We start from the raw sequence: 70,149 nt of genomic DNA, 5'->3' as shown, positions 1-70,149 counted from the left end.
TCGACGTGGAGGGGATGGCTCCAGCCTCGATGGAGAGTCACAACACAGCAGAATGCAGCTGGGGGATTAGGGAGCTGCTGCATCTTTAAGAATATGGGTGCGTCCTCGACGTTGCCTACACCTCCATTTCAGCACCTCTCCCTCCCTCATTCAGCCACACACACACACACACACACACACACACACACACACACACATATGCACTCACATACACACACACACACACACACACGCGCGCACACACACACACACACACACACACACACACACACTCTCTCTCTTAGCCTCTGTTCTCTTTTCCTTCTGTGGCTCTGCCAACTTAACTGCGGCCTGTGTTCTCCCTCTCCACTCACACCGGGCGCCTGTTTTCTCTGAGCAAGACCAACCCCCCCCATCCCCACCCCCACCCCCAAAACGCCTGGCAGCCAGACAAGGTCAACATGACAGTCTTTTTTGCTCTTCCCTCTTTCTCTCCCTTTATCTCCCTCTCTTTCCCTCTGTGTCTCTGTGTCTTAGCTCAGCTGAGCGACAGGCTCCTCCCCCAACGCTGAGCGCCTTTCATCTTCTGCCTCCGACCGAGAGAGAGAGAGAGAGAAAGAGAGAGAGAGATTGAGAGTGAGAGAGAGAGTGAGAGAGAGAGAGTGAGAGAGTGAGAGTGAGAGTGAGAGTGAAAGAGAGAGAGAGAGAGAGAGAGAGAGAGAGAGAGAGAGAGAGAGAGAGAGAGAGATTGAAGGGGAGAGAGAGAGATGGATGAGAATACAGACAGGCTGAAAGCCGAGAGATGCAGTGGGGCAGATGGAGAGAGAGTGAGATGGCAAGATAGAGATAGAAAGGGGCGTAATGCTGTAAATACTGTACTAAACCATTTAGAATGTAGGCATGACCAGTTTGTCACAAACATGACAACGTGTGACCTTACAAAGATCTGGCAGAAATGAAGAGCAAGTCAACTAGAACAGCTCAGGGGGAAATATGTAAATATGTGCATATTTGCGCATACAACAATATGCAGTCGATCAAAGTCTAAATGTGTTATTCATCAATAGCAATTCTGCTATTCTAGTTCTAGCGAACTGTCTGACAGAGCATGATCCTGGTATTACTGGTGGAGGTCACAGGAATTACATGTTACACTCTGCTACTCTTTAAAACATGGCTGCTTTGAATCAATACTGGTGTTTAGAATCAATTGAAAGGCATGGCAGAGCCCCGTTTGAATGACAAGATCATTTATCGAGAGACTCGTGCAAACAAGCAGCAAGGACACTTAGGAGTAATGAAGCGTCGTCACGGAGAGACAGGCTACTTAAAGAGATCGATAAACGATGAATTGAAAATCAAGGACCCCAATTGAAATAAGCCAGTGGCTTTCTTGGGTTTTTATCCTTTTAGTTGACCTTGTATGTAATATGTACTTTCATGTACCTACTTCTGCAAATCTTCTAATAAAGTTTTCAATCAATCAATCAATCAAATCGTCCAATCCATCGTCCAAATGCTCCTTCTGGGTCAGGGAACACACAACCTATTAAGACTGAACCAAACCAAACAGACACTATTACCTCACAAGAACTGATGGAAGATACAACAGCTACTTGTATCCTATAAAACGCCTTCAAAAGATCTACACTTTCCCAAATTACATAAGCTTTCACAAATGACATTTTCTCCCCAGTGAGAAGAACATTGCACATATGAATCAAATTAGAGCTGGCAACATCCCTGTAACACCATACTGAGGGTAAATAGTTACAAACCAAGCCCAACTGTTTTCCCCTCTGCATGTACATATAAGATGCCTTATATAATGTAGAAGTGTGCAATAAAGCTGGGACCTGATGGAAAGTGGGAGAGTGAAAGAGAAGGGGAGGGAGTGAGAGAGGGGGGGGTGAGAGAGAGGGAAAGAGAGGGAGTGTAATAGAGAGAGAGGGATGAAGTCGCAGGGAGTCAGGGGGTTGGAAGTGGTGGGGAGGAGGGGGGTGAGGGGTAGCAGGGGCAGAGCCTTGAAGCTCACTGACAGGAATGGATATGCCCAGACACAGAGCCAAACCCAGGCCCAGACTTGAGAGGGCCTTGTTTATGCCTCCAAAATGCCTCACCCCTTTTTTCACTCACTCTCTCTCTCTCTCCTCCCCCTCGCTCTTTCCCTCTCCCTAAATCCTCCCACCCTCTATCTTCCTCCTCACCTCATTATTGAATCTATCCCCCCCACACTCTCTCTCTCTCTCTCTTTCTCCCTCCCTCCCTCCCTCCAGCTCTCTCTCTCTCTCTCTCTCTCTCTCTCTCTCTCTCTCTCTCTCTCTCTCTGTCTCGTAGAACACAAATACATACCTACATCATATTGGCTTGTTGTGTTGCTGCTGTGCTACAGTGAGTAGGCTGGAGAGGGTGTTGGCCAAGCAAGTAAACAATAATACAAACCAGCTGTGCCTAAAGTTTAACTGCTGCAGCGCTAGCATAATCCTGTACCTCTCAGGACATCTGAAAAGCTGGAGCTACGGCCTCATCTGGGAGACAAATGTTTAGTATGACCCAGAAATTAACCCGAAAAGGACTTGTGGAAAAGGCTCTTCATTCTGTCCTCTTCTCTGCTGCTGTCTCCATGTTGTTCATTGCTGTTTTTTTCTTTACAGCTTTGGCTTTCTCTCTCTCTCTTGTCCTCATACCCACACCTATCCTCAGCCAGTTTGTTCCTCCCACAGACGTGGTCTGTGTGTATTGTTTGGAGAGTTCTGAGAGCTGAAATTCTCCCACCCGAGAATCACGGAGCAGGGAGAGCAGGAGAAACATTCAAAAGGCGAATGGGAGGGAGAGAGATAGTAGGGGGGGGGGGGGGAGAGTGATGGTAGGGCGGGATGGCGGGGTTGAGGCACTGAGTTGTCTGTGTTTATTTTGGACACACAGCCTTGCACACTAGCGGCAAAGCCAACGACCCCTATAACACCGGGGTACTTCAAGCATAGTAGGTCAGCCTGCCTCAGGGAATCGGTGTCCTGTTCTGTTCTTATCTGGGGATGTCCCATGCAGGTGACCAGGGCGGGGGGGTGGGGGGGGGGGGTTGGTTGGGACCAAGTAACCCTGTGGAGGGGGCTGGTTTAAAACCCCAGAGGACACGAACGATTGGGCTGTTCCAGGAGGAAACGGTGAGGCCGCGTTGTGATTAGTGGTTACAGTTTAACTGCAGAAATATGCATGGTCCGTGGGTCCAGGAGCCAGCGAGGGCGGTTTGCACTGGTCTCTGAGTGTGAGGCTGTGAGTCAGGCTTCTCTCTGGGCTGACTATCAGCTCTGTCTCCTGTGTCTGTAGGCCCAGGGAGTCTGGCCATCCACCCCATACAGAGACACATCATACTGCAGCCCTCCGTGGAATGTCTGTGTCACCTACTCGTGTCTCACATGGCACACATTAACGGAAAGTGAAATGGAATCGACTGTATGTGTGTGTGTGTGTCAGTGTGAGTGTAAAAGCTATCACATTTTTAGCACGGTATCCTACGTCATATGGTTGGGGTATGTTCATGTGAGGTGTGGAGGAATGGTTAAGTGGGTGTCTTTTAGACTGAATACATTTCCGTGAATTGTCCCTTGGGGTGTGGGTGAGCTACCTTACCCCACAGGGAGTCTTGATCTCTGGGCTGATCCAGGGCTGGGGTGGGTGGAGTACCACATTATGGTCTGTGTGTGCTGTTGCCTCTGTGTGTCTGCCTATCGATATTTGATGATTTACACTTGTAGGTGATACTGTGGTTGGTACTGCGTGTTCCAAAAGCATCACTGTGAGGTTTTTGTATGGCGCATGCACGCACGCACACATACACACACACACACACACACACACACACGCACACACACACACACACACACACACACACACACACACACACACACTTCAATTTATCAAGATTTGGAAAATCCCATCAGAGATACCATCATACAACCATCCCCGTCCATTGCACACACAACAGCTCCTCTCACGAGTCAGACGCGTCACGGTCACTTTGCTTCTCTGACATTCGCTTCACACTTCACGTCTCAGACAAAGGTCAAGAACAGAGCCGAGAGCCTCTATTCAACACGCCTGAGCAATGGCAGCTGTCAAATTCATCCTATAGACGTCCATTCAACCATGAAAGAGTGCATTAAAAAAACATTGGAGTGAAAAACCTGCGAGATTGTCTATCGAGCTCTCTCTCAGACACCACGGAGACGTGGTGACACATTCGTCACGGGGATCAACAGATAAGTGGTGTTACTGGTCAGATCAGTGTGGACCTGGTGCCTTGTCTCCGCTGCGTGCCGCCCCATTCACTGACCACTGTAATCCCCCCCCCCCTGCTGCTGAGCTGCCTTTCAGCTTGACCGTAATCCCTGCCGGGCAGCAATAGTACCCCACAGCGATATTATTTCAACACACACACACACTCACACACCGAGTGTCCCCAAGCATTGGCTGTGCCACTTTAAACCACAGCCAAGGAATTACCAAGCTAGCGCTTAACATTCTCTTCAGTCTTTCCTTGACTCTTCTTGTTAGTGAGACGGCTCTGTTGGGCTCCCGTATGGAGATTCCCTATTTATTGCTGTTAATATCGGTGGTGCCTCCATCCCTGGTTATTGCTCCAGTGTGTACAAAACCCATAATTACACATCTAAGAAGATGTAAGTATTAACTGGAGACCCATATGGGTATATCCTTCATTCCGCTACCTTACCAATGTGACCCACAGTTACTTCCTACATTTACATTTACATTTTAGACATTTAGCAGATGCCTTTATCCAAAGCGTCTTACAACATTTATCTTAAGTAAGTAAATCATCTATACGATGTTAGTCATCATAAGAAAAAACAATCTACGCTAGGACCAGGGACCATTGGCAGTCACAATGCTAGAAATACTTCCTTTCTTCTTAGTTTTTTACAGTAGAGACACTGTACAGGGATAGTGCATAAGCTCCAGGAAACAAAGACTGTAACATCAATCTTGGTTTCACATTGTTAACAGTGTGTTTTATGTTCCCTTGGCCAGGGTTAACATGAAGGTGAACTTGACATGTATTTTGTCACACATGGTAATAACAAGTAATGTGGTGAAACTTTCCATGACACAGATGCACAACATTAGAACCCACCTTTTCCCCCCCACAATGCAGCTGTCTTCCGTCAAAGGGCGAAGCGCGCCCAAGGGGTTATGACTTCACAGCCGCAGTACAGGGCGGGATCACATGGCACAGGGCATGGATGTGGAGGGGTATCACCACACCACATGCGTCACCCACTCCCAAAAAGGGGAAATACACATGTTGCACAGCATGATGGGAACTCCCCTGGATCGTCATTTCCATATACAGTGTGTGTGTGTGTGTGTGTGTGTGTGTGTGTGTGTGTGTGTGTGTGTGTGTGTGTGTGTGCGTGTGTGTGTGTGTGTGTGTGTGTGTGTGTGTGTGTGTGTGAGCTGTTTACACGTCAAGAGTATGATGTCTTGTAGAGCCTGAGTGTACATAATATACTTGCCTCCTTGCTAATTATTGGGGCCAGATGAAGCCGGCTCCGTGGTGGAGGAACCAGTGTGAAACCTGTGGTTCAGACCAGGAATGTACCAGAGTTGTGCCGCTGCTGTGCACAAAGTGTTGCTGCATACAGCTGTCCAAGTAAAGTATCCACATCTGGCCAAGCATGCAGTCAGGACAGGAATATGCACAGCACTAGGCAGAGAACTGTGCGTACATCACACACACACACACACACACACACACACACACGGATGTGTGAGACCATGGAATGCCACCGCAGAGATGCACAGCTGGACCTAGTGGACATCTGGCCTGTTGTTAAGACTGCGTGAGCGGCGAGCGAGTAGTGTGAGAGAATCATTAGCTAAAATAACCAACACTGTGCCTATCGTGATATAGATTACATGTACACCCGCCCTAAGCGTGCTGTCAGATGGAAATGTGTGACCTGCAGGTGACCTGTCCTGAACACAGGAGTTCATCAGCTGATTGGATAAACAGTCGATGAGGGTGAGCACCTGGAATGAGGCAGTTCAGGGCAGGGTTGTGGATTCAATGGCGGAGGCCCCCGACCTGGGGAGAGTCAAAGTTCCCCGCTGGAGCTACTTAGTACAGCCTGTGCCTCCCTCACTGTTCCTCCTCACCAAATACTTAAGAGAAAAGTCCAGTGGGCCCTCGGCCAAAACTCCTCCAGTCTCATATGCTCACTATCTGTTTGATACACACACACACACACACACACACACACACACAGACCAAACACATAGCCAACGGACATCTTTGAACCCCTTCACCACATTGAGTCTCCAAACTTCAAATCCAGCCCTCAGAGAGTGAGCCTCGATTGGTATTGTAATGCTTTTTAATGATGGGGCTCTATTCCCCTGAGTTAGTTAGCTCTGCCTTGGCAGGGCTCAGCTCTTTCCCCTGGCGTCGTCTGGGACAATGGGCCCATGGGAGGCAGCCAATGGGGAGAGGCTCCATCCCAAACCCTGTCCCAATGTGCACACAATTAGGCGCAGGGACAGAGGAATTGCTTAATTGGGTGAAAACAGTCTTTATAGGCCTCTGTCCGCGCTGATCATCAGCAGCCCTGTGCTACTTGCTTGGCCCTCAGAAACGTTGAATTATGTTTCATTCAATTGGTTCCCTGGCAAGGGAACAATTACGATATTTTATGTAATACAAGTGCCAATTATGTTTGACTGGTATCTATTAGGAGATAAATATGTGTTTTTCTTGGCAAAGTTGTGTAGAGACCTGTGTTGTTTGAACACCCATCCTGGGTCATTTCAGTTGATATACTGTACACGGAGAGCTCTGCACTAAAGAGGTCGAACTCCATCAACTCTCCAAATCGTTGACAATGACATCCCATCTTGCACGAAAGCTGGTCGATTTGCTGCGACGCAACTCCCAAACCCCAGCAGGCCTTGCATACCATGCGTGCTCTGACAAATAGTAGCATATATTTGAGGAATGGCTGGCTCTGACAAATAGTAGCATATATTTGAGGAATGGCTGGTTTTCAAGCGTGACAGTCGGGAGGACAAGTGGTGTCCTTATGAAAATGGGGAATGACACGGTGTCTGTCTGCGTAAATTCCACAGACGTCGGCGGGGCACGTACACCGCGGCCAGCGGAGATATGACAGTTCTGCCGTGGACAACGTAGATATGACAGTTCTGCTGTGGACACCGTAGATATGACAGTTCTGCCCGGGGACAACGTAGATATGACAGTTCTGCCGTGGACAACGTAGATATGACAGTTCTGCCGTGGACAACGTAGATATGACAGTTCTGCCGTGGACAACGTAGATATGACAGTTCTGCCGTGGACAACGTAGATATGACAGTTCTGCCGTGGACAACGTAGATATGACAGTTCTGCCGTGGTGGACAACGGCCGGGGCCAAGCGCACCGCTGCCGACTCCGAAAATAGGTCACCCCGCACTGTCTGTCCTGCTTGAACTCAGATCATTTCACATTTCACCGACTGCATGATCGGACACATATGAGGACATTTACACACATGTACACATCAGACGGGAACGAACTGTCTTTGCGAATGATGTAACGACTCTATGTCATGCAGTGTAACCCGACACACACACACACACACGGGGGACAGACAGAGTGATATGGGAGTTCTCGGCACACGGGCTTACCTTAGGAGAAATGCCGTGGATATGGCCGAGATGTCTCCGAGTTATTCCCTCTTCGGCACAAACTTTCTTCTCAAGTCTTTTTTAAAACAAAAAATCCCTCGATGACGGATGTGTTGTTGAAATAGTATAATGTTTTTCTTCGATCGAAGAGAAAAGAAGAGCTGACAAGTCTAAATAAAAGATTATGTGTCGAGTGAGGCGGTCTGTTCCCAGACCATTGTCGGTAACCTATTAATTTTACACAAATAAAAAGGAAAACAAGAGAGACTACAATAACAAGTGAATATGATAAGACTTATCTCCACGAGGAATACGAGATAATAGTGTTGATGTCAGTTACCAGGGGAATGGTATATTTCCACGCCACCAGAAACCCGTTCAATAGTATTAAACACCCGAAACAGTATACGTAGTCTAAACTGTTCACGATTAGGAAAAATGAAGACCACTGGTTGTGTAAATGCATCAAAAAATAATGCGCTCGATTTCTTCTAAGATTCAAAGTGCATCGCTTAATGGCAACGCTGGTCAAGTGGAGGTTTTCAATGGGTGGTCGTCCTCTGGGGGTCGTCCTCTGGGGGTAGGAGGGGGTGCGCTGGGCGATACACAGCAGGGAGATGTCGCGAGGGGGGGTCTCCTTCTTCGCTACGTTTCCAGATGCCGACTCCCTGTGGTTACAGCCAGAGGTGTTGTCTTAAGATGTCTCCTTCTCTCTCTCTTTCTCTCGTTCTCTCTCTCCTCTTATGTCTTTCCCGAGCCCTCCAGGAGACGTGAGTGGTACAGTGGTCTCCCCTCGTCCGTCTGAGAGCAGAGAGCAGACACCCGGACCCGAGCCAGCCCGTGTCTCCCTCTCCTCGCGCGCGGCGGACTAGCCCAGACTCTGCCAGCTCAGCTCTGCTCGCTGCTCCGCCCATTCATTCACCATGGGCAGTCCCCGGCCGCGAATTTGCGAAACCTAGGATGGTAGGGGAAGGCAGGGCAAGTATTGGGTTAGGCAAGTATTGCCCTGCCTTCCCCTACCATCCTAGGTTTCGCAAATTCGCTCCCCGGCCTCTGGGTCCCTGTCCCTCTCCACGGCAGGCTGTGCCCTGTGCCTACTCACTTTACCCCCTATAGGCCTACTTCATTCATCAGGAACATCATCGCGATGACTATTCATATAGCCTAAACAAGTATTTTTTTTTTTTTTTTTTTTGACATTTTATCGATTTTCTTTCAGGAAATAGCAGAGCTTCTTTTAGCTTTTTTTCCCCCCTTTTGCTGCTCACAACTTTAGCTTTCTGTCCAAATGAACAAAACACACCGTTTTTTTGTATACTTGCCACCAGGGTTTCATAACTGGAGTTGATTTCCTAGGTCTGGATATTCGATATCGGCCTAAGCACCCAACAAATCCGATGCTACATATCAGTAGGCCTATAAGCCTATCCGTTAATGACTTTTGTTGTTGTTAAGCAGAATAGCAACATGAAAAATGTAATATTTGGTTCTGAGACTCAAATCGTGATGTTCGCACAGCAACAGGCTGCGATTATTTATTACCCTCTCATCTCAGTTTGAATAACAACTTAATTATTGAGTCATTAATAAACACATGAGAGACTATGAATTCATGAATTTATAAGTAGACATATTGACAAATACACATCGTCCTACAGCCAAAAACATCACAACACTGGTAGTACATACAGGCCTACATTTAAAACATAAAGGATAACACAATAAAGTAACGGATTGCCATTGTGGTTAGTTTCTGTGTAAAACCAGTAATGAGAAAAACTAGGTTTACGTCAAGTCTATTCTTATTAATAATACCATCGCACGCTATCTATACATTAGCCTATAAGGGCCTCTAACCAGATCTGGCAATGAATCATCAGGGGGAGTGATCCTCACAGAGACCTCACATACTCTTTGAAACACTTTAAGTATAGATATAATGTTGCCTTGGGGTCTACGCTGTCTGAACAAATCATTAAAACGCGAAAGCAGTCAATGAGGGGGTGTCAGACTTTAATAAATCAGTACTCTCACCACATCCGACCACCAGAGGGCATGTTAGGCACAACTTAGGAAACGCAAGAGTCCCTCTCGAAAACACACAGCTGGATGTCTTGGAAAGCTACAGAGTGAACAGGCATTTCGTGACGTTAGAATTATAAGGTTCTATCTAAAAAAAAAATCAAAATTGAGTTTTTTTTACATAATCTAATCCATTAGGTGTTTATTAATGCCTGTGTGGTGTTATTTTTAAAATGTTGACATTTTTTAGTTAGTAATCCATAAATTACAAAGGTTCCATCTCACAAAACATAATGGAATGTAAAAACTTTGACGCTCAATATCTCTGAACTACCCTAAACGGAGATAGAACCTTATCATTCTAAGCTCACGATTTGTTCAGCCCAGCATTAGAAAACCGGAGTCAACTAGGCCTGTATAAACATGTATACCATATATAACATATCGTAGCATTCATATCCCTCAACACAGCCATATGGTGACCAGTTTAGTATGCACTAGTGCTAATAAGTACAGTATACAAATAAAAGGTGATGAAAACATAACTCGTAAGATGACAACATTGCACTTGGAGGTGCACAATCCGCTTGAATTGCTATGTTTGAAAGGTATCATGCAGCTTCCTCATAACAGATAAGGTCCAATGATTAAATTAAGTATTGTCTTTTTTCTCACCAAGATGATGTGCACTCAATGCATTACATCCCTGTAATTAACTGTGTTGCCATTGTCTTAAAAGCGGTAATACTTCAGATCTCGTTAGGGTAGTTTAGAGGGGAGTTAATAAAAGGTGTCGCTGGTTAATTACATGTTCATTACAAGATAACTAGTAGCTTCCCTTCCCACTTCTCTTGTAAAACTGACCTAGTTGTCAATTATTTGAATATGTAAATATTCTTAAATAAGAATAGCCTTAATGTTTTCATATTGCAAATACTATTAGGCTAACTGTAGGCCTTATTTGATACAATGTTTTTGTTATAATGTGACGGTGTCGTTTTCATTTGCTAAACGGAATGTTGCGAGGAACGAGGATTGCCCATTGAAGAAAAACTTGGAAGGCTGCGTAGCCTCCACGCATAGACAAGGCGGTGCCGAGACACGATAATGAACATTCATATACCATAGCAAAGCGTGTAACAATTGTTACAACGAACGACTTGTATTTTCCGTCCAGCTGGAACAAACAACATTGTTACAACATACGCCAGATGATGGGATGTGTACTGGCTACTACACATTTCCGGGATCACTAAGCTCCGCTCCCATTTTGTGGCTGTGTTCAGTTGTCCTCGCGCAGAGAGAGACCGCACCAACAAGGCAGGAGTGGCGATTAGGTAACTCGCTCATTTCTCCTCCTACTCTCTTACACCCAAAATGGTGAACACATTCGGCTGTTTCAATGTCAGACAGCTCTCTCGATGGTTTCCCCTCCCCTGTCTGTTTGTTGCTGTTTTTGTAAGCCCTGCCAACTCTTGTCAGCTGATCCCCGCTTGTTCACTTCATTATGGCGACACCAGACCAGGGGGGTATTCCATCAACGTCGCTAAAGGAAGATCCTGGCTTATTTTTGATAACTCTCGCGAGACTTATCAGAATGTGCCTGGATATTTTTAGGAACTCTCGCGAGACTTATCAGACTAAACCTGGATTTTCCTTTAGCGATGTTGATGGAATACCCCCCAGTGCACGCCCCTCCAGACTTGTTATCTAGCCATCACTCCCACCGTATGTTACACATCCGCATTTATTCAAAAATACCAACTTAGGACATGTCATGTGAACGTTTTTTCAATGCACAAATTCTTTACAATATTTATGACGACAAAAAGGTTATCCAAAAGACTATATGGGCCTGTTCAATTGTATTCAAGAGCATACATAACATTGTCATAACAATTACCCATAGAAGCAGTTAATTATTATTAGTTGCAATTTGTTGGACATTTATTTAATGTACCTAGACTCGTGCCTCGACCCCCCTTTAGTGTATGTTTAAATAGTCCTTTGTTTACATGCAGTCCCTCTCTCCGCGGAAGGAGGCTTTTGGTAGTGCTGTGTGATTCCTACCAGCTGTTTCCCGCCTTGAAAGACATCCGATCAGCTGCAAATACACACAGACACGTCCATGCAGAGAGAGAGAGAGAGAGAGAGAGAGAGAGAGAGAGAGAGAGAGAGAGAGAGAGAGAGAGAGAGAGAGAGAGAGAGAGAGAGAGAGAGAGAGAGAGAGAGAGAGAGAGAGAGAGAGAGAGAGAGAGAGAGAGAGAGAGAGAGAGAGAGAGAGAGAGAGAGAGAGAGAGAGAGAGAGAGAGAGAGAGAGAGAGAGAGAACGCGCCACACACAACGAGGGAACCCCATCAGCTGGAAGTAGAGTAACATTACAACTCTGAGCACTCTGCTACTACATGCTCAGACAAGGAATACGATTGTTTGATCTTATTATGAGAACATAATACCGTTCGGGATTTTGGTTTCAAATACTCGCAACAGATTGTTTTTTTTATTGTTTTTAAAACGAGGAATTGGGGGACCCAAAAACTGGAGAGGAAAGCATGGAGTATTTTATGGTACCAGCTCAGAAGGTGCCCTCCTTGCAACATTTTAGGAAAACGGAGAAAGAAGTGATTGGTGGTCTCTGTAGGTGTGTATGCACTTTTTTGTATTTCAAAATGAAAGGATCTGGCTATTATTACTCCCATTTTGCTGTTTGGTACGCACTTAGCTACAGAGGTGTGTGGCAACATGCTCGATTTGATCTGTAGCTAATGTTATTGTGTACACGACCGACTCGTGTGTACAAAACGGGACGTGTAAATAGCTCTATAGAGACTCGATTAATGACTCTAATTAGTCAGGGGGCTATTCAATACGGACCGGTGTTACGTCATTTCACTTTTACTTTGATTCTATCTTGGGTGAAATCGATACATTTATAGCTTAACAAACATTAAGCACGTGGTTTCATGCACACCACGCTGCTCAGCTGCATATCCAAAGTGGGTGTATTATTTCCCCCAACTGTTACATTATATCTCTGTTACCTGTTTTCACTGAAGCACGAAAGGTACATGCAAAATGAAAAGGTTGAAAGGGGAGTTAGGCTTCCACCATACTGTCCTAGGGGGGGTACTGTTCTCTCCGTTCAGTGGGAGAGCGGGCTGAAGTTCTTGTGGGCAGTGCGGCCATGCTTGTGGCTTGTGCGAGGGATTTGCCGTCGTCTTCTCTTCAGTCACCTCGTGTTACTTTCGAGATATTTTACAGGAAATGATCGATGAATAATTTCACGATCGTGTTTATGCAATAGAATTGCCGTTTCGATTGCACTCTTTGCCACATTTCAGTGCGCTACTGTGCCATTTCCACTGCGTCTTTTCTCCCGCAGCTCAGCCACGCTGCCGCATGGACACATGCGTAGAGGAAGCGAGTCGCATTGTTGTAATGGCGGAGGTCTTGATTTAGCGTATTTTTCAACGTGGTAGTGTGAACACCTCTGGTCATTTAGAAGCTGCAAACACGTAGAAAATAGATTCGCTACATTTTGTTTCAATGCTAGATATTGTGTAACCGACGGAGACATTAATAGTGGCCTTTATAATAAGGGGGTGTGTGTGCGCCGCGGAAGGCCAGTCGATGCGTCTGCAACGTTGTCTCCGGAGGGAGGCGGAGGGATACGCGCTGTGTGGGGAATAGTAGTTCTATTTTTCGCACACTCTTATGAAATCTGAGAGGTTTCTAAAATTGAAATTGTCTCCCGAAGCTACTGTAGTGGAATGAAAATCTTATGTGTCAAAGACGTATTGTGCAACACACAATTGACATTATGGGACAAATGTAGCCAAACTGTCATTTTCTTTACAACCTCTTTTAAAATATGTTTTCGATATTAAGTGTCTTGTGAGTGACTTTGCATAAAACACATTTCTTTGTCATGTGATTTTTTTCTTATTAGATATTTTGCAATAGGCCTACATTATTTATTTATTTACTGCTGCAGCTGGTTATTCTCATGTTATTTTAATTTAGACCCTGTTTGAAGCAAGCAATTCATGTCACACTATCCCTAGTTCCCAGTCTGTCACACTGTGGTGATTGTGTTTGCGTCGTGGCTGGGCTGGTGTAACCACCCAGCACCAATCCAGTCGTGATTTGGCAGAGGATGTGTTTGCTGGATGATGCTTGGATGTAAGGAAGCAGACACAGCCCTATCCCCATCTGTTTCTACACAATTGTTCCCTGTGTTTGCGTTGAAGCAGCTGAGTCAGTACTGATAAGGGCCTCGCTAGAAAGCTTCCCAGAGATAACCCATTAGATAGGATGTTAGGAAGTTACATTCGATTTCTTTCCATCCTATAAAATCTGTGAGAGAACTACCCTCCACTGTAAATGCCTTTTGGGTAGGAATTCTTCCAGGCATCGAGTGCTCTGAGAATCCCAGTTCTGAAACAATGGGTTGGATTGGGGTTTCCAGGAAAGTCAACATTGTGCAGACGACCATGTGAGTGCCTGCAGGGTTTTATAAGGAAACCACAGAGCCTGCTGCACTTTCATAATGTTTTCACGGGGAATGTTCAGCTCTAGACACAAAAAAGTATGCCACTTGCTCTGGGTGTTTTAGAGGATTTCATGAAGGGTTTTGGGTAATGTTTTCAAACCCGATCACAAGATTTGTCTTCGAGCTAAAGTAGACACTAGCTTGGTTGGCAATGCTTACTGTGTGTTTCTTCATGAATCTGCACTGTTCAGTGTCAAAACTGACTATGCCGACTATGGTTAAGGTCTCACTTGAGAACTGTAGTTGACCTTTCACTGTTCTCTACCCCTCCCCAGTCTGGCGAACATTCCCCTGACCCCAGAAACAGGACGGGACCAGGAGAGGCGGATCCGCCGGGAGATCGCCAACAGCAACGAGCGGCGGCGCATGCAGAGCATCAACTCTGGCTTCCAGTCCCTCAAAACACTCATCCCCCACAGTGATGGAGAGAAGCTCAGCAAGGTGAGGGAAGACAAGCTCAGCAAGGTGAGAGGAGAGAAAGAGATCCGTGAAAGGGTTGGGGGGGTGGTGGGGGTGGGAATAGGCCATAACCCCAGTCCCCCTCGGTGTGTTTCGGATGGAGAGACTCTCTTGTCAACGAGTCTCTCTGTCCAACGTGTGTGGACGACCGTGAAATAGCCTCCTAAATATCTCTTATCTCCCCAGGCGGCCATCCTGCAGCAGACGGCGGATTACATCTTCTCCCTGGAGCAGGAGAAGACGCGGCTACTGCAGCAGAACAACCAGCTGAAACGCTTCATCCAGGTGAGAGGAACCAGCACGGACGGCAGGTCCCACCTACGTTCACCATCTGTTGGATCTAGGAAAAACATCTTGATGAGACTGACAGTAGTGTCACTCTCTTTCTGACTCTCTACTCCACGTAAAAGCCATTTAGATCATTTTTGTGTACCATCACATATAGTACAGAGAAGGGCGGATCACAAATGCAGATCCTTAAAAAAAAAGCGCAATTCACCATCAAATGACAAAGAACGTGTGCCGAACCTGTGAGTGATGCTCTTCTTTCATTGGGCCTTCCTTGCGTAGGAGTTCAGCGGCTCCTCCCCAAAGAGGAGGCGGGCGGAGGAGAAGGACGAGGGGATTGGCTCTCCGGACATCTTGGAGGAGGAGAAAGTGGAGGACCTGAGGAGAGAGATGATCGAACTGAGACAGCAGCTGGACAAGGAGCGCTCTGTCCGCATGATGCTGGAGGAGCAGGTGAGCCATGGGGAGGTAGGAGTACCACACACACACACACACACATACCACACACTATGGAAACTAACCCAGTGAGTTAGAAACAACTACTATATTAGTACAAATCTGCTATAAACTGTTGATGATAGTGACTTGAATTTTACAACTCTGGTATAACTCTTTTTCATTTTTTAAAATCTTTTTTTAAGTGCAACGTTCACAGTGTAATACGGCCAATACGACTGACCCCCCCCCTCCTTTTTGTCGTCTCTTCTCTGCCTGTGCTCAGATCCGCTCCCTGGACGACCACCTGTACCCAGAGAAGCTGAAGGAGATCGCCCAGCAGGTCCACGAGCAGCAGGCACAGACACAGACACTCATCCGCCTGCAGCAGCAGCACTCGCAGCTGGAGAGGGACGGCACCCCAGCCCGGAGCCCACGGGTACGACACACACACACACACACACACACACACCTTTCTTCTGAAATGAAATACAGATGTCCCACCAAGTAGAGCATAGACACCAATTTGCCGCATGGAAACGCACGCACGTGCGCGCGCACACACACACCCACACATCTATCTGGAAACGACCAGGTGGCGAGTCTCTGCCGTGTGATCATCAGCGATGACACATTTACGGTTTACTCCGTTACCAGCAGCCCCACAGATCCCACTCAATCCCGCTGCATCCTTGACAGCCTGGGAGTGCTATTTCAGTGGACCAACCCGGGTTTTTCACTGAACGTGATGCCAAATCAAACGTCCCGCGCTTTCTCCCCGTCCTCCCCCGGTGGCAGCTCTGATTGAACAGGGGACGACATGACGACACTAAAACTGGGTCACAGGCCCTCCTCGGTCCTCAGAACCTGTTATCAGAGGAGCGCCGGTTCTCTAGAGTGTGAGCTCTTCTCTGAAGCTCAGCCTGTCATCATATCACTATTCTGATACACTTCATCTGTTTGAGTGCTACACTACACGAAGGGTGTTTTTCCCATTTGTAAAATCGATGCTATTTTTGTGACTTGAGTGTCTGTGCTCTCTGTGCACAGAATTGGTAGAAAGTATATTAATTTTAATGTCTGTACTGCGCAAAATTTTTCAGGGAAATAAGTGATGAGGTTGTTTTAGTAATAGTACTAACTAATTGTTGAGAGGGGTCAGTATGTTGATAGAATCAATAGCTTTCCCGTAATTAAATTAATACTTATCCTCTCACCTCCTCCCCCAGGTGTTGGCCCCAAGCACGCCCCCTGCCCCTACCCACCACGCCACGGTCATCGTACCCGCCCCCGCGCAGCCTCCCCTGCCCCATCACGTCACCGTGGTGACCATGGGCCCAGCGTCGGTCATCAACACAGCTTCCACGTCTCGCCATAACCTGGACACCATCGTGCAGGTGAGAGGGACAGCGGTTCTCTGGGCCCAGTAGAACACCTGTAGAACATGCCAAACTACCCTACTCTCTTTGCCTATTATGCCTGTATCACTGGTGTGTTCAGAAAACATATCAGTCACATTTACCCACTACCCTCTATGGCTAAAACTTATTGGGCTGGTTTCAGAGACGAGGCTTAAGCCTAGTCCTGGACTAAATCACACTTTCAATGTAAAATCTCCATTGAAGATGTTTTTTAGTCTAGGATTAGGCTTAAGCCTTGTCTGTGAAACCGGCCCATAGTATGTGTCCATGGCCTCTTTGGTTGACCTCTCTGTGGTCAGTGATTGTGAAAATCCCCTGGTTGTTATTTAATTGGGTCCACCACGTCTGTGCCTCAGACACTTGTATTTCCACATTGAAACACCAGAGGGTGCTGTTGTTCACTCGATCCCCGCGGTGCGTGTGTCTCTCCCACCAGGCCATCCAGCACATCGAGGGCACCCAGGACAAGGTGTGTGTGGCGGAGGAGGAGCGGCGCCGGGTGGTCATCGTCACCCCGGGGCGTGTCCACACAGACACAGCTGCCTCTGACACAGCGTCCGACAGCGAGGGGCCCGAGGACTATTCACTGCCCTGAGACCCCCACCCTACTACTATCACACACACGTGTGTGTGTGTTGGAAGGGAGTGGGGGGGCGGGGGGGGGGGGGGGTTGGGCATGCATAGGAGAGGGGGCCTGAACAAACCCACAGTGCAACAGTACTCTTCTTTACTTGGACTTTTGTAGGTTGATAAGACAGATTGAGTTTCTCTCTCTCTTACACACTGTAGTATGATAGGTTGCTGTAACAGGTTTAGTTAGACAGACACACACACACAAACACTCGCTTTCTCTCTTCCGGACTTTCTGGATTTGTTTTTCTCACCTGCTCTTTCACACACCTACAGACAGACAGATAGACAGACTTTAATTTACAGAATGGTTTTAGACTGACTGGCCTGCTCGACTCAAACAGCAGCCCTCCAACCAGCCCCCTCCCCCCAAACCTTGGTGCTGCTGCTCTGGAGGTCTGCTGGGTGGATGGTCGTCTAGTACGGACTCTCTCTCTCTCTCTCTCTCTCTCCCTCTCCCACTCACTCACTCATAAAAGCAAAACAGCTTCCAGCATCCCCTCTCCTATCCTTCTAGTACTGTACCATCTAAACTGCCCAAGAGATAAGTGTCTCAACGCAGAGAGCCTGCGAGCACTCTGGCCTTTCTGAACAAGTTCCACACCTTTTGGCTTTCATGAATGAGAGGAAATGTTGACATTTTTGTCTTGTCGAATCAAAATTGCATTTCGGTTAGCTTGTGTCTTGTGTTCTGGTGGGGGTACACAAACTACCGTACAAACCAAGGCTGTCATTGAGCCTCAAAGGTGCTGATTGGACATGAGGCTAGGCTTGCTATGGAGGCAGGAGAAGAGTGCACTTACTTACCGTTTTCCTCCCTCTCTTCCTCTTCTTGCCCCATCACACACTCTTTACTGGGCTGGGTTCCCAGTATATACACTTAAAGGCATGGTCCCCCCCCCCCCCCCCCCCCCCCAAACAGACATCTCAGAATGCTGCGCTAGCTGCTTCAGTGGTTCAGAGCCAAACTGCTTGTCCCCGTTTCCTCTGGTGTCTAGGCAGGGTTCGAGTTATAAGCTGAGCTTTGTGGGGGTCTCCAAAATAACAGTGCGAAATGTTCTCATGCACGCGCGCGAATCATGCCCACACAGCGATGGGACTTGCGAGTTTTAATTAGCCATAGGCTACTCATTTCACCACATCAACAGCACCACATGAAACAACAGCTATAAGCGATAGTCACGGGTATCTCGGCCAATAATGTTGTTGTTTTTGCTATACAGTCCATTCACTTTCCCTGTTAGCACAACACATTGTCCACATCTCCATTTCCAGTGACATCGCACCTGACATAAATAATCATGCATGCTCGTCCATGAATTGTGCTTTCATCTAATGTTATGCTACTACGGGAATCAAGTGATTTGACATTAGAAATGAATTTGTTTCATCTCTTGTGCAATGTGCTCTACAATCTGGGCACATGAATGATCGGATCGGTGAGCAGGGGCCAACTGTCGCGTCAATATTCTACTGCGCCCCATAGTGTCTTGGTGGTAAAGTGCAGGCAGTCAAAGGCATACTGTCATTCACAGGAGATTAATGCTGTTGCGCGTAGTTCTTTTGGAAAACGTGTTTATTTTAGAATATTTATCATATAAATAATACTCATTACATTGACATTTTTGATCAAATAATGGTTGTGGTAATGTATTATTAGCGACCCCCACAGATGTATGATTTTACTGCTTTCATGGGAGCTCAGACCTTCCTTATGGGAGCTCAGCTCCCATTGGCTCCCACATAACTCGAACCCTGTGTCTAGGGCATTAGCGTCTGGATTGTTAAAGGAGCTGATTCACTGCTGAGGGATTCGCATATGGAGATGTGTTCCTGTGCTAGTACATTAGTTGTTACGTGGGTTGACTAGGGCAGCCCTCTACCGCAGGGCTGTGCTAGCTTTTGCCATGGCACTTACACGCCTGCCTGTGCACCCAACAACGCACAGCTGGTACATGTCAGACTCTTGTCATTTCCCCTTCATTTGTCCCCATTCTGATCTGTAAGGGCTTCTTTTTGCCCTTCTGTTGATTTTATATATACCTTCTCCCTACTAAGGAGTTCAAAAACGTTTCTGCACACATTTGTCTGTTTTGTTTGTCAGTGATGTTTGTGAGATTAGGTCCTGAACGCCCAGTTGTTTTTGAATGTGCCATCGGAGTGACTGGACTTATCACCCCATGCACATTTGCTCTATGCATTTGTCTCTGCTTTGACCGTTGTTTCTCCCTGTTTTTGAATGTGTACATCATGATTTCTGTCGTGCGTGCTGTACAGTATGGTGTCTTTTTGTTGTCTTGCCTCAGATGTGGCAGCTTTACATGCAATTTTCAAGTTTTAAATGCATCCGCAGATCCACTCCCTTTACAAATGAAATAGATTTGGAGGTCTCGGTTCCATCGGGGCCGACCTGATTGAAACCATGCACTATTGGCAATTGTCCTCCAACTCCTACCCTAGAAGGTAAATACGGACAGACAGTATGGTAAAGTCCCCAAAATGTATGCCCGAGGTATGCAGACTAGAGGCAGCGGCTTGCCTTAACACAGCTTCAAGGTGCAGGAAGGCACCGTGAGGCCAGCCTTAACACAGCCCTGGTGTCTGAGAGTGGCAGCGGCCTGAACACTAATCGATATGATGTGTGTCCTGTTTTAATCTAATCGATATGATCTAATCGATATGATCTGTTTTAATCGATATGATCTAATCGATATGATATGTTTTAATCTAATCGATATGATCTAATCGATATGATCTGTGCCCTGTTTTAACCCTCCCTGATACCCAGATGCCAGTGTTTGTATGCAAGTGTGCCGTACTCAAAAGTGAGGATTTTGAAGGAAATGCAAGACATTCAAGAATATTCTACCAGAACATTTAGCATTTCTATTGACCAAACCACCGCTCACCTGTATGGGAGATGTTGTTGTTTTGGCATTACACTGCCAAACACTAAGGAATCGTTGTTATATGAATTTGATGGCAAATTCGTTGATGTGTTAAAATGAAGCCCACTTTCCTTCCCTTAACATTTAGAGGGAGTCTTTGACTGCTGGACAGATCTCCCTAGCCTTCCTGTTCCTAGTGCAGTGTGGATCAACACTGTCCACGCAGGAAGTGACAGAACAAGCAATGGTTGCTGGGATAGCCTCCTCCCCTCGACCAGGTGTCCCCTGACCAATAGGATCAGCAATTCCTGAGGTGTGCTCATCACTTTAAAAAAAAAAAAAAAAGAGTTTAATATGAATGCGGCCATTGGTTTGGATTGCTAAACAAAACATAAATTATGTTCGGTTTAGCCTTCTGCTGCGTTTGTTGCAACAGTAATGTCCCTTCAGAACCTGTATTCAAAACAAATTTAGCCTAGCTCTGGTTTTGTTTTGTTTTGTGTATTCCCTCTTGCTTCAGATATCTCTGTAAAATACAGAAGTGGACACATCAGATTGTGGGGTGGGGGTCAGTGAATGGGGGTAAGGATCCTAAAGCACTTACTGTACTATATTGGAGGGTTCCTCTTATTTTTGTAAAAGGGTCCCCTCCCCGGCCAAAGCTCTTTTGGCTGTGAGACTGAACCGCACAGCTGTGTACCCCCCCCCCCCCCCTTCCTTGTGTCCAGCCGCGTCACACACACACACACACCCGTCTGTCCCTCCCATCTGTCCGTAGTCAACCCCAGACTCTCGTCCTGTCCTTCACAACCTCCCCTCCCTTCTTCCTCTTTAACTGTTGTCTTTTTTATTTGTGTTGGACAGTCAGTCCATGTGGTCGCCCAGAAGCTATTATATTGTTGTTGTTTTTGAAAAAACTTGGGGCGGGGGGATAAAGAGGCTTGTGCCTTTGTAAAGACAGAATAATAAAGTTTGTACTTTGTTTTTTACACTTGGTCTCTGTGTATGTTATTTTTTTTTCTCAAATATTTTTATTATTTTTCTTGAGATTAGGACAATACAACATCCAACAAGAAAGACCGACACACATTAATACCCACATCGCAATCTGGGAAAAACAAAACAAAACAAAATAACACAGAAAAAACAAATAAAACAAAAACAGCAACAAAACAAAACAGCAACAACCAAAACAAAACAAAACAGAACAGAACAAAAAACTAAAACAAACAAATAAACAAACAAACAAGCAAAAAACACACACAGGTGCTACCAGAGGGCAAGACAAACAAAATACATGTTTACAATATTTTGATCAAGTAAAGATAGGGCATAGGTTGGTTGTGATATATTACAAGTAGAGCGCCTTGTCAGAAGTGTAAATGTCCATAGAGCTCTCTGTATCACCCAGAATTCCCCTCGTTAGCTAATAAGTTCCCCACATCATTTTGCTGGACATATTCCAAAAATGGTCCCCATATCTTTTTAAAGGAGTCTTGTTTACCTTTAATCATGTATGTCATCCTTTCCATTGTTAAAGAGGATGACATTTCCCTAAGCCATCGGGCAATACTGGGCCTGTTCACATTTTTCCAGGCCAAAGCTATTAACCGTTTTGCTTGCAACAGGCACATATTTATGAGTGTTTGTTGATATTGCTGTAGACGAAGATGAGTTGGGTACAACCCCAGGATAAACACTTTAGGAGTGAGAGGTAAGGAGACCGATGTTATCTGGAATATCATTTGAGATACCTCCTTCCAAAAATCTTTGATCTTTTCGCAGTCCCAGAGACAGTGAGATAAAGTACCTTTACCGGTACATGTATTACACTTAAAACATACATGATCTGGATTATTGTTATTAAACTTATTTAATTTAACAGGGGTCACATAAGTTTGCATCAGCCAGTTGTATTGTAATAGCTTTAGTCGTGTGTTCACAGTCTGTGTCTGAGCCTTTGTGCATATACTACTCCATTCGTCCAAAGTGATATCCTCCTGAAATTCTTCCCTCCAAGCATTTAGTTTGTCTATGGACGAGTCTGATGAGCCAGTCTCTAACATGATATATATAGCGGATATTCTTCCCCTACCGTTACAATTGGACGATATGGTCCTTTCTAAAGTGGACAGTGGGGGTTCTTTTAAATAATCATTCTGGGCAGTTGAGAGGAAGCTCCTTAGCTGCAAATATTTAAAAAAGTGTTTTCTAGGAATATCAAATTTAGCAATAGACTGAACCGCACAGCTGTGTACCCCCCCCCCCCCTTCCTTGTGTCCAGCCGCGTCACACACACACACACACCCGTCTGTCCCTCCCATCTGTCCGTAGTCAACCCCAGACTCTCGTCCTGTCCTTCACAACCTCCCCTCCCTTCTTCCTCTTTAACTGTTGTCTTTTTTATTTGTGTTGGACAGTCAGTCCATGTGGTCGCCCAGAAGCTATTATATTGTTGTTGTTTTTGAAAAAACTTGGGGCGGGGGGATAAAGAGGCTTGTGCCTTTGTAAAGACAGAATAATAAAGTTTGTACTTTGTTTTTTACACTTGGTCTCTGTGTATGTTATTACTTTGTATCGTCAATTTAACATACTGAACTGTACTTATGATAAATATACAAAATATATACAGTATATAGTGTGTTTCTATTAGATTAATTGTGGTGTGGTAAAGGAGAAAATGAGTTATCCTTCCTGTTGTCTCTCTCTTGGGTGGTTTGGTTTCTGAACAAGTGTCCCTTTGTGATTGGTCGTGGTGACTAGCCCCCCACTGTGGTTTGATGCTAAATTAAGATCGCCCATCGTCAACTTGGAAGAGTGAGCCTGTATTAATAACTGCACTAGTGACTCTAGTAGGTTAAATGTCTCTCCCTGCATCATGCACTTGTTCCCAGTCTATCGTCACTGGTTCACTCACTCACACTCTGTGTGTGATCGCCATTTAAAAATTCCCCACTGGACCTATGGAATGGCAGGAGTGTTCTGGTGCCCAGACGCGCGATGAATCACACCCCATGTTGGTGCTGTGAGGATAGCGACACTGACAATGTTTTGACAAGCACTATCCATGTTGACGATGTGAAAACTACCAGCTGTCAAATTGCAGAACCTATCAAAAGAAAGTCTGATCCTCTATTACTCTCCAATGTTTCCTTTTATTTGCTAAAGAGGAAGTGTCTAGGCTAGGCTAGAGGTTTCCAAACCAGGGGAAACCTTTGACCTCAGTCGTCTGGTATTAAGTAAGTTCCTCCAGTGTGCGTGACAAACAAGCACCTTATAAGATGTTTTGGAGGATGTGTTGGAGTCCTCACTTGACAGTGTCCCTATGAATGGACGGGAGGACATGGATGGCTTCCTCAGGTATTGGGATAGTGACATGGCCAGCCAACACAGTAGGAGGTTTAGAATGGAGGAACAGAATGTTGGAAGCACAAAAGGGATATATGAGGTATGTCACTGTTACAACCCTATAAAGAATGTAGGGGATATGGGGAATAACAATATGATAGAACCGGAGGTGAGGGGAGAATATAAATAAATCAAGATTTATTGTATAAGGGTAAAATAAACAGGTTTCCGAAACACTAACTAAAAACTACTCTCTATAAACAAGGAGAGCGGATAAATATTAATAAACAGTGTAAAGTAAATTGTGTAGAAGGTACGTTTAAAGTGATTCAAACACAAGGCTAACAAACACACTCCATCTAGAAGGGAGGAATCAAAGTCACCGACACACATTACAAGTAGTAGCCACACACTAAACCTAGCAGTAGCTTAAACTGACAAGCAAGCAACACACAGTAGCACACTATAGCAGTAGCTTAAGCTAACTAGCAACAAACACACACACGGACTAGCCCATCATTGGTACCATCTGAGTGTCTCTCCCAGCCTTGACACCTCCACCTCCACCCAGGTGTGCCCAATCAGGCCGTCACCATGGCAATCGGCAGGGAGGAAGGACAATCACCTGGGAGAAACACAGGAAAGAAACAGAACACACACACAAACACACTACGGCCAAAACAGTCACGCCTGTTACCGTTCATACAGAATTCACCCACAACAGTAGGCCTGTAAAAGAAAACCTTGCGATGTAAGTGTATAGGCCAGGCGTAAAGTGAAAAATTTGTTGAGTTGGGTGGGAGGATGGGAGTAAATGAAGTAAATGTGGTTGAGGTGGTAGTGGGGAGCGGAGTGGCTCGTTCCAGTCCAGCCTGACTCCTCTCCAGGCCCTGCCAAGCAACCAGAGCACTTCTTCTTCTTCTTCTTCTTCTTCTTCTTCTTCTTTGAATGGGAGGTCGTCCTCTCTGGAAGTATTTATGGAGGACCTGCAGAGAGAAACCTGATTATACAACAGTTAGTTCCGACCAAGTAATTTGATTGGACAAGAGGCATTCCATGAGTGCTGATATACAGTATAACAGCACTGGGACTTTTAACTATATTATGTATCACTCCGCCGCACAGATGTTCTACTAAATGACCGTTAATTAGACTACATGTTTGTGTTCAGGTTAATTAGACTACATGTTTGTGTTCAGGTTACTAGGCAACAGTCCATTTGAAGTTCAGTTGCAGAACTATTTGTTGTTTCTTTTTATGATTAAATAAACAAACAAATCATAATCTGTTGTCGCTTATTACCGTTAACTAATAAATCGCGCTGTAGAACTGTTGTATAAAAGCAATATCACACTCGAGGTCGTGCTGTTATACTGAATATCAGCACGGCTGTGATTGTCTTCGGTACTCGGCCTGCGGCCTCGTACCTACGACCGAATCACAGCCGTGCTGATATTCAGTATAACACACTCCCTCTCGTGTGATATTGCTTAAGTACGGCTCGTAGAGCGACCGCCTCTACTGGACTCGGGAGAGGAACAGGAAACACATGGATTCTGCCTGCCTACACCAATGACTAGACACATTCCTCCTGGTTTGTCTCATCTGAACTCTGCCCCAGACTCCTAGTATTCACCACCTGTACCCCAACACACCGGTGAACTGCAGAGAGCAGCCCCTCCACTTCATTACCGGCACTTGCCTAGACGCTCAAAGTTAACTTAGAGTTAACTCAACTTTAACTCAAAGTTAACTTAGAGCTAACGGCTGCCTGGGCCGATCTCGGGCCCTTCCTCCCGTTCAGTGGTGGTTGGGCCCTCGTGGTGTGCGGGGCTTGGGTTGGCTGGGGCCTCTGCTGTAGCCCCTCTCAGTGCAGGGGGCCTACTCGGCCCAGTACCGCGTGGGCTGGGATGGTCACGGTGCTAGCTTTAGGCATCTTGGGCTCATTCTGCTGCCCCCTCTACCCCCCTGATGCCCCTCTGGCGGGCCCAGCTGGTCCAGGCGGAGTCTTCTCTGAGTCTGGTTCCTCTCAAGGTTTCTTCCTCCCTGGGAGTTTTTCCTTGCCACTGTGCCCGTATATGTTTCTGCTCTCTGGGGAGTTTTGTCCTTTTTGTGAGTCTATGGTTTGGTGTTAGATCATATTGTTTGTATTGTATTTATTTTTTAAATATTGTATAGGATTGTCTTGTTGTGAACCACTTTGCGACATTTGTCTATGTAAAAAGTGCAATACAAAAAAATGGGATTGATTGACTGATTGATTGAGTTCCCCTTAACTGATACTTTATACGACTTCACTGCATGAATTAGTGTATTGGCAGTTTCAGAGCTTTATGGGAAACAGCACGACCACTGCGATCTGGTGTGAGTTATGTTTAAGTCTGTGCACTACGAAACAGAGTGAAAGTGGCCCAATCCAGTCTAGCTCTTCAAGGCAGTTATTTCCATGCGTGAGAACAATTTGCATTTCCACCCAGTCATACACAATTACATTTAACAAGCACTGAGCTTGTATGGGCAAATTGAACACCACAAATTCCTCAAGATTTTAGAGACATTTTACACACCAAAATGAAACCCGACATGATGTTTTCTTTGGACATTTTGAACTGTGAATATCAACCCATTTGCGGATTAATTTACAGTGAGACAGTAATTCTCAGGAATGGGGGGGATTATTTTTACCAGAGTATCTGGTTGACTGTGATAAAGGCAGCAATCCGCCATGTTATTCACTAGACATACACACACACACACATCCTGCCTACCCAGCTCTGTTACATTTATGAATCGTAAATCAAACATGGCAACCAAAATGGATATACTATATATATACTTTTTTAAACAGTTTTATTTGAACTACAGGTCATTTCAATGCCAGAATCAGCCTTATTAAATCTGCCACCTCTGGCCACTGTAGAAAAATATCCCAAAATCCTCAAAATGTAGGCTACTGGTGTTTCTATATGCACGCACAATTTGAAGAGGCTGCCACCAGAGACAGACAGGCGTACAACTGTGAGTCCACACACCCCACAACACCTCTGGCCAGTGACAACATGTCTGCATACAAACTGATTGTCAGGTAGTGCCTTTCGGGACCAAAGCAGCATTCGTAAATGAAATATTTCTGTCAAGGGATCTCATTACCTGATTGCTACTGATGAAACACAGTCATCACAACCATTAGAAAGCTTTTAGAAAGCTTGAATGTCACATATTGCGCCTTTAAGTGAAGAATATTGATCGTAAATGCCTCATGTAGTATTTGCTTTATTACAGTCTCTGTTGGTGAGGTGTTATGGCTTACGGTACTTTACGGTACTTTAATCAGATAATGGATGTGATTTGTGAATATGATTGGTCGTAATTATTTCAGATTTGTATAGTGTAGTCATAAAACACAGAGAGTGTGAAATTGATCAATTGGTGACTTTTACAATAATTTATGCGACACTAAACCCTGTACATTTATTAGTAATCAAAATGTGTCTCCCTGATATCCCCTCAAATTTCAGTGTTGGTGAAGTCCACATAGCATTGTGTGACGATTTGATTGTCACAGAATGTATGTTATTTAACAGGGCCAGATAAACCTCAGTCCTCTTGTCTTGACGTCAGTGCCCAAACTGCCTCTCTAAAAGGGACAGTCAGCTGCTGGTCCTCGTTGGGCCCTCTGTGGCATGCTATGACGCCTGTGACGACTGCCGCACGCACACACACACACACACACACACACACACACACACACACACACACACACACACACACACACACACACACACACAGAGTGACACTCATACCCCCCACCCACCGGGGCCCTCTCCAGTACTCCGCCTCCTCTGTGTGTGCCCTTTGACCTTCCGGGGGGTGGTATATATATACTCACTCTGGCAATCAGAGTTCTCCTGGCAGCCATCATGAAGGGTATAGTCTCAGTCTGCTGCTTCGTCTCCTTGCTGCTCCTGGCCACAGCAGGTAAGGGCCTTTATACTTCAACTATACTGTTCTCATTCCCTGGCTTGTGTGCGTGAACGTGTGTGTAGACAGTGTGTTGTTAAGTGGCTGTTAAGTGCTGGTCACTAGAAGCTCTACAAGTGTGCTGACATGGACCCCACATGTCCCACAGGTAGTATACTCTATGAGACGGTGGCTCCGGTTGGGTAAATATCGGAGGCATCTGCTGCATACAGTACTCTCATTGTCCAATCAGTTTGAACGACTTATAAGTAGACAGGCAGGATGAATTTGACTCAACTTAATGAGTTCCACTCTGTACGGTACAGAAGGATGATATAGTACCTCAGCTTTAACGCTCCACCTATTAATTTTGGATGAACTTCACTGTCACACTCTGAGCGTTTTCCTAAGTATGCAAGTGGATTATTCTGTCAACCTTGTGGATTTATACTATGCATATAGAGACAGTAGAGGTGGACAAGGAGCTTTGTGACAGGGTACATAGGGACAGGAGGGGGTCCTTCAAACGGTGGCGGTCACACTCTGCACGGCTATTTAAACTGCAGGGTTTAAAATTAAACAGCGGCCATGCCAAGTTCAGGAGGGAATATTTTAAGGGTTCATCCTCATCCCTTCTTTTAATATAAACATTAAAAAAGGTGCAGACCATGACTCCCTCTCTCATTCTTTAATCGTTAATATGTATGCGCAGCACTTATTCCATTATAAGCCTGGCTCGCTACAGTTCTTGAACACACATACACACACACACACACACACACACACACACACACACACACAGACACACACACACACACACACACACACACACACACACACACACACATACACACACACACCTACACAGACACCTACACACACACACACACACTCTGTGCAACGTTGGTACAGCAGAAGCATTGGTGTGGGGATGGTATGTGTGTCAGCTGTCCTAAGCATGGCACCAGCTTAAAGTCTCACTTACTAGAGAGAACACTGCTCATCCGTATCTCTCTGTCTCTCTTTTCCCTCTCCCCCTTTCTTCGATTTCTTGCTCTCCCATCCGCTATCTCTTGCCCTCTATCTGTGCCTTTCTCTAACCTTTGACTCCAAAAGTAAAACTCCCTCTTTTATGTCCATGAGAGAACAATGAAGGTTCTAGAAAGCATTGCCTGACTGTATCAAATGATTAGTGGTTAGTGTTATTGCGTTCATTCATAGGAATGACATGTAGTGGTCTTAGATTAATAAGCACACGCGTTTGTGATTTGTCAAGTGGGAGTCGACATGAATGACATCACAGAATGGAATATCATGGAGACGACCCTCTTCAGAAATGTGGATTGGGATGTGTGATTTGCGTTCAGGCAGTTGGTTGGTTACCCTTGTCCGTCCTTGGGATCCCTTCAGCCGTGGAGCAAGGCCTTCATTATCCCAGCCTGCCGTCAGGTGTCTAAGATTGGATGGCGTCCTGTAACTGGACACGGTCCACTATAGATCCACCCCCCCTACTCCACCTACCCCCCCAGCCCCCCACCCCCCCATCCTCACCCCTTCCCTCCCCCTGCTCACCCCTCCCAGCCCCACACCGCACACCGCTACCCTTTAGACACACTGCACAGCTGCTGTCACCCTGCACTGTCACAATCACAATTTATTCCCAGCAGCTGGCCTTATAGGGACATGCATTATCCTGCCAGGCGGGGCTGGTGCTCAGGCCCTGGTCAGAGCCAGCGGCCTGGGGCCTGGGGTCTAGTCTGGTCTGGGGCCTGGGGCCTCGGGTCTAGTCTGGTCCCGCGGCATGGATAGTAGTGTCACTGGGTGGCCTATGGCTCCTTCAGAAACATTACTAGCCAGTATGTTTACCTGGCTTCTCTCCCCATTGTTGTCGTATGTACATGAGCCTAGTATTGATTCAGTAAGGCTCAATGAAAGTGTGGAAAGTCCTCACACAGGTTAGTGCTCCTCACACACGCAAATGCTTGTGATGATGGGTTGCCATCATGTTTTCATGTGTGGGAGATGGGAGATGATCTTCCTAGCTAACCCGATTAGCATTATAGCACTGTACAGTACAGTGTTTTATGGTACGGCCTGGATTCCATTGCATCTTATTAAAACAGGGATGTGAATGCAGTTCCCTCTACCTACTTATTTGGAATTTATAGCAAGGCTTATGTAACAAGTTGTTAAAAGGATACTGCTTCGTGTTAGTTTTTTTTATTTGTGTCTAGAGCCCAAGAGATTGAAGAGTCCACAGGGATATCATACACTTTCATGTTCAGTAATTTAAACATTATAATAAATGTCATAAGATGCAATTAAACTGTAATCATGAGTATCTTGTGTAAAGGCGCTGTGGTTATTGTGGTGGTAATGTCTACTGTTGATGTTCTCTCTATTGATTCGAATAAAGGAACTAATAGCTTTGTTTACTTTGTTTGTATCTGAAGCTCAAGCATCTCTCTTACAGGTAATGGCTTACTGTTTATGTACAAAAGGATGCTTGATGTCTTCTTTGATTGATATCTAATCATCATAATAGTAATAATAATAATAATAATAATAATAAATGATTGGATTTATAAAGCGTGTTTCTTTAACCCAATGCGCTTTTCCAGGTAATCTTGAACATTCAATACATGTTATTGGGTGTGATATAAAGTCCACAGGGAAGGTTTAGGGGACATAGAGGTTCTGACGTGGAACACAGATGGTGGCAGTCCTGGACAAATGGAGATTGATCTGTGTGGTGTGTTTAACAGGAGTTTGTCAGTTGTCACAATCACAGCTAGAATGTAGTTGCTTGGTCCTGGGTCAAAGTTGGGCATCCTAGGTCAGAGGCCAATTGCCACCTGGTAAGACAGAAGTGGTTTATAATCACTGACTCAACATAGTCACTCTACGGTATTTACTGACTAGACAATGCACCAATCTATTGAGATTTTGTTCGATTGTTAAATGGGCATTAAGGTCTTCAATCAGTTTTATCCTGTGTTATGAACTTATTACTAATCTTATTTATTTACTTTGGGGGCACTGTAACACTAACGATACTTGAGACAGAAGAATGCAGCCTTGGCACAGGTTGCACCAGGGTATCCCTCCAGTACTCTGGGGGGGACACCGCACCCCACCCCCACCTCCACTCCTTTCCCCAGGACGAGCCCCCCAGTCTCAAGGTCACCCGGTGACTCTCTCTGGCTGTATGACAGCAGAGCAGGGAGAGCAGCGTATGTATAGAGATCAACACCCCAGTGTAAAGCGTCTTGCACCCCCGCCCCCCCCCGCCATGATCCGTGTACCACTCGCCGGTGTGTCCTCAAACTGATCCTGCCCACCCTTCTGGGGCATTACCACCCGGATGTGCTCAGGCTTCAGACCCACCTTCAGAGGCCTGCATGGTGATCTGTGACATTGGCCCCCGAGCCTTTAAGCCACTAAGATGTGGCCCTAAAAACAGCCCCAGGACCAGTTCTCTGAATGTTCTTCTACCGTAAAATGGCATGAAATTTCGGACTCCATCTGGACACAAGCCGACAATTAGTTTACCCTTTTGTCTGAAGTTATTGTTAACGTTATGTATAGATCATTTTGGACGCAAACTCCTTGTTTATAGAGTTGGTATGTGTACAGTGTCCTGGAGTTGAAATGCAATGATGTCAACGTGTATGAATCTATGCAGAATGAATAGTTCATTGTGACTTCTTCTGTTTCAGTGTGTTAGGATATTATCTCCACAGAGACATGAATGTGTGATGTTTGATTATCACTCAAGTATGTACAGTACAAAACAAATAAAAATAAGTATTTGAGTCTCATGTCAGTCAAGGGCCCTTTGTAGCCATACAGTAGACTGGTACAGTGGCCTGTTACAGGGGGTGAGCCGTGCATGAGGATCACAGAGGCCTGGGGATGTCTCTGAGTCTCCAGACTGACTAACACATTGAGCCTTAAAATAGGACAGCGATTTTACCCCCCCCCCCCTCCTCTTTCCATCCCCTGACCCATTGTAGGGCTATTTCTATCCACGGGGGGTACCAGCTCCCAAAGCTATGGCACCTGTTGCCATCCTTGCCCCCTTACTAGCCATGCCCTGCACACCCCACTGTGCACCCCCACCCCTGTCCCTCTGACCTGTCGGTGGAGGAGAAGTGCTTTCCTATTGGTTGGATTAAGAGTTGGGTGGGCTTTCCATTCAGTGTAGCACTAACACCGTAATCCCTCATCTAAATCTCTTGATCGAGTCAGAATGACGACCGTGGATGTTCAGGGTTCAGAAGCATACATGCAGTGTATTTATGGGGAGAGTATTGCATGGAAATGGTGTGGTTTATAATCAAGGGGATCTGTCTGTAGCGAGACTCAGTTTAGCTCCTGATGCTGCTCCTCTCTCCCAGGGAGATCCCCCGGACCACGGTAAAGGTTGCCTGAACCCCCCCCCATGGCCCCCCAGGGTAAAACCTCCTGGTTCAGAGGACCTACCGCCCCCTAATCATGTTCACTTTAAATGTAACATACCTTCCCATTGCAAACAGCGGAACTTGATATGGGAGTTTTACACACACCCACCCACACACACATGCACACACGCACACGCACACGCACACGCACACACACACACACACACACACACACACACACACACACACACACACGCCGACTGGACATTGCGATCTCAGCAGCAGACTTAGGATAGACAGATACACATCTTACAGTTCTACATAATGTCATTTTGAATAATTCTGTTCAGTATCAACATGATTGTGACCATGAGTAGATTCCTTGTCTGTCAGTCATCTCTATTACTGTAACTGCATGAGCCCATTACACTAAATAGAGCTGATGGTATAGGATTGATTGAGAGATAACTCATTGAGTTAATAACCACCCAACCAATACTGTGATTGTGACATTGTCTTCCCTTTGCAGCTGTGAGCTAATTTGCTGCTATAGATGAGAGATGACACCAAACTTCCTAGTCCACTAAGGCCTCAGCATCAGGGTGTGTTCCACCAAAAGCCGGAGCCTATGGCAGCTCTAGCAGCAGCATTCCGACTGGATGCGCTGTTGCCGCCCGGAATGTTTCTTCAAACTGCACACGGTTGCCAGGCAACAGGCTCAACAAGGACACATGGTCCCTGTGACAGATGTCCGTAGTTCATATCTGTTCCCCAGGCGCCTTGAGGGTTAATTTAGAGTGTTCCGTGGCTGATGCAAACCCCACCGTCCTGTGGCAAGACAACCTTTCAGATCTTTTTGAAGCTCTCGGCAGGATACATTGGGGATTGACTAGAAAGGTTGGTGTCAGCAAGTCCAGAGCTATTAGGCTGCTGAGGAGAGGCTGACAATAGACATGCTACCCATCCTCTTATCATGCAGAAGTCTTTACACAAAGAAATGAATCTATTATCATCGTTGTGGCTGTTTTTCATATGGCATTTCCATCAGTAATTTTTTCATCAGTGTGCCTTTGCACTATGCCCCTCTGAACAGCGCAACATAGTTTCGCGGGTATGTTTGGTGGTTTTTGGGGAGGAGGTTGCATGTAGGTTATATCAGTAAGTGTGATATAGCCATCAGATATGACTGCCCTGTCGAGTGTCCTCACAGAATAGTCTGCATAGAGACACATCCATCCAGACTTGTTGACCTACTTCTCTGACTTAATGTAAGAGTGTTTATGATGTTTGTGTCTGTAATCAAATCTGCCCTGACTGCGTTCCAAACGGCTCTCACCCACCTGCCTTCAAACTAATCTAGACTCAGTATGAACATTGAGAATTGACCAGTGGTAATGGCTACCTCATCACCCAAGTGGGTGCTACACATTATAATTGGATTGGATGAGTTACTGCCAAGAGAAGCCCTTTGACCTATAGAGAAGTGCTACTGCAAATCCATTATCATCCTTGGAAATAACAGACTTGGTGATTCTACCTTGACATTCCTCATTACGTCTAGGATCTGATATACTTGACACTTGCACTCGATACACAATGACTTGACTTGCTTTTGCCTTGTCTTGTTTGAGTCATAATATGACATATTATGCTATGATGAGTCATATGCTTTGAGCCTACATAGATTGTTGATGCTGAAGTTGTTGAATGGCACTATTTTGTTCAACTGTATCTCGCCTTTTTTTATCCTCCACCGTTGCCCGTTCTTGTTCCCACAACGTGCTGGAAGCAACATTACACAGTCTTATTTTTAGTGCTTTGACTCTGTTAGCATCGGCAGTGCACCAGTATGCCTTACTATCCGTGTGTGTCATCACTACCAGGCTGCAGCCTCCTGGCGCTGAAAGGAGCATCTGTTAGGTGTTCATTTTAAGCCTGAGAATATGCCATTATTATCCATGGTGTTTCTTTACATTTGTGCCTGAGTAAAGGGAGCAGGCTAGTTGAGTGAGTTTATTCTCTGATCTTTATGGGACATACAGTAATGTGTGATATTGAAAGTATTCCCTGGGTTCAAAGTGACATTAAGTTCCTAATGTCTGTGTTTTAGCAGTAGGCGCTATATATATAATGATCAAAATCACGTCTGATTTCTCGTGTGTATCTTAATTTAAATTGGAGAAAACTTTGGAGAGAGGAAATCATGCATATGAAATGTCAACAAACCAACATCAGATGCTAATAAACAAATAGATCTGGCTGCTGTGTAGTTTTTCATGTTAGTGTCTTCGCCAATGCAGGGAATCACAAAGTAAGCACCAACACTTGTCTCGTGGCCGCTGGCCAAGCCATTCCACCAGAGGAAACAGCCTCTGGCCCCTACCCCACTGCCCGGTAGGAAGACACAGCACTCCTGAGGGTGACTTGGCAAATTAAGTTAACTAGAGGAGCTATTTAGCACGTGGGGAGCAGGGCGAAGTGACGAGGGAGGTGTTGAATGCCAGGGGTGAGGCGGATTCTCTCCAGCTCTTTCTAGAACTTACCAGAAAATCCTAAGACCCTGGTGATCCTGCATGCTTTCAATGTAATTTGATACTATTGCATTCAGGCTTTATGAATGTTACTGAACAAATGTTGACCTGGCTCCAGTCTCTCAGTGAATTTACCCTTTTAGGTCATTTATGTCATATATGTTTTCATGTTAATGCCACTTCTCATCCATGCAAAATTGTCATTGTATTTCAAATCATATGCACGAGGAAACATGGTTCTCATATTGTGTGTCCTGTTGTTCAAGTGTATTGGGTTATTCTCATAAAACTGGATGTGGGTATACTCGTATGAACATGGTCTAATTGAAAAGCATAGGCTGTTAACTTCAGAAAACTAGCTGAGCTGTTTCAGGGAATCGAGGTTTTAGATTGACTGCAGCTTGTGTTGCCTCAGAGTCACCCCTGGCTTGACCCTGTGACCTTTCTGCCCACATCTCCCCGTAACTTGATCCCACTGCTAATCTGGAAACAGCCTCCTCCAACATTCTAGCAACATTTGTGTGAGTACTGTATATCAAAGGCAGACAAATTAGCCAGGGTTTATATGATGTGTGTCCTGTTAAACAGAGACACAGATGTCAGAGCAATCATTTCTTCTGGAGTAAATGTGACCCTAGTTCTCAGGTTGTATTTCGTGTTGTGCATCAAACAGGTTGTTTACCAATTAGCCTCGTGATACACTAATAGTTTACCACAACAGCTTAGTAAATAAAAGTGGAGTGACGTGTGGCCAATGATGAATACGAAAGTTATATCCAAAGGACAAAGTTAAGACATGACACATTTATTACTGTGTAATAACACATATATTACACATGTGTCGATTGTAATATATTTACTACCGGTTGCAGCCATCTGTAATATTCATTGGATGGGATGTCTACAGAACATTCTAGAGTCTATGATAGATGGTTGAATTGTCATTCCAGAAACTGTCCAGAAACAACCCCTTGCTTATATCCATCCAAGCCTATCAGATCTACAAGTCGTGACGTTAGAATTATAATATCTCCATTTTTGTCAGAATTGAGTTTTTTACATAATCTGATCCATTAGGTGTTTATTAATGCCTGTGTGGTGTTATTTTAAAATGTTGACATTTTTGAGTTAGTAAGTCATAAAATACAAAGGTTCCATCTCACAAAACATAATGGAATGTCAAAACTTTGACGCTCAATATCTCTGAACTACTGTACCCTAAACGGAGATAGAACCTTATAATTCTAAGCTCACGAAGTGTCTAGGAACTAGGGTTACAGGTTGTTTCTGGGCAGAGCCGTATAGGGTCCCTACTTTGACTTAACTTGACATCAGTGGTGTGATTCCAGTGAATTGCTTCCCCGCTTCGGTCATCATGTGATTTGTGATGATTACGTAAGCATCCTGGCATCAAGCTCACAGGCCCCTGGTTGTTACCAGCTCAGATGGGAAATGCCAAGGGAAATACCCACATATTTTATTCCCTCTGATCCTCCATTCAGCCCCTTTGATCTGAGCAGTCATTACCAGCTTAATGTCCGAGGGCAGAGCTTTGTCAAGTCTAAGTTTGTGGAGAAGATTTGGCAGTATTTTGGGGGAGAGGAAGTACAGAGGGGTGCATGTGAGGTCGGACCATGTTTGAGCTAAGGTTCTGGTTTTTACTAGGGTGATTATGATAGGTTAAAAAAGATCAGTATTTGCTGACAGTATTTGTTGTTTGTTATCAACGTAAGCTGGAAGATCAGTGTATCACATTCAATTGTATAGCCTCAGGGCCTATATTAACAGATAGGGAGTTCAAATGCTTTGTCAATAACCTCAGCCTCAGGTACAAACATTTAGAAATTGCAGTCAATATGCTGGCCATTTTATAAGCTCAAGCACAAGCATCTCTTCTCTAAGTGTTGTCGAATTCTGTGAACGACTTAAAGTGGAAGTCTCTACTGGGAGTGTCATTCCTAATCCTAGGCGGACATGAAGGCGGCAGCAGACGTTCACAACCTCATGGGCATGGAAGTGTGAATCACAATGATATCCCAGAGGCCACTAAATATAGCCTGGTGTGTAATGCTGCTGTGAAACCTGACCTGGGTGGCCTAGCCTAGCCTACCCTACACTAGCCTACCCTACACTAGCCTAGCCTAGCCTAGCCGCCACACATTGTCCATAAAGTCTGGGCAGCCTGTTCCTGGGCACACAAGGACAGGCCTAACAGGCTGATAAGCCCACCCGACAGGGGTGGTTAAATTTAGACAGGCCAGGAGTTAAATAGGAGAGAGGCTTATACGCCTTTTTTTGCCTCTACGGTGTGGCCATTCAGGATGCCTGTGCCCTGTCACTGTGTTCTCCCCTCCCGGCCTGGCCTGTTATGAAACCAGGGAGTCCCCCAGTCATACTCCTCGGGCCCTCTGCTCTGTTGTGAAACCATGGCTATATATGTCTAACAAAGGCCTTTGCTCTTTTATTTTTAGCGTTCACGTTCTATAAAAAGAGCTAATCGTACTGTAGCCGCTGTGATCTAAGCAGTACGAGACATTCAAATATGGAGATGACACACACTCAGAGGGCTAAGTTGGGAAAGAGTTATTCCAAGGGTTGTCATGTTGATTGGTCGACAGGCAGACAGAGAGACAGAAAGGTTTTGGCTGGGTGATGTGATGTTGTTTACCTTGATTAACTGCCCAGTGTTGCTGGCCACTCTGGAGAGAATGATAATAGATGGGGATCTATAGGCCTACATGTGCTGAATGCTACATTTACAGCAGTAGGAATCATCTACTGTCCTCCTCTCTCCATGTATAGTGTGTCTCAGTCACTCATCCTGAGAGAGTTTGACAGGAATATCCTGCAGCATCAGGGAAACGATCTACACAGAGGCTGAGGTGCTGGCAACATAGTTGATAACAGAAAGAGTTTTTATTAGCGGCAGAGAATGGAGATGGTAGGTAGTTTGCTCTCGGCTCTCAATCAGAAAATAATCGTTCCCATTGTTTATCAAAGGTATGGTCTCATAATGACTATTAGGCCTACTGACTATGACTGACTTTAATAACAATGACTGGCTTTTAGTTGGCCTAGTACTTTAACAGCGCCAGTTCATTTCGATGTGGCTGTTAAATGGATTGCTGTTGTGTTTCCACTGCTTTAGACATTTCTCTACCCAGCATTGTTTTGACACTCATCCCTGCGGAGCACGGCAGTAGAAGAACGCCACTGAAACACCGGCTCTATTGATTGATGTAACCTTCTAAATAACGTGGTAATTGGCCACAATAAAACAGCTTGGCAGACTGTTTACGATGTGCTACACTCAGCCCTTCCGTGAATTCTTCCTCTCTCACTAACCGAGGCCGATCATAAAGCTGTCATAGACGACACCTTGGCGGCCGATCCTCCCGCTCACTGCTGCTCCAACGGTCGTGATGTACCGTGCTGTTTAACAGTGATCCTAGGAAAGGGATTTATACCATGTGAATCATGGCACTTTTGTCTGCAAGCGTGCAAATAATGTTTTGGCCCCTAACAGTCAATGTGTGTGTGTGGGTGTGTGAGTGTTGTTGGCACGATCAGTGGCACATCGGCAACCTGTTGTTTATGTCTCTACAGAGGAGGAGGAGGAGGAGGAGGCCCTGGGCTCCATCCTGAGAGACAGATCCCACATCGAGCAGACCCTCCGGCTCGCCGCCGAGGAGAACTCAGGCGACTATGCAGGTATGGATGGGGTGCATAATATGCAACATGGGGATGCAGGGGAGAGGAGGGACGAACAGGGACAATCAGATGAAGCATATTGAAATTGATACATTTAGTGGCCTGGGGTGGTCCAGTGGTCTAGCACCACGGTCAACACAGCACACATGTCGCCATGGGTTCGAATCCAGCCCATGGCCTCTCTCCCTTACTTTCCTGTCTGTCTTCACTATGCCTGTCCAATAAAATGAAAAATAGGAGTCAGTGGGACTGCCCCACTCAGATTTTTATTTTTTTATTTTATACATTTAGAGAGATGTGTATTCTGAGTGGGAGCATTATGACTGTTAAACACCATACCAAAAGTTCTCTTATTATAGATAAACAACTCTTAACTATGATCAGAGCAATGTACTTAATGTATTCCCATCCCTGTCTTGATCCAGTGATTTTCCTAATATCTTAGGTTAATGTAGCACAAAATGAAGAGCAGGGATGGATGGTTCTCTGTGGTTACTGGTCTGTAGAGACACATGCAGCAGTTTAAGTTTGAGGCGAAAACACGTGCTCCAGATCTCTAATGGGCTACTTTTCCATTAGCGCTAATGGGCTATGTCGTTAGGATGTAATGATTTCCTAATCTTCTGTTGTTCATTTGGTCTCCATCATCCCCCCCTCTCTCTGAACATCCCACCTCATTTTCATTCCATAATGGCCCCCTCATTTTCTCACGTCTCTCTCATTTTCCCTCCCTCTCCCTCTCTATTCATCCCTCTCTTCTACCCTCCTCTCTCTCTCTCTCTCTCTCTCTCTGTCCTACAGCGGCTCTCCAGAGCTTACGTAAGATCTACCACTCGTCCATCAAGCCCATGGAACAGGCCTACAAGTACAACGAGCTGAGGCAGCATGAGATCTCAGGTACAGCGAAGGCCAGGCACGGTGTGTTCTGCTCCAGGTTGACAGAGTGTGGGTTCCTTGTTTGGGTTGACTTGGTGACTGACTGATGATTTGTGGACTTGTTCACACACAACACCCTTATCCAAAAGATTGATGCAGGAACTGAGAAGCATGGCATTCTTTCTTTCTTTGGACTTTTCTCACACTCCTTTCTTCTTTGGAGTTGAAATGTTTTTTTCACTTTCTCTGATTCGTTTGATGATTTTTAAATGCTTTAAATAATATGTAAGTCACATGAGCTTCCTGCACTTCTGAATATTGTAGAATGTTCTATACCGTGTCCTCTGAGAGATTACTTTGAGCACTGTCCTCTCTAACTTGAGCAGGACCACCAAAGAGCAACTCCCCATATTGAAATAAAGCTCGCCCTCTTGTGGTTTGGCATGGTTGCTAACCCACACACTCATCTCAAAATTAAGTTTACAGTAAACATGTAGTCCCCCACAAATGATGTAGCGTCCATCCCCTTGAATTGGTGACAATCAGTCAATCAGTGTCATTTTGGAATTTTAACTTTCAAGTTTCAAGTTTATTCGTTACGTCACATTACAACATTGTAACAGAGTAAAATTCTTAGGCTTCGGATCCTGACATTGCATTGCAGCACAAGACATAGGGCATAATAAATCAAGCATAATTCAAGATAAAAGTGTCAGTAGTACTAGAAAGAGAGACAAAAAATAATAGGCATAGTACAAGATAAGGTGGCATTAGTGCAGGTAAGACAAGACAGGTTGCACTAGCGGTGCTGCTAATGATAATAGAGTTCACAGTAGTAAGGTGGCTTGAGCTTAGGGTTGCTGTAGTCCATGCGCAAGGGGTGAGTAAGGGGAAGATTATCAATTGACTACAGTGGGCTTGTCTGATCACCTGGGGGAAGTAGCTGTTTGTTAGTCTCTTCGGTTGTCTACTTCGCAGCCCCCCTGGGGCCAATCAGTGTAATTTTAATGCTGAATCATTCAAGTTTCGTCATTGTCCCAGTGGTGACTGAGATATATCTGTGACATACGAACATGCGAACAGGCGGAGAAAGGTCCACAGTCCCCTCCCTGATTTCATTGTGGGGGACAATAATACTAATGCTGAGGTGTAGCCACAATGTCGGTCCCTACATTTAGAGGGCTTCTTAAAAATCTCTGATAGATTCTGTTTTAACTGCGGTTCTAAGTGGTAAGTCAGCTTTTTTTGGCTGTCTTTTTTATATAACAATACAGAGTGAAGGCATCGGGAGCAATGCATAGTATTTAACACATTTAACATCACCCATTGTAGAACTGTGCCTGCTTGACGCTCCCAGTCAAATAATATATAATAATAATATATAATATGTCAAATACATATTATGTGATTATTCCCCAGTCCCATCATCAGAGCATCTCCCTCCATCACACACTCTTTTGTTATTTTACTCCCTCCTACACTTCAGTTTTACTACCTCCACACAAACTCTTAACCAAGCAGAGCTCCCCTCAACCTCTATCCCCCTCTCTCCCCTTATTTACTCCCCTTATATTTGCCCTCCCTCCCTCCCTCACCCCCTTCACCTAACAGCTGGACGAACACTGGGGGACTCGAACACAGGTGGGTATGAAGGGGGCAACCCTGTGCATGGCACTGCCTAAGGTGCTCCCCTACATTCACTGCCCATATATCCCAGCTATTGGTCATCATATGGACCAGTTCGGTTGAAAAGCAACCAAATTATAATCATACATGTCACAAATTACATCACTTGTGACATACTCGTTTTCATTAACAATCATTTTAACTGCAGTCAAATTCAGCAACAAAGTTTATATTCTTTCATTTAAGATGATCATGGTAATATAGAAAGTCCTGTTATAAATCTGCTGGTCAAGTTGCAGACTAGTGCAAAGTAGAGCAAGAATATCTAAAGGTTCACAAATCAAGACGAAACTGATTCTCTAATTCCAAGTCTCTCATTCTGTATTAATCAATTTAAAAGGGTTAGTGTTATTGGCATATCATTAAATGGGTCATAAACAATTATGTGGAGATGAGACAGCTGAAATCTAAAAGCTTTTAGGCCCTTCTGCATGCCCACACAGTAGGGGCTGGTTTAAAGGGCTGGGGGTGGCTGGTTTAAAGGGCTGGGGGTGGCTGGTTTAAAGGGCTGGGGGTGGCTGGTTTAAAGGGCTGGGGGTGGCTGGTTTAAAGGGGTGGGTTAGGGGCTGGTTTAAAGGGGTGGGTTAGGGTCTGGTTTAAAGGGGTGGGTTAGGGGCTGGTTTAAAGGGGTGGGTTAGGGGCTGGTTTAAAGGGGTGGGTTAGGGGCTGGTTTAAAGGGGTGGGTTAGGGGCTGGTTTAAAGGGGTGGGTTAGGGGCTGGTTTAAAGGGGTGGGTTAGGGGCTGGTTTAAAGGGGTGGGTTAGGGGCTGGTTTAAAGGGGTGGGTTAGGGGCTGGTTTAAAGGGGTGGGTTAGGGGCTGGTTTAAAGGGGTGGGTTAGGGGCTGGTTTAAAGGGGTGGGTTAGGGGCTGGTTTAAAGGGGTGGGTTAGGGGCTGGTTTAAAGGGGTGGGTTAGGGTCTGGTTTAAAGGGCCGGGGGTGGCTGGTGTAAAAGAGTGGGTTAGGGGCTGGTGGGCGAAAATGCAGATGTGGAGGTGGGCGCATGTGCAGCGCTGGCTTATGCAAAGGAGCACAGGTGTGAGGAGCGGCCATATTGGCGGGACAGAGTGGTGGGTATGATTCGGTTTGTTATGTTATATCTGTCTTTTGGTGCATACTCTCTTTTGCTTTTCTTACAATTTTTTTGGGGGTGAAACAAAATAAGATCATGACTGTTCTGGTCTTAAGCCCCTCCGATGTTACCCTGAAAAGGGACCCCCCCCCCTCTCTCTTTTTCGCCAGTCTCGCTTTTTGTTTTACTCTATTGAGTTATGAATTGAAATGAAATATGAATGGATACATCAGTGCAATACATTCAACTGAGCCTTGACCATCCCAACATTACAACACTCTCCACTCACACTCACACTTTCAGCTTGCTAACGCTTCGCTAATGCTTTCACATGTGCCTGTTCAGTCTTTTAGTAGGAGACTTCTTGTTCTGCTTTTCCTTGTTGGTTGATGGCTACATTGGTTAGAATGGTTCAAGAATACTCTGCCCAGCACAGATTTACACTGAATTATTTACCTCTCTCCATGTCTTTTCTCAGTAGTCTACAGAAGCTCCTCCTAAATGGTAAATGGACTGACTTATATAGCGCCTTTATCCAAAGCGCTTTACAACGGCCTCTCATTCACCCATTCACACACACATTCACACACACATTCACACACCAACGGCGGCAAGCTACCATGCAAGGTGCCGGCTCGCTCACTGGGAGCAATTTGGGGTTCAGTGTCTTGCCCAAGGACACTTCGACATGTGGCCAGCCGGAGCTCGAACCGCCGATCTGCCAACCTTGCGATCATTAGACGGCGGCTCTACCTCCTGCACCACAGCCGCCCCCACAGCTCACACAGCTCCTCCTGTGCTCTGTGCTGGACAGAGAGATGCAATGATGCGCTGCTTGCTGCCTCTTGCCTATATGCATATGCAGCATACACCCTGTGGTTGATGAGTGCATTCAATTGCACATGGTTCTTGACTCCTACAGTATGCATGTATGGGTTAAGAAGCATGTTCTCTGCAATGCACGCTGGTCTCTCTAGACAGTTAGCTGGCCGACACAGAACAACTCAAGTTTTTGTTGACTATCATCTGGAAGCAGGTCATTTTATTGATCTGAGTGTGACTTTTTTGTAAAACAATACAAAAAATCCAATCTTAAATGAATTCCAGTGTATTCAAAAATTATTATTTCCAAAATAATGTCAAATATGGTCTTGAGGTTCTATGTCCCTGGCCTTCACCACCCTGTCCTCAGAGTGCATACGCCTGTGGTTTCAACCAGACCTCCTCCTGTTTCCCTGGCAGATGGGGAGATCACCTCCAAGCCCATGGTGCTGTTCCTGGGACCCTGGAGTGTAGGCAAGTCCTCCATGATCAACTACCTGCTGGGCCTGAAGGACACCCCTCACCAGCTGTACACAGGTAGGCCTTTTCGAACTTCATCTCTTTCTTTTTCTCACCCATTTGTCCTCCACTCTCCTTTTCCATGTACTTTCCAGTGTATTATCCTACTGTATATTACTAATTTTTCACTTAGGATTAGGGTTTTTCCTCTCCTTTTTATGCCATCTCCTCCAACTCCTCTGCCTCATCTCTCGTACAACCCTATCATCCCATTCTCTTTATATCTTCCCACCTTACCCTGTGTTCTCTGCACTCCTTTCTCTTACCCCTCTCTCCTTCACCCCCCCCCCCTCTTCTCCCCCAGGTGCTGAGCCCACTACCTCTGAGTTCACTGTGATCATGCACGGTGAGAAGATCCGTTCCGTTGAGGGTATCGTGATGGCTGCTGACAGCTCGCGCTCCTTCTCCCCCCTGGAGAAGTTTGGCCAGAACTTCCTGGAGAAGCTGGTTGGCATTGAGATGCCCCACAAGCTGCTGGAGAGGGTCACCTTCGTGGACACGCCTGGAATCATTGAGAACCGCAAGCAGCAGGAGAGAGGTATAATAATTATTTATTATATTTATTATATTTTATATTTTATATTATATTTATTATATTTATATTTATTATAATTATAGAGGTAACGCAAGGGCAGGATAGCATGAAGATAGCTTCAAAGCTTTAGAGCAATTCAGCATTAACATGTGTGGAATGTAATGTGGTAAACCCTAATGTTGTTAGTAAATCACAAGAGAGGAAATGTCCCATCATCTGATTTATCTCTGAGTTAGAACAAACCTATTGTGCCTCTCTAATTCTAGACTAAAAGAAGACCTTGCGCATACAATGTTCTAATGTTCCTTCCTCCCGGTTGTCTTTAATCTCTGCAGGCTACCCCTTCAACGATGTGTGCCAGTGGTTCATTGACCGTGCAGACTTGATCTTCGTGGTCTTCGACCCCACCAAGCTGGACGTAGGTCTGGAGCTGGAGATGCTCTTCAGACAGCTGAAGGGCCGCGAGTCACAGATCCGCATCATCCTCAACAAGGCCGACAACCTGGTCACCCAAGACCTGATGCGAGTCTACGGCGCCCTCTTCTGGAGCTTGGCACCCCTCATCAACGTGACCGAGCCCCCTCGTGTCTACGTCAGCTCCTTCTGGCCCTACGACTATGCTGAGGACACCAGCCGCGAGCTCTTCAAGCGCGAGGAGATCTCCCTCCTGGAGGACCTGAACCAGGTGATCGAGAACCGTCTGGAGAACAAGATCGCCTTCATCCGTCAGCACGGCATCCGCGTGCGCATCCACGGCCTGTTGGTGGACCGCTACGTCCAGACCTTCAAGGACAAGATGAGCTACTTCAGTGACCCCGAGCTGGTGTTCAAGGAGATAGTCGACGACCCAGACAAGTTCTTCATCTTCAAGTCCATCCTGGCCAAGACCAACGTCAGCAAGTTCGACCTGCCCAGCCGTGACGCCTACCGCGACTTCTTCGGCATCAACGCGGTGAGCACCTTCAAAGCTCTGGCAACCCAGTGCTCCTACATGGGCGGCTGCCTGCTGGATAAGATCGAGAGGGCCATCACTAACGAGCTGCCCAGCCTGCTCAGCAGCATCAACGGGGGCAAGACCCCCGGCCTCACCTCCTGCGAGGTCACTGGCTGTGGCGAGAAGCCTAAGAATCGCTATCGGAAAAACTGATGAAGGTTGAGAAAAGAGAGGGTGAGGAGAGAGAAGGAGGAGGTGAAGGAGTTATAGATGAAAAGGAAAGGTGAATGACATACACCGACCATGTTCTTGTCAGAATGCCTATATTGTTGTTGTTTGAGGGGACAGAGGAGAGGGGAGGATATATTTTAGATTAGTGTTTCTGAGGAGAAGGTGGGATGGGGTGTTTAGGGTTTGGGGAAAGAGGGAGATGGAGTGATGGTTGGGCTGTGTGTATGATTTGGCAGCTGAGAAGAATAGGTGCTTGAGAGATGAGAGGATTACAGATGAGTCAGGTCACGAAATACTCCCTCCTCTCTCCCGCAATGAACTGAATGCGATTTTGGGGGGGAAATATATATGTGAAGAAAAATAACACAGGGGAAAAAAATGTAAAATTGTATAAAAATGGAAAATCCTGAGACTGAAAACAGTCAATACCAGCTCCCTTGTATGTGAATAAAATGGGAAATTGGAAACAGGAGTTGAGAATTTGTTTTATAAGATTTTATTTGAAATACAAGCAGGTCAATTCTCTGTCCTTAAGAATACGTATTTTTTGAAGTCAACGTTTTGTGGGTGTTGTCCTGACAGACATTTCACTCAATTCACAATTAATTTCTAATATTAAGTAAGCCTTTGGCTTTGACACTATGGAGATAACATTAACACTGCATGTTAGATGACAGATGGTATTTAGCAGATGATATTATAGGTGCGTGAATTAACTTACATTTGACCTTTTAATAATGTTCCCTAAAATCACTGGTAACTCAATCAACCCTGTGGTGCAGTATGATAAGCGGCTCTGTTGGCCCTCATTGTTTTATATGCTTATTGCTCTCGGTTGTTGACAGCCTATGACATGAGTACTGTATTGAAAGCAGAGGTCAGGGGTCAAGGGTCATGAATTTCACAAGGGGGTGGGGTATACGCTCTGCTTCACTTCTTAACTATGCTTACGTTGTTGTTTGAGTCTTTTCATTTGCCACTGCAGACACTGTCTGACAGGAAATCAATACTCTATTACAATGTTTATTTTTCCTTATAATGATAAGCTTGCCAGCGTTTTTAGCTGAATGACCAACAGGATATAAAAGTGCTAAATGTTACATGAATGATGGACTTTCCATTATGTAACAGCAATAAACTGAATGATGTGTGTGTGTACGTTTGAGCAGTATGTCTTTATCTATTTCTTCTGCAGGTTAGAGAGCTGTTAAAGTCACATTTTCCAAGTGGGAGAGTTTATTTTAATCCTATCTGTACATAGTCAAATTGATTGCACAGGTTATCACTACATAATGACACATTGGAGCACTGGACACAAGAGATTAGCCAGGATTCTTTGAGAATTGGTGCTGAGTAACTAACTCCTGTGTGCACTCTGACAGGGGGTAGACAGGGTAGGGGGGACTGGAGTGATAGAGGAGTGAGTGGACTCATGTTGACCCCTGACCTTTGCGAGAGGCGTCTCTGTGATAGCTGAAGCTTCTGAGGCAGCTGAACTCCAGACGAGAGGGCTCTGGCCAGGTGGGGATTCACTAGGACATTATGAGAAGTGCATGGCTCACTCACATGAAACAGGCACAATCTTTTCTGCTCACTGACAACACATTTATCTTCCTCCCTCCTTCTCTAACTCCCTCACTAACTATGACTTATTGATTATCTCTGTTTTAAATTAAAATCTGTGTGAAACATACATTATACAGTGGTAAACAAAGTTCAACTCAAGAAGAGTAAAACTCAAGTAAATAAACAAACTGCACTACTCAGTCAGTTCAGTTTTGTGTGCTCAACAAATTTGCTTAGGCATGTGTATACACTGCAGTTACATGTCAGATCCACCAGAGAGTGCTATGTAAATAGTTACACAATGCATACAGTTATACAAATGCACTGACAGGTAAGCTACACAATGTTCATTAGACTGACTGAAATGTATAGTATTTCCAGGACAGTGCCTCCGTTTGTCTACTACATGCTATATCATCTGGAAAAATGATGCAAACACTGGTATGTTTCAATTGTAATGACTTTGTTTAATGTACCTGTGATCAGATTGAGGAATGGGGACTGTGTGTGACATCCTAAACTAGTTGCTCAGTGTGTAACATCCATTAATTTCTGGTTTTAGTGTACATTAAAGATACATTCAGTATTTTGGAAGCTTGGTCATCAGGAATAAAGTGTTTTGATTGAATGGGAAGTTTGATATGTTATTTGTCCTTTTTTTGTGGTTATGCGAATAATAAATGAATAATTGATGCTTACAGTTAAATATGTGTTAATCATGCAGGTGTAAACCAAATAAACACACGCACACACACACACACACAGCTAATACAACTAGGTTTGAGAATCAGTCTCTACTTTTCTCTCTCTCTCTCTCATTCCCTCACCCCTCTATCTCTCTCTCTCTCATTTCCTCTCTCCCTCTCTGTGCCCGCTGAATGTTAGATGTCTGAACTCATTGTTGGTGTGAACACGTTGGACAGGCTGATGTTTCCCTCTCACTCTGATAGGAGGAGATATGGAACAGCTGCATTGCACCAACAGTCTGTCGTGACTTAGACAGTTATGGTGGTGTATGTCAGAAAGGGTGTGTGTGTGTGTGTGTGTGTGTGTGTGTGTGTGTATGTGTGTGTGTGTGTGTGTGTGTGTGCGTGTGTGTGAGGAAAAAAAAGTATGTGTGCACAACTCTTCGTTTGTTTATGTGTGTGGTCTCTCTGCCCTATTTTAGGATGTACACCAGCCAAATGTGCTTCTCTATACATATTCTCTATACATAGCCTCATTCATTTCCACAATAGAGCCCCTGACCAGGTGAGCCCCTAGAGACCTGTCTGCCTCAGCACAGTGTAACGTGATCAGTCCTCTAATAGCCTTATCCCTCCAGGAATACAGATAGACAGAACCCCATGAGATTCTGGAATCTCTGCTATCCATTACTGATTTAAGATTTGTCACACACCTGTGAGGTACTTTAACATACTGTAGTTTTATGGACTGGAATCGTTCAGATGCAAAATGCCGTCTTGCTGTGTGGCTTGGGGCATGATGTGAGGCTCAATATTTCATTAGTTGGTGTTCTCCTGATGATTATAATGTACTGTTACATTGTATTCCTGTTGTTGAGTGAAATTTCCCTCGGCTGCTTGCTTTATTTGTTTGGCTCCATTCTTTATATGGACTCAGAGCCTGACACCCACCTCACTCTCTCTGTTAGGGATATAGGGCTTGACCACAACAAAGTAGTGCCGGCTATTTGTCGTTCCCACGAAACCAAGTCGTACAGAGCAGGAAATTACTCAAGACTGCACTTCCCTTTGTACATCAAGGGGATGGTCTCAATATACAACTGTACAATTCCTTCATTTACTGCAGTAAGCCTAGTTATAGCTTACCAAAGTTCACTGTCTATATTGGATGCATGAGCATATTGATGTGTAGTTAGACTATTAATAGTTAAATTAGTAGTAGGATCTGTGACATTTTAATTCTAATAATTGGTTCCATTAAGGCCAAGGGACATGGCACCATGATTAGTCTGGGGCTGTTCCAATCTGAGGGATTTGCTGCTGGATTTGTTTATGCCATGCTTTAAAACTGGTCTTTCAAACTTGAGACCATCACTACGAATCGAAATAGCCCGGTAGTAACGGCGTGTTGTTGTCTGATTAATAACAGTCGTTTCAAGCTGCTGGCGGGGTGGGGCGCGCTCGGACGCGCTCATTGCGGGATAAGAAAAAAGGACACCCCACCTCCCCCCGAATAGCCTACGTGCTCGCCACCCTCCAGTATTTCCTTTCTCCCATGTGCGTGCACGTACCTTCACACCTCCCCTGCTGTCACTGTAGTCAGCTCGTCCCTCCTTTGGCACACACACATATAACTGTACACATGCGGCTGGGCGGCGAATCTTGAAAGCACTGGAAGATGGTGGCAGCAGCGGCGTTGTTAACTGTGCCTGGATAGCACACAGCGCATAATAACGGTATTGATTGAGCCGCTGGACAGAGACATAAAATAAATGGCCAGATAACGGAAAGGAGACCACCCAAAGGGAAGAAGAAACGGGGCAGGAGGATCGGACAATAAAGAACGCCCAATCCACCGTTCAGCCTTGAATTAAAGGAATCATTTAGACAGACAAGACATTCCCGCACTACTCATCCTATGCAATTGAATTAAAGTCGTGGGATAAAGAAGGCACTTTTACCGTGGGACTCGGTGGGGGAGTGTGGAGTGGAGGGGAGGGAACATATTCTAATTAGCATTGGATCTCCATGCGCTCACCGTCTGCTGTTTAATGGGGAAAATAGTGGCGTGGGAAAACTTTCCACAAGAGGGACGGAACGGGACTAGCCTACATACAATCAAGACTGCCGTTTGCCTTGTTCATGTTTGGATGACACTCAAGTTAACTGACAAATAGGCTGACACCCATGGAATTGTAGACCAAACTGCGCCAGTTATCAGGAAATGACTTGGAACATTTTGGAGACCAGGCGCTTTTTAATTATTATTTTTGTGTGATTTCATTATCAAAGCAATATTGACTCAACACAAATAGTAAGCTTGGCGCAGCTGGATAGCATTTACGCGTGCCATAACACTTGAGATTTGTAATTCAATCATATTTGATTTTTGTAATATTTTCTGTGCTCTATTCATTGCGGTCTTTAAATTGAGGACTTTTGTCGGCGCTGATATCCAGAAATTGGAGGCGCAGCTGTGGAGATTCCGGAGTGGGAACTCAGGAAAGGACGGGGCTCCATCCATGGGAATATTTACGATTAGGCCTTTTCGCTGGAAGAGCAACGAGCATGTGGGATATGGATAACGGGTTTTAGTGGACAGTTGTTGTTTTCTCTTTCTCATTGACTGGCGAGTAGCCTACCTAATTATGGTTCCACGCCTACCGCTTGCCACGGGTCTGCTGTTGCTTCTTCCTTAACTGTCGGCTTTTTTAGCGATACCAAAACAACGACAGCGAAGATTTATTTTGGGAAGACAGGGTGAAGTTGTGCACACAGTGTAGACAAAGAGCGTACGCGTGAAGTTTGGATGCATTCTTTCTTCATGGATCAGAGCTGAATGGAACGCTTTCTTCACCAGTCATAACTTTGCCTACTCATTGACTGGCCTATTTAACTTGGCTGCATAGAGCCTAGAGAAATAATGCAATAGTTTTGGCAATATGAACAAAAATGCAAATGTGATCCGGAACAATATTGGATAATATCTCAGTCATTTTTTAGAGGGATTATGACACATGGCCGAGAGAGCACGGCTGAATTGGACCAAGGCTTCGGTGAGCTGTGTCGGCAGCTTATCTAAAACCCATGTGATCAGGAGTGAGCCTTTTAAACGTTCGCCTACTTTCATTGCAGCACTACTTTACAACCCATATGACCATATTATGTAAGATTGTGACTCGTTCCAAAAATCTTTTCTAATGAGTGAAACAGAGTGTGAGCAGTTGTCAGGACTGGGGTTGCTGCAGACCAGGCTCTGGGTAAACCTTGCCGACTCAAGTGCGTCTCAACAATCGGGAAGGTAGAGGAATGCGAGTATTGACGTCATGAGGGGCAGTGATGAATTGCTCAAAATCCTGGAACGGTCTACTAGTATTAATTCCCTGCTAATTTAACAAACTTTTCCCTGGAGACGTTTTTTGTTTGTATTTTCTGTTCACTTCTTGCTTCCTCCGACCACCCCCCCATGCATTTTTTTCCTTCTCCTTTTCAGTAATTCTTGAGAGTATCACATTGTGGATACATACATTGCCTTACTTCTACCTTGCCTGAGGGTTGACATTAATTCTATCTGCAAAGTCTAATCTCCAATATATTAAAAATCAACATGGCATCTCCCCAACATCAGCAGCTGCTCCCTCACAACACAGAGGTGAGCTGTGACTCCGGTGGCGAGGGCGGCGTCTCTGTGAGGATCAGCAGTGTCAAACACAAGCATGGAGCAGGGGCGCTGGGTTCAGGGGGGGGGGGCTTCATCGGGGGGTCCAAACACTGCAAGTACAGCATCTCCTCCAGCTGTAGCTCTGGAGAGTCTGGGGTGCGGAAGCCCGTGGTGAAGGGGCTACGCACCCAGAGGAAGATGCCTCAGCTGTTTGAGAGGTCCGCGGGGCATTTCTGGGACCCCAAGTTTGACTCTCCCATCCTAGAGGAGGCGTGCAGGGAGAGGTGCTTTCCCCAGACACAGAGGCGGTTCCGCTACGTGCTGTTCTACCTGGCCGCCGCAGGCCTCCTCTGGGGGGTGTACTTTGGGGCCAACCCCGCCCGCTGTGACCGGACCGCCTTCCTGGTGCCCACTGCCTCCTTCCTCCTTTTCTGCCTCCTCCTCTTCCTCTTAACCTTCACCCGCCTCTATGCCCGGTGCTACAACCAGGCCTCGCTGCTGCTCATCGTGGTGACCTTCGCCCTCACCTTGGCGCCCCAGATTCAGACGTCTGGCTTCAGAGACCTGGAGACCTTCCCTGCTGAGGTAGAGGAGGATGTGGAAGACTTCAGTGGCATGGGGCCCAGATACAACCTGAGCTATGACAGGGCTCCGAGGGGAAGCTCCTGGGCTCCCTGTCTGTCCCCAGTAGGGACCTTCTCCCTGTGCATTGAGGAGCTCCTGCTGCTCTACAGCGTCCTCCATGTCCGGCTGTATGCCTCTGTGCTGCTGGGGCTGCTCTACTCTGTGCTCTTTGAGGCCCTGGGCTGGCTCCACCTGACCCAGGCGGCTGGGGAGGGGTGGAGCGAGGGCTTAGACTGGGACACCCTGAGCTGGCTGGCACCGGCCAAGGCCCTGCTCCACCTGTGCGCCCACGCCATCGGCATACACCTGTTCATCATGTCCGAGGTGCGCTCCCGAAGCACCTTCCTCAAGGTGGGCCAGGCCATCATGCACGGCAAGGACCTGGAGGTGGAGAAGGCCCTGAAGGAGAGGATGATCCACTCGGTCATGCCCCGGAGGGTGGCCGACGAGCTGATGAAGCAGGGGGATGAGGAGGGGGGTGAGAGCTCCGCCAAGCGGTACTCCAGCAGCGGCGCCGCGGCCGTCATTTCCAGCCCTAAGAACAACAAGCGCAAGAAGACCTCGCTCCCCCGCGGCCACCTCATATTCAGGCCCTTCAACATGAAACGCATGGAACCCGTCAGCATCCTCTTCGCAGACATCGTGGGCTTCACCAAGATGTCCGCCAACAAGTCTGCCCATGCCCTCGTGGGGCTCCTCAACGATCTGTTTGGGCGGTTCGACCGGCTGTGCGAACTGACGTGCTGTGAGAAGATCAGCACTCTAGGAGACTGTTATTACTGCGTCGCCGGTTGCCCCGAGCCTCGGCCCGACCATGCCTACTGCTGCGTTGAGATGGGTCTCGGCATGATCCAAGCCATCGAGCAGTTCTGCCAGGAGAAGAGGGAGATGGTCAACATGCGAGTGGGCGTCCACACGGGCACCGTGCTGTGTGGCATCCTGGGGATGAAGAGGTTTAAGTTTGACGTCTGGTCCAACGATGTCAACCTGGCCAACCTGATGGAGCAACTGGGCGTGGCTGGGAAGGTACACCTATCTGAGGCCACCGCCAACTTCCTGGATGACCGGTACCAGCGAGAGGACGGGAGGGTCACGGAGCGGGTCGGGCAGAGTGTGGTGGCAGACCAGCTGAAAGGTATGTAAGAGGTTGGAGGAGGTGACGTTAGGTGGGCTTCATTTAGCTATATTTATTTACATTAGGATATCATGGTGAGAAGCACAGAATGAATAAGAATGTTATTCTTTGTTTGTATAAGAGTCGACAAACGTGTTATGACAAATGTTCACACTCACTCACAGAGTGTTACTGGTGTTTTTCTGATCCAGCAAGGTCGACAGCAGTTCTACAAAATGATTGCAGTAACTGTTATGGTGCTCTACCGTAATACCTACAGTATTTGTACGTTCATAAACACTCGGACAGTTTTATGCTGTCTTGTTTATGTCCTGAACTGCACCCATCTCAGGTTTAAGGAAGAGGTTAACAACAGCCAGTATATCAATGTTGATGGGTCATCTTTTGTGGGGGGACATGACAGGAGAGACCTGGCATTGGTCAAGGTTGTCATCTGGTTACAGAATCGTATGTCATACTTGAGACGGTTGAATTGTTGGGGGTGTATTATATAACTGAACCACAGACCCCCACCCCCTCTTTCTGTCCACCCTCTGTTCCCCCATTGTCATGCTGCCTCCCAGAAGTCCTTAATGTAACCTGTTATTTTACCCTCATTCTGAACCCCAGGGGTTTGCCTCACCACTTAATGCAACTCTTTTTTTCCCTAATGGACATCTGCCAGCCGGTAGTTTCATCTGTATCTTTCTCTCTCCCTTGTAAACAGCATGACTCCAGAGACAGTAACGCGCTTTCTATTTCATTTATGCAAAGAGCCCTGATGGAACGTAACGTGGGCTTAATGGTTCTTTTCATCATAAAAGACTAACCAATCCATTATCAGCCTAGCCTCATCTTATCCACCTCATTTTTCTGGTTTTCTGCTCGAAATGACATGCCCACAGTGAATATAGAATATCTCCACAATCACAAGGGCCTTCATAATGATATTGTTATCAAATGAAAGCTAACACCTGTGGGGTGGCTGTAGAAGTATCAGAATCAAAATCTATGTTACTGTGTCAGAGCAAATAGAGCTAGAACATTATAAAACATCTCAAATTCAGTCTCCGCCTAAAAAAACAACAGCTTTTACAGTGAATATCACCTTGGAAACCTGATAACGAAGCCCAAATCATCTAGGAATCAGTACTCCAGGGTCTTATTAGTACTTGTGCCAAAGTCGATGCTAGTAATGTGAGCAAATGCAACTTTGTACCTGTTTTAGTACAGGTATGTTTAGGTGGACACCTATATGTTTAGGCCATTTGGAGATATGTTGGCACCATCTTTGACCTTTGACCTTTCTCATGTATCAGATTCTTTTTTATTTTTTTGGGGGGGGGGGGATTTTTTGGGGTTGGCCGACCAATGGTATGGAAATTCGGCGTTGAAACCGGACATGACACATTCTCCAGTTGGAGAAAACTGGATGTGACTTAGGCCGTGTTTACCGTCTCTGGAAAAAAATGGTGGCATCGTATAGCATGCAAAGTTGTGAAAAAAATGTGATATCGATGAAGAGAATTGATCGAGGTAAGCTCTTTATATCACTTCGGATGCCCATGGGGGTCCGTTGGCTCCTATGAGGTTACTAATGAATGTATGGTGTCTGTGTGGTGTGGCGTTGAAAAGCTAAATGGTAATGCAGGACTGCCACTCAAATGCCCAAATGCAAATCCCCTTTATTTTGTCTCAGGTTGGCTGTTCAGCTGGTATTACAGACACACAATGCTTTGGTTGGGTGAGCTCCTTGTTGGTGTGCGGTGAAGTGACAAGTTGTCTCATAAATGTGCACCAGAAGAATCCAAATCCGAATCAGTAGGCTTACACTCCTGCAGTGAGCATCATTTCCATGTCAAACCTTCCCGAACCTGCGTCCCATATCTAAGGGGGGAAATTGGGTTTTTCCAGCTAGCAGGTAGATGCTGGCAGTGACAGAGCCGTGTGGGATCTAGGTAAACCTCAGTGCTGTCATGGCTTCAAAGCTGGTGTGGCAGAGGGGGAAGGGTGTAGCCGATCAGCTGGAAATGATGACCAGACTCCTCTGCTACTCTTTGTCAGACAGACCTCCTGGGACTGTTTAAAATACAAACACACATACAGCCATGAAAGAGCCCTGAAACGCAAAGATGGTTTCATTTCTCATATGAGTGGTTGACCCCGTTCTGCTCCCTTTATAGGAGGGAAATGGTGTCTTTTAAATGATCCCTAGGCGACTGTCCTAGAGCGTCTGTGTGATATTTCATTTCAGTCGGCCTCCCATCTCTCCTTCGTTTTCTCTTTCTCTCTCTCTCCTCTCTGTCTTTTGCCCTCCCTCTCTCTGTCTCACAGATGCACACTGTTAAACCGTTTCACACCATCTTTGACGTGGAGTGTTTGTTTGTCTGTGACTCTGTCATTGTATTTTCATTTTTCTCATCGCCGCGGTGACGCATGTTACAATAAGGGCACAGAAACATTGTGTAACAAGGCAAACCCTGGAAGGGTTTAGATTCCAGCCAGCTGTCGACCAAATGGCTTGCCACTGTCTGTGGCGGCGTTTTCATTATTATGGCCAAGGTGTCATGCGGTTTCCCTGTCAAGGAACGAGGGTAGCCGGGGGAAAGTGCCCTTAGTCTAACTGTCGAAGCAGTGATTGAAGGCCCATCTCTTGAGCACCCGCCTTAGCACTTGCTGTCCTTGCGTGTTTTCTCTCCTAAGGATAAATGTGCTATTCCCACTCCAACCCCCCCCCCCCCCCCCCCCCCCGAGCCACCCCCCTCCCCTCCATGATGTATTCAGTTCACCTCCCTTGATTTATCCTCTCCTTGTGGATTTGCTGGCCCAGTGAGAGAGTCGCTGTCAGGAAAGTGTTCCTGTCAGGAGAGAGAATTGTGCTCCGTTGCTTTTAAAAAAAGAAAAGAAACCCTACTGTCTCTCTTGCTGTGTAAATCACTGGGGGAAGTTTGCAGGCGGATCCTGGCAGCGGCGAACCTCTCGGTTGCCCGGCCCGGGAGTAAATCGCTTTGACCCAGACGCTAATCGTTGTGCTGCTGCCCTCTCCGTGTTCTTGATGTTCTTTTGAGTTAGTTTGACGCCTCAATTTATCTAGTTTTCACTCCAGTAAGCACTTTTTTCTTCCATCATATTTTCCAAAGCCAAGATTATATTCAAGACTTTTTTGTCCACAACTGCTTCTTCATGGATTTGGAGAATTTAGACACTGCTATATATAGGCCACCCGTCCAACCTAATTATAAACAGTTTATTGTGGTGGTTAGGTGCTGGCGGGTGGCCAGAGGGTTGTCAGCTATGGTCTCAGGTGCATCCTGCTAAGCCCTTGTGCTGAGAGGAGGTCAGCTGTGTTTACAAAACCCCATGGTTAAGAAAAGGACTGAGTTGGTCAGCTGACTCTAGTTCTACACTTACAATGCTGTTAACTGATCATCTGCTATCCATTTGGATGCCCCTTATAGGAATGGTTGACAGTATGAATGTGTTACACATAAGGACTTATTCGAGATGTGGATTTTGTCAGTGCTCAGTACTAAGAAATAGGCTCAAGCAGCTAAACTGAACATGACAGGGAAGCAGGCCTTTCTGCAGGAGTACCATCGGTGATCAGACTTTAATCTCTACTGAGAGTGGTTTTAAATGTCTTCACCCCATGTTGCTTTCTAACCCCCCTACTTCTGTCTATGTGATCACCTGTGCGTGCGTGTGTGCGTGTGTGTGTATGCGGCCCCTGTTGTGGAGTGTGTCTATCTTGGTGGAAATGGGAGCTATTTTTGTCTTGTTCCTTGGAAAGTATCTGGCTGCGTCCTGCCTTTGTGGCTAATTCAGAGTGATGGCACCTGCGGAAGATTACACTGTTGGAGGAGAAATGTCAGCATGGCTCTATCTTTCTGTTGACTCTGAAATTATAGGAGAGAGGGTAGTGATGGATATCTTACCAGGGCAGGCTGTTGGAGGCAGACAGGCTCATTAATGCATGGAATGGATTGAGGAATGGTAGCAAACATTGGGAACGGTATGGATTGAGGAATGCTATCATTCCTCGTTCCATACCATGCATAACAAGGAGCCCATCTACCAATTTGTACCTCTACCAGCCTTCATTTGTTACATTTATCTGGCATTTTCTAAAGAAAGTGATTCTTATTTTAAAGATAGTTGTATGTGTCATTTGAAGCCCTTGAGACCACATTGTCCCCTTCCCCAGCATAGCCCCCCCCATCCTCAGAAACAACAGAATGCATCCCATGCTGAATTCACCGTAAGTAACATTCTAAGGTGAGGCAGTTCATCAGGTTCCTGTTAAATGTGAACATGACCTTCACCAAGTTTACTGCTGAGCACAGTCCTACTGGGGGCGGGGGGGCGTTGTATCTGATCTCCCACCCCCCCCCCACCTCTCCCGAGGGACATTTTTAATTAAGCAGGAATGGGTAATCTGGTGGGCTAAAGTGATTAATGCTAGTCATTAATGCTAGTCTAGTCATTCCCACTCATTATATCTTCCTACCCAGGCAAGCCCCGGTATTCTCCCAGCCACTAACACATCAGCTCATTGTCACATGGCTCATTCTATCATTACACATGATATTGATTGCCTATAATGGGGGGGAGAGCAGTGTTGTAGGTGTCCCGCTGCAGGTGGGGGCATGTCAGTCCTCTGGGGCAGTAGTAGCAGGGTCAACCACAGCCAGGCTCTGGCCAGGGGGGCTGGGTAACCAGGGTGGCTGGGTAACTGGCTCTGGCCAGGGGGGCTGGGTAACTGGAGCTCACCAGGCTGCTGGGGAGACCACAGACAGACAGTGTTTAACACCCTAGTCTGTCTGTCTGTCTCTCTGTCTGTCTGTCTGTCTGTCTCTGTCTGTCTGTCTGTCTCTCTGTCTGTCTGCCTGCCTGCCTGTGTGTGTATCTGTCTGTCTGCTTTCCTGCCCGTCTGTCTTTGTGTCTGTCTTTGTGTCTGTCTTTGTGTCTGTCTGTCTGCTTTCCTGTCTGTCTTTGTGTCTGTCTGTCTGTCTGCGTGCATTTGTTTTCCGATGCTTTGCTTTCCCTGTGCATGTATGTTTAGAGTACATCTTACTTCCCCGTGGATGGTTGTGTTGAAAGGGACAAGGTCAGGGTATCATAGTATACTCTATATCCCTCTGTAACACCTCAGCCAAAGCCCCCAATAAGCCTGGAGGTAATTTATGACCAGGCCTGGGAGGTCATATCAAATCTGTATGTACACACACACACACACACACACACACTTGTGTGGTCGAGCAGGGAGACAGACATGGGGAGACAGTGTGGGTAAGCTGCGGTGGCAGCTGCCCTGATGGTTTATAAGACGAAGGGTAAATAGATCCTGGGGATCACCATTACATGGCATACTGGGAGTGGGCGCGGCGGCACTTTAATCTACGCAAGGGGAGGGGGGGGGGGCATGACTACACAGAGACTGGGGGGGGCACATGACTACAGAGAGACTGGGGGGGGGGACATGACCACAGAGACTGGGGGGGGGACATGACTACACAGAGACTGGGGGGGGACATGACTACATAGAGACTGGGGGGGGGACATGACCACACAGAGACTGGGGGGGGACATGACTACAGAGAGACTGGGGGGGGACATGACTACACAGAGACTGGGGGGGGGACATGACCACACAGAGACTGGGGGGGGACATGACTACACAGAGACTGGGGGGGGGCATGACTACACAGAGACTGGGGGGGGGCATGACTACACAGAGACTGGGGGGGGACATGACTACACAGAGACTGGGGGGGGGGGACATGACGACACAGAGACTGGGGGGGGGGGACATGACTACACAGAGACTGGGGGGGGACATGACTACACAGAGACTGGGGGGGGGGACATGACTACACAGAGACTGGGGGGGGACATGACTACACAGAGACTGGGGGGGGACATGACTACACAGAGACTGGGGGGGGGGGACATGACTACACAGAGACTGGGGGGGGGACATGACTACACAGAGACTGGGGGGGGACATGACTACATAGAGACTGGGGGGGGACATGACTACACAGAGACTGGGGTGCGGGGGACATGACTACATAGAGACTGGGGGGGGACATGACTACACAGAGACTGGGGGGGGACATGACTACACAGAGACTGGGGGGGGACATGACTACACAGAGACTGGGGGGGGGACATGACTACACAGAGACTGGGGGGGGACATGACTACACAGAGACTGGGGGCGGGGGACATGACTACACAGAGACTGGGCGGGGGGACATGACTACACAGAGACTGGGGGGGGGACATGACTACACAGAGACTGGGGGGGGGACATGACTACACAGAGACTGGGGGGGGGACATGACTACACAGAGACTGGGGGGGGACATGACTACATAGAGACTGGGGGGGGGACATGACTACACAGAGACTGGGGGGGGGGGCATGACTACACAGAGACTGGGGGGGGACATGACTACACAGAGACTGGGGGGGACGGGACATGACTACACAGAGACTGGGGGGGGGACATGACTACACAAAGACTGGTGGGGGGACATGACTACACAGAGACTGGGGTGCGGGGGACATGACTACATAGAGACTGGTGGGGGGACATGACTACATAGAGACTGGTGGGGGGGGACATGACGACACAGAGACTGGGGGGGGGGACATGACTACACAGAGACTGGGGGGGGGACATGACTACACAGAGACTGGGGGGGGGGACATGACTACAGAGAGACTGGGGGGGGGACATGACTACATAGAGACTGGGGGGGGACATGACTACACAGAGACTGGGGGGGGGGACATGACTACACAGAGACTGGGGGGGGACATGACTACAGAGAGACTGGGGGGGGACATGACTACACAGAGACTGGGGGGGGACATGACTACACAGAGACTGGGGGGGGGGACATGACTACACAGAGACTGGGGTGCGGGGGACATGACTACACAGAGACTGGGGGGGGGACATGACTACACAGAGACTGGGGGGGGACATGACTACACAGAGACTGGGGGGGGGGACATGACTACACAGAGACTGGGGGGGGACATGACTACACAGAGACTGGGGGGGGGGACATGACTACACAGAGACTGGGGGGGGGGACATGACTACACAGAGACTGGGGGGGGACATGACTACACAGAGACTGGGGGGGGGACATGACTACACAGAGACTGGGGGGGGACATGACTACACAGAGACTGGGGGGGGACATGACTACAGAGACTGGGGGGGGGGACATGACTACACAGAGACTGGGGGGGGGACATGACTACACAGAGACTGGGTGGGGGGGGGACATGACTACACAGAGACTGGGTGGGGGGGGACATGACTACACAGAGACTGGGGGGGGGGGACATGACTACACAGAGACTGGGGGGGGGACATGACTACAGAGAGACTGGGGGGGGGACATGACTACACAGAGACTGGGGGGGGACATGACTACACAGAGACTGGGGGGGGACATGACTACACAGAGACTGGGGGGGGACATGACTACACAGAGACTGGGGGGGGACATGACTACACAGAGACTGGGGGGGGGACATGACTACACAGAGACTGGGGGGGGGGACATGACTACACAGAGACTGGGGGGGGGACATGACTACACAGAGACTGGGGGGGGGGACATGACTACATAGAGACTGGGGCGGGGGACATGACTACACAGAGACTGGGGGGGGACATGACTACATAGAGACTGGGGGGGGGGACATGACTACACAGAGACTGGGGGGGGGACATGACTACACAGAGACTGGGGGGGGGGGGCATGACTACAGAGAGACTGGGGGGGGGGACATGACTACACAGAGACTGGGGGGGGACATGACTACACAGAGACTGGGGGGGGGGGGGACATGACTACACAGAGACTGGGGGGGGACATGACTACACAGAGACTGCGGGGGGGGGACATGACTACATAGAGACTGGGGGGGGACATGACTACACAGAGACTGGGGGGGGGACATGACTACACAGAGACTGGGGGGGGGACATGACTACACAGAGACTGGGGGGGGACATGACTACACAGAGACTGGGGGGGGGACATGACTACATAGAGACTGGGGGGGGGACATGACTACACAGAGACTGGGGGGGGGACATGACTACACAGAGACTGGGGGGGGGACATGACTACACAGAGACTGGGGGGGGGACATGACTACACAGAGACTGGGGGGGGACATGACTACACAGAGACTGGGGGGGGACATGACTACACAGAGACTGGGGGGGGGGGACATGACTACACAGAGACTGGGGGGGGACATGACTACACAGAGACTGGGGGGGGACATGACTACACAGAGACTGGGGGGGGACATGACTACACAGAGACTGGGGGGGGGACATGACTACATAGAGACTGGGGGGGGACATGACTACACAGAGACTGGGGTGGGGACATGACTACACAGAGACTGGGGGGGGACATGACTACACAGAGACTGGGGGGGGACATGACTACACAGAGACTGGGGGGGGGACATGACTACACAGAGACTGGGGGGGGGACATGACTACACAGAGACTGGAGGGGGACATGACTACACAGAGACTGGGGGGGGGACATGACTACACAGAGACTGGGGGGGGGACATGACTACACAGAGACTGGGGGTGGGGACATGACTACACAGAGACTGGGGGGGGGACATGACTACACAGAGACTGGGGGGGGACATGACTACACAGAGACTGGGGGGGGACATGACTACACAGAGACTGGGGGGGGGACATGACTACACAGAGACTGGGGGGGGACATGACTACACAGAGACTGGGGGGGGGACATGACTACACAGAGACTGGGGGGGGGACATGACTACACAGAGACTGGGGGGGGGGACATGACTACACAGAGACTGGGGGGGGGACATGACTACACAGAGACTGGGGGGGGGGACATGACTACATAGAGACTGGGGGGGGGACATGACTACACAGAGACTGGGGGGGGGGACATGACTACACAGAGACTGGGGGGGGGGGACATGACTACATAGAGACTGGGGGGGGGACATGACTACACAGAGACTGGGGGGGGGGACATGACTACACAGAGACTGGGGGGGGACATGACTACACAGAGACTGGGGGGGGGGGACATGACGACACAGAGACTGGGGGGGGGACATGACTACATAGAGACTGGGGGGGGGACATGACTACACAGAGACTGGGGGGGACATGACTACACAGAGACTGGGGGGGGGACATGACTACACAGAGACTGGTGGGGGGGGACATGACTACACAGAGACTGGGGGGGGGGGGGGGGGGGGGGCATGACTACAGAGACTGGGGGGGACGGGACGGGACATGACTACATGTCGACATGCCCCCCCTTCTCTTCTGTATTGTACTGCAGTCACCCGGAGATGCAACACAACACAATATAGCGCCTTCAGCCAGGCTTGACTGACTGAAACGAGCTAAAATCACCTCATGTCACGCAGCATGAATCTGGCTCCATAACGTCGAAGGTTACTGCAGAATAACAATACGGTAATTAGGCCAAGTTGTGTTTTTACTGCGCCAGCCCAGCCCAGTGTTTTAAGTGAAGCTAATCAGTTGTTCTGTGTCACTGCCTCCAGTGCAGTTGCTCAGCAATATCCGGCGACCCTGTTCAAAAGCAGTATTGCTGCTCAGCAAGACCCCCCTCCCCCCCCACACACACACACACAGTGACACACACACACACACACACACAGTGACACACACAGTGACACACACACAGACACACACACACACACAGTGTCTCACACACACACACACACACAGTGACACACACATTGACGCACACACACACACACACACACACAGTGACACACACACACACACACACACACAGTGACACACACACAGACACACACACACACACAGTGACACACACATTGACGCACACACACACACACACACACCCACACACACACACAATGACGCACACACACCACACACACACACACACAGACACACACACACACACACACAGTGACGCACACACACCACACACACACACAATGACGCACACACACCACACACACACACACACACACACACACACGCACACACAGTAACACACACAGTGACACACACACAGTGTCTCACACACCCTAGAGAGAACCGCGGGACAAGCAGGGGGTAAGACATTGAGTTCAGCTCAGTCAGAGAGCCGAGCAGACATCAACAGCGCTCCAAGGGACATCTCTGTGTCTGGGCGTCCTGCCTCCCTAACAATCTGACTGACACAGTTCAGCCCTGGGGGAGGGTGACGGAGAGAGACAGAAATCAGAAAACACCGCTGTCGGTTAAAGTAACACAGGGGCCCTTCACATCCCACCGCCGACGTTTCTATCTGTGGCCACGGCTGTCTCCCAGGGTTAGCTCAGTGCAGCGCCCTGCCAGAGGTCTGCTGGGGTAACGCACAAGGATGGGTACTAAGTGGGAGATGGGCGGCTATTTTGAAACGGGTGATGATTAGCAGCATGTGTGCGCGTGTGCGCACGTGCGTGTATGTGTGTGTGTGCGCATGTGTGTGCGCGTGTGTGTGCGTGCACGTGTGCGTGCGTGTGTGCGTGCGTGCGTGCGCGCGTGTGCGTGTCAAGTTTTGGCTGGTCTGTTAGCCCACAAGGGCAGTGGTCAAGTATCCTGGCCATGAGCTGGACTGGGTGGGAGGGGGTTACTGGTGGGGAGATGGTGGGGGCAGAGTTGGGGTGGGGGAGGAGGAGGGGGTGGGGGAGGGGGAGGGCAACCAGCTGTTCAGCTTTGGCTGCTGGTTACAGAGGTCACTGCCAGCTCTCTCCTCATCAAGGACCACTGCAACAACTCTTGCCATGTGGGCTTTATGTCTTTAATCCCATTTTTATTTTTATCCCTCTCTTTCTGTTCTCTCCTGGCGTAGCCCCTTACTCTGTGCTGTGTTGGAGTGTCACGAAAGTGACCAGCTTTATGATTTATGATTATTATAATTTTTTAGATATCTTTTTAGGGCATTTCTGCTTTAATGGGATAGAGACAGTAGAGATTGACAGGAAGGATGAGTGAGAGAGAGGAGGGATTACATGCAGGATATATCGACGGCCGGAGTCAAACCAGGGACCTTGCGATGACATAGCTGACGTCTTAGTGCGCCACTGGGGGCCACTAAGGGCCACTGAGGGCCACTAAGCACCCCCCTGATTTATGAATTATTATTCCTTTATTCGAAACAATCACATATGCACCAGCCATCGAGTTGTGTCCAAGGAGTGAGATGGGAGAGTGTATGCACTCACTGAACTGTAATGTCTTTTGATTCAAAGCGTCAGCCTGAATGGCACATATATTATTCCCTGGCTATTTCTAGGTTTTATCGGCTGCATTAATTGGCCTCTAAACTGGAGGGCGTGATGAATGTAGGGCAGCCATGCGGTGGGTTGTGGTGGGCACCAGAGAGATTTACTCTCTGCTGTAATTAGTCCATCTATCAGGGGGTGGAGAGGGCTGTGGTCGCAGAGGAGATGGGATCATAGAGGGTTTAGCGTCCCTTGGTGATGTTCTCAGCAGGAACGTCAACTCACTGTCATTTCTAGGACACGGTTCAAACAAGGGTCTTAAAGGTGAAGTTGAAACAAGGGTCTTAAAGGTGAAGTTCACTTTAAGACAGTGTGCAGGTTGATATTTGTTAGATTAGGAAAGATGCATACATGCCTAATTGTGTACTGAAATGTAGCTTTTTCTTCTATTACAAGGATACATAAGGGTCAAGGTACCAAATACCACAGTAGGATAGAGACACATTGGAACATTTGTGATGGCAGCTGGCGAAAGCGGGAACAAGTCGGCAACTGAGCAAATGTTCAGACTTTTATTCTGGAAAATGTAAAAAATGTCATCGACATTGACATAAATTACATTGTTGAAAATCACATTTACGGACATAGGAGAGAGAGACAGAGACAGAGACAGAGACAGAGACAGACACCCTCTCTCCTTGAGGTTCTTTCACATGGCCTGTGTGTTGATCCAGCTGGCAGAGGGACAGTGCCAGCCTCAGCAGAACGCATGGGGGAACATTTCCCCGAGCAGCACCACAGGGACACATAAACCATCCTAGCTTGGAGGTCCCAGGGAGGGTAATTACCATGGCAACAGGCTACGGGGGGGGTCCAGGGTAAGGGTCTTTTTCAAACTGACGGTAGAGAATGTGTAAGTCTGCATTGACATTGACTGTGTTTTGCCTTTTCATCCTGCGATAAAGGCGCCGGTTTGAAGGTTTTCTTTTGTCTGCGTACAACAGACTCTAAGAAGACACACAGTTTGTTCTGTGCTCCGCAGACACAAACACACACTCTCTGTCTCCAACAAATGCTTTAATTAGACCTCCAATGACACGCTGGGTTATATACTGTAACTGAACTCTGTTCTGAGGTGACAGATGATGATGGTATTAGGAGTCACTCATGAGTCACTGATAATCAAGGCTATAGAAAACACTGTCTCCTCCACACGGACACGCTGCCTCTAATACCTGACATTGAGCAATAGAGCAATTCACAAGTCCGCACGCGCACCCACACACACACACACACCACACACTTGTATGCACACACGTACTCACATATGCACGCACGCACACACACACACACACACACACACACCACACACATGTATGCACACACACACTCACATACACACACACACACACACGCGCGCGCGCGCACACACGGCTGCCTCTGCTCTAGAGTGGCTCGTTAGTGTGCGCGGTAGGGAGCTTGTGTGATAAATGGCTGTGTGAATTATGAATGAGAGAGGACGGGGAGCCGGTCCACCCTCCAGCCTGCTGCTGCTGAAAGACACAGGAGTGCCAGCACAGATTCCTCTCCTTGGAGAGTGAGAGTGAGAGTGTGTGTGCGTGTGCGTGTGCGTGTGTGTTTATTAGCGCTTGACATAAGCATCGCCCGGAGCACAGGCTGTGAAATATGGTTGGGTGGGGAGCGTCTGTGTTGTTTTGGCCTCCAACTCTCGCCGCTTCAAAGGAAACCGGAGAGGATTTTTGTCCCAACAACTCTCTTTTTTGGGAGAACGTCGACTGGTTTATAACCTGTTATCCTTCCCCGTGCCCCGCCCGTTTTTAAACACCTCACACGGCCAGCTATCATCACATCATAATTACAGGCTGTTTATTCCATATCATACACACCATCTGTGTTGTAGATTCGAATCAAGGGTACGTTTGAATGCCTTTCAGGTGATTATTCGAGTGTGTCGAATAAGTGTTGAATACTGCGGAACGGGTGCTTTCACAGCCTATCGTAGTGAGGCAGGCAGGATTATTATTTTTTTGCTGGTCTGCCCCCCCCCCCCCCCCCCCCCCTCCTTCTTCCCTCTCTCATGCCCCAGGCGCTCATCTTCTGTTCCCATCAAGGCCAGTTCTCTCTGGTTCCCGTCTAGCTGCCTACTGCTGCTGTTGATGCCTCATTCTTTATGGCCCCTGGGGTTCCCACAGTGTGTCTGTGTGTGTGCATGGGTGTGTGTGTGTGTGTGTGTGTGTGTGTGTGTGTGTGTGTGTGTGTGTGCAATGGAGGGTTTGATGTATCGCTGACTGAAAGGCCAGGCAGGACCTTCGTCTTCGCTTTCTGTCAATTTGTTTCTCTCTCTCTCCTCCTCCTCCTCCTCTGTCTCCCCCTCTCCTTCTTTTTACTTCTTAAAGACCGAGCCCTTTTCTCTCTCTTTCATCTTTATCTCTCCACTGTCTCTTGGTTCAGTCTCCCCCCTCCCCACTCTCTTTTTTAAAATGACAAGACTCTATTTTTGGGGGGGGGTTTGTTGATGTAACCATCTTATCTGATGGTTGTTAGATTTGTTCCGGTGTGCTTGTCTTTGCCCGATCGTTGGATTGGATTGGCCAATCTTGTCCGCCTTTTAGGTCGATAACGCAATTGTGGACGGATCACCAGGAACTCCTCTCACTCAGGACAGGAAGTGTGAATCAACTGTCCCTCTTGCCAGTTTACTGTAAATTGACTCTGAGGTGTGTCGCCAGTACCATGGAAACCAGAACATTACTCGTACAAAACTCAACAGCTGAGCTGACTGTGCCATGTCAGAGATGGGGGGTTGGGGGGGCTTTGGGGGGGCTTTGATTCAGCTGGGGATACAGGGCGGAAGATAGGCTTACAGTAATCAGAGAGAGAAAACATTTTCACACACACACACACACACACACACACACACAGCCAATGACCGCTTGCACCTCCTGATGTAGAATAATAGCTATGTATTAGCATCCCTGTTATACTCCCACTTTAGCTAATCAGGCGTCTCTAACAGTCCTGTGGGAGTTGCTGCTCCTTGCAGCCGTAGATTCATTTTAATAATAACCCACATGAAGATGCTGGTGGAGGGAGGGAGGGAGGGAGGGAGAGAGGGAGGGAGAGCCACAACAATAACCTGCTGAGTAAGCATAGACTCCTGCCAGCAATCTGAGTATAGAGGAGGGAAGGCGGAAGTGTGTTGATGGGGTGTATCGGGGTGTACTGGGGTCAGAAAGAAGGACGATGGAACACTTAAGGGCCCCCAATTGTGATTCAGCAAATACTGCTGAGCAGAGAAAAAATACTCTGAATACTCTTTTTTATTTTTTATTTGAACAAATTTCAGTTTAGAGAACTGCAGTTATTCAATCAGAGTTTGTGCAAACAGTGTGAAAATGCTTTGCATGTCACAGGAACTCTGGATGCAGTATTCCAAACTCCCATCGGATGATTTCTCATCCAAATCAGAATCATCAGAAATATGAAGGGGAAGATGGCAGAGTTTGCCCCAATGGGAGCTGCCCTGAGGCACATCATCTTAATCCAAGACCGTTCCTAGAAGAATACGTCTCATTTGAATAAATTAGTTATGAGATGCACTTATATATAAAATGCTGGGTAGGTTTCTGCTTTATGACTTGATTTGGCTGGTTGGGAGGAATGCATTTGGAAATGGAGCTCCAGCCTCCTAGTCGCTTGCTAGCCCTCCGGATGAGCTTGTGAGAGGATGGAGAGGAGGGTCTTGGCTCCTAGCCTGTGTGCCCTGGGAGGCTAGGAGACTGGATGTTATTCATCCCTCACTCACAAGACTTATTGACATCTGCTCTCACTGTGATGGAATAGGATGCAGACAGAGAAAGAGATGGGGAGAGCTAATGGGAGAGAGAGAGAGAGAGAGAGAGAGAGAGAGAGAGAGAGAGAGAGAGAGAGAGAGAGAGAGAGAGAGAGGGAGAGGGAGAGGGAGAGGGAGAGGGAGAGGGAGAGGGAGAGGGAGAGGGAGAGGGAGAGGGAGAGGGAGAGAGAGAGAGAGAGAGAGAGAGAGAGAGAGAGAGAGAGAGAGAGAGAGAGAGAGAGAGAGAGAGAGAGAGAGAGAGAGAGAGAGAGAGAGAGAGAGAGAGAGAGAGAGAGAGAGAGAGAGAGAGAGAGAGAGAGAGAGAGAGAGAGAGAGAGAGAGAGAGAGAGAGAGAGAGAGAGAGAGAGAGAGAGAGAGCGATTGACCCAGAGGAAACAGCGAGGAAGGACAGAGAGAGGAAGCAGTGAGAGAGCTAAAGATTTTTGTATGATGTCAACCGACAGTATTGTTCTCTCAGAGAGCCTTGACAGCCAATAGGGAGGGAGGGACAGAGAGATCGAATTGGACACAGAGAAAGGAATAGAAAGTTAGAATTAGGACACAGGGAGAAAGAGAGGGGGTGGGGGGAGGGGAGAGTTGGAGAAAGTTACGCAGCGGTGGACATAGGAGAAAGATGGATGGGTTATTGAGAGGAGGGAGAGTTAAAGATTTTGGCATGATGTCAACTGTGTCTATTGTTGTTTGAGCTGGCCATGGAGAGAGGCCAAAGTGAGTGACAGAGCGAGGAAGAGAGAGACTGCTTCCGATACAGTGTCCAAATACGGCTCTGTCCACTCCAATGCAGCACATTTACTGGATGAAGGGAGAGAGGGATGAGAGAGAGAGAGAGAGGGAGGGCAGGAGAGAGAGAGGGCAGGAGAAAGAAAGAGGGATTGGGAGGGATGGCAACAGAGAGAGAGGGAGGGAGGGAGATTGAAAGAGTGAAAAAGAGAGAGGGCATCTCTGTGAAACCTACTGCCTGTTGTTTGACAGCGACTGCGTGTGTTTGTGAAGAGGCTTGTAAAACAGACAGATTCTGTGACGCAGACTCCAGAGTTGGGAATGGAGAGCTGCAGCATCTCAGCATCTTCTTTTTTTTCCTGAGGTTGAAAAAACAATCGGTTGACAAGGCCCAGGTGGTGAGTTTCTACTAACCCTAACCCTAACCCTAACCTTAACCCGAACCGAGCTGGGCCCGTTAAGATGATGCCCGAGCCTAAGCATTTTATGAGCCAGAGCGCGAAAAAATAAATAAATGTCCGCCGTGCCTTTCCCCAGAGATGATATTGGATTGCTCATAGCAGTACAGTACAGAAAGCCACAAATGAAGAAGAGCGGAAAGAGAGACCTCTGGGAAAACTCACCTTAGTTATCAACTGTAGCTTACTGGACTTGCCTTTATAGAAAACCTTCTAGATTACCACAAATGCACCTGATCTGTCTGCTGTTGCCTGTCTTTGTGTTTGTGTAACTTGTGATAAGCCTTGATGCCGTAGCAAAGCCAATGATATGCAGGCATCCTTGGTCAGGTGCATGTGAAGAGAGCATGGCAGAGCGGCGGCATGTTAGTGACTAGCAATGTTGATCCATATTCCGCAGCCTATATAAACCAAGAGGAGAGAGGTCAGTAACCTAACTGCAGCAGAGGGTGGGCAAGTCACAGTCACGCAAGAATATATACGGAGAAATGTTGACGCTCAGCCCTTTCGCGGCAAACCCCGTGTGTAGCCTTTGTGTGTGTCCTAGATAGTTGAAGAGAGGGATGGGGAGAGTTAATGGGGAGGGGGAGAGGGGGCTGGTGGGGTGGAAGTGAGCGATTGACCCAGAGGAAACAGCGAGAGGTAGGACAGATAGAGGAAGCAGAAGAGAGCTAAAGATTTTTGAATGATGTCAACTGAGGGTATTGTTCTCTCTCTCTCTCTCTCTCTCTCTCTCTCTCTCTCTCTCTCTCTCTTTCTCTCTCTCAAAGAGCCGTGACAGCCAATAGGGAGGGAGGGGCAGAGAGATCGAATTGGACACAGAGAAAGGGATAGAAAGTTTAGAACTAGTACACACACAGAGAGAGGGGGGGGTGGGGGGGGGAGGGGGGGGAGGTGGAGGGAGTTACGCAGCAATAGATAGAGAAGAAACAGGCCCCACTTGAAAATTCGATGTTTAACAATTCTCTTGTTACTCTGTTTCATACACATTATATATGCACACTAGTGTTGATATCTAATGTACCAGCTATACAGGCGCATATACTCCTAGTTTTCCCTACAATAAGACTCACTCACACTAGTACACACACACACACACACACACACACACACACAAACGTATAGTAAATGGAGCAAAGTATG

The 70,149-nt window shown here is 47.1% G+C and overlaps 4 protein-coding genes across 4 annotated transcripts in view; 3 read left to right on the top strand and 1 right to left on the bottom strand.

The window, feature by feature from the left end:
- The window catches only part of glis2b (GLIS family zinc finger 2b), a gene marked incomplete at its 3' end in the record, with an annotated part of 26,849 nt that extends 19,043 nt beyond the window's left edge, over positions 1 to 7,806 (bottom strand). The window contains exon 1 of the mRNA XM_080523915.1: positions 7,684 to 7,806. The remainder of the gene's footprint in view (positions 1 to 7,683) is intronic.
- Positions 7,807 to 12,248: 4,442 nt separating this feature from the next.
- tfap4 (transcription factor AP-4 (activating enhancer binding protein 4)) lies at positions 12,249 to 17,455 on the top strand (the record flags this gene model as incomplete). Its single annotated transcript, XM_080523843.1, has 7 exons — positions 12,249 to 12,346; positions 14,533 to 14,698; positions 14,903 to 15,001; positions 15,287 to 15,472; positions 15,726 to 15,878; positions 16,669 to 16,836; positions 17,297 to 17,455. The coding sequence occupies exons 1-7, from the start codon at positions 12,258 to 12,260 to the stop codon at positions 17,453 to 17,455; spliced, it is 1,020 nt and encodes a 339-aa protein (XP_080379969.1). The 5' UTR covers positions 12,249 to 12,257.
- Positions 17,456 to 27,637: 10,182 nt separating this feature from the next.
- On the top strand, positions 27,638 to 44,984 carry srl (sarcalumenin; the record flags this gene model as incomplete). Its single annotated transcript, XM_080524949.1, has 6 exons — positions 27,638 to 27,704; positions 38,227 to 38,331; positions 39,133 to 39,228; positions 43,204 to 43,320; positions 43,607 to 43,840; positions 44,173 to 44,984. Exons 1-6 carry the CDS (start codon positions 27,647 to 27,649, stop codon positions 44,982 to 44,984), a joined length of 1,422 nt encoding a protein of 473 aa, XP_080381075.1. The 5' UTR covers positions 27,638 to 27,646.
- Positions 44,985 to 50,861: 5,877 nt separating this feature from the next.
- Positions 50,862 to 70,149, top strand: part of LOC308150399 (adenylate cyclase 9) — a gene marked incomplete at both ends in the record, with an annotated part of 35,224 nt that continues 15,936 nt past the window's right edge. The window contains one exon of the mRNA XM_080523238.1: positions 50,862 to 52,674. Coding sequence (XP_080379364.1) covers positions 50,862 to 52,674 — 1,813 coding nt within the window. The remainder of the gene's footprint in view (positions 52,675 to 70,149) is intronic.

This window comes from Nansenia antarctica (genome assembly GCF_963989245.1).
Source record: "Nansenia antarctica genome assembly, chromosome: 2".
NCBI classification, from domain to species: Eukaryota; Metazoa; Chordata; class Actinopteri; order Argentiniformes; family Microstomatidae; genus Nansenia; species Nansenia antarctica.
Note: the sequence above shows the minus strand (reverse complement) of the source record. Positions and strands in the feature narration are given on the sequence as shown.